Source organism: Somniosus microcephalus, unplaced genomic scaffold, assembly GCF_052327205.1.
Source record: "Somniosus microcephalus isolate GS21.2 unplaced genomic scaffold, FLI_Smic_1.0 unresolved_chr1, whole genome shotgun sequence".
NCBI lineage: Eukaryota > Metazoa > Chordata > Chondrichthyes > Squaliformes > Somniosidae > Somniosus > Somniosus microcephalus.
The window spans coordinates 50,232,996-50,305,084 of NW_028225179.1; positions in this window are offsets into that span (position 1 = coordinate 50,232,996).

Sequence of the window (72,089 nt, forward strand, 5' to 3'; positions counted from 1 at the left end):
CAGTTCTTTTCCAGCTTTGATTGGGACTGGATGTGGGAAGATGTGCTGCAGATTTTAAAGTTAATAAAGCCTAGCTTTGGAAGGCAAATCTATTCTTTATTTCACTCACGCTGAAAACGGACCCCACTCTGAACAGGGAAGCCACTCTGAACACAAAACCCACTCAGAACACGTACACCAATCTGATCACGGACCCCACTCTGAAAATGGACACCACTCTGAACGCTGTCCCCCCTCTGAATGCGGACCCCACTCTGAACGTGGACCCCACTCTGAACACGGACCCCACTCTGAACGCAGACCCCACTCTGAACGCGGACACAACTCTGAACGTGGACCCGACCCTGAACGCAGAATTCTCTCTGAACATGGACCACACTCTTAACACAGTCCCCCAAGGGAACACGGACCCCATTCTGAACAGGGATCCTACTCCGAACAGGGACCCCACTCCGAACAAGGACCCCACTCTGAACACGGACCCCACTCCGAACATGGACCCCACTCCGAACACGGACCCCACTCTGAACACGGACCCCACTCTGAACACGGACCCCACTTCGAACACGGACCCCACTCCGAACAGGTACCCCACTCCGAACAGGGACCCCACTCCGAACACGGACACCACTCTGAACACGGACACCACTCCGAACACGGACCCCACTCTGAACACGGACCCCACTCCGAACAGGTACCCCACTCTGAACACGGACCCCACTCCGAACACGGACCCCACTCTGAACACGGACCCCACTCTGAACACGGACCCCACTCTGAACACGGACCCCACTCTGAACACGGACCCCACTCTGAACACGGACCCCACTCTGAACACGGACCCCACTCTGAACACGGACCCCACTCTGAACACGGACCCCACTCTGAACACGGACCCCACTCTGAACACGGACCCCACTCTGAACACGGACCCCACTCTGAACACGGACCCCACTCTGAACACGGACCCCACTCTGAACACGGACCCCACTCTGAACACGGACCCCACTCTGAACACGAACACCACTCTGAACACGGACCCCAATCTGAACACAGAAACCGCTCTGAAAACGGACCCCACTCTGAACACGGCCACACTCTGGACATGGAAGCCACTGTGAACGGAGACGACACTCTGAACACAGTCCCCACACTGAACTCGGAACACACTCTGAACACGGACCCCACTCTGAAAACAGGCACCAGTCTGAACATGGACACCATCTGAACACGGAACCCGCTCTGAACACGGATCCCACTCTGAACACGGACACCACTCTGAACACGGACCCCACTCTGAACACGGACCCCACTCTGAACACGGACCCCACTCTGAACACGGACCCCACTCTGAACACGGACCCCACTCTGAACACGGACCCCACTCTGAACACGGACCCCACTCTGAACACGGACCCCACTCTGAACACGGACCCCACTCTGAACACGGACCCCACTCTGAACACGGACCCCACTCTGAACACGGACCCCACTCTGAACACGGACCCCACTCTGAACACGGACCCCACTCTGAACACGGACCCCACTCTGAACACGGACCCCACTCTGAACACGGACCCCACTCTGAACACGGACCCCACTCTGAACACGGACCCCACTCTGAACACGGACCCCACTCTGAACTCGGACCCCACTCTGAACTCGGACCCCACTCTGAACTCGGACCCCACTCTGAACACGGACCCCACTCTGAACACGGACCCCACTCTGAACACGGACCCCACTCTGAACACGGACCCCACTCTGAACACGGACTCCACTCTGAACACGGACCACACTCAGAAAACGGACCCCACTCTGAACACGGACTCCACTCTGAACACGGACCCCACTCTGAACACGGACTCCACTCTGAACACGGACCCCTCTCTGAACACGGACTCCACTCTGAACACGGACCCCACTCTGAACACGGAGCCCACTCTGAACACGGAGCCCACTCTGAACACGGACCCGACACTGAACACGGACCGCACTCTGAACACGGAACCCACTCTGAATACAGACCCCACTCTGAACACTGACACCACTCGGAACACGGACCCCACTCTGAAAACTGACACCACTCTGAACATCAACCCCACTCTGAACACGGACCCCAGTCTGAACATGGACGCAACTCTGAATAAAGACACCACACTGAAGAGCGACTTCACTCTGAACACAGACCCACTCTGAACAAAGACACCACTCTGAACATGGTCCTCACTCGAAATACTGACCCCACTCAGAACACGGTCCTCCCTCTGAACAACGAAACGACTCTGAACACGATCCCCAGTCTGAACACAGACGCAACTCTGAATAAAGACACCACTCTGAAGAGGGACCTCACACTGAGCACAGACCCCACACTGAACACTGACCCCAATCTGATCATGGACCAGACTCTCATCACGGACCCCACTCTGAATGCAGACCCCACTCTGAACACTGACCCCACTCGGAACACGGAACCCAGTCTAAAAACTGACCCCACTCTGAACATAGACCCCACTCTGTACACAGACACCACTCTGAACACGGTCCTCCCTCTGAAAAATGAACCCACTCTGAAGACAGACCCGAGTCTGAACACGGACGCAACTCTGAAGAAAGACACCACTCTGAAGAGGGACCTCACTCTGAATACAGACCCACTCTGAACAAAGACCCCACTCTGAACACGGACCCCACTCTGAACAAAGATCCCAATCTGAAAACGGACCCCACTCTGAAAACGGACTCCACTCTGAACACAGACCCCACTCTGAAAGCGGCCCCCACTCTGAACATGGACCCCTCTCTGAAGACAGGCCACACTCTGAAAACAGACCACAGTCTGAACATGGACTCCACTCTGAAGACAGACAACACTCTGAACATGGATTTGAATCTGAACATGGACCCCACTATGAAAACGGAACCCACTCTGAACACGGAGCCCACTCTGAACACGAAGCCCACTCTGAACACTGTCCCGACACTGCTCACAGAACTCACAGTGAAAACGGACCCCACCCTGAACAGGGACGCCACTCTGAACACTGACCCCACTCTGAATACTGTCCCGACACTGCTGACTGAACTCACTGTGGTGATTATTCCTTGTTTAGTAAAAGTATTGTGATTGGTTGTTTGTTAACTGCCTTGGGATATATGTTGCAATCTCATTGGTAGTTGATGATCACATGATGTGTTGTGGCCACCTTAAATTCAGTTCTTTTCCAGCTTTGATTGGGACTGGATGTGGGAAAATGTGCTGCAGATTTTCAAGTTAATAAAGCCTAGCTTTGGAAGGCAAATCTATTCTTTATTTCACTCACGCTGAAAACGGACCCCACTCTGAACAGGGAAGCCACTCTGAACACAGAACCCACTCAGAACACGTACACCAATCGGATCACGGACCCCACTCTGAAAACGGACACCACTCTGAACGCGGACCCTCCTCTGAACGCGGACCCCACTCTGAACGCGGACCCCACTCTGAACGCGGACCCCACTCTGAACGCGGACACAACTCTGAACGTGGACCCGATCCTGAAAGCAGAATTCTCTCTGAACATGGACCCCACTCTTAACACAGTCCCCAAAGGGAACACGGACCACATTCTGAACAGGGATCCTACTCCGAACAGGGACCCCACTCCCAACACGGACCCCACTCCCAACACGGACCCCACTCTGAACATGGACCCCTCTCCGAACACGGACCCCACTCCGAACAGGGACCCCACTCTGAACAGGGACCCCACTGTGAACGGAGATGACACTCTGAACACAGTCCCCACACTGAACTTGGAACACACTCTGAACACGGGCCCAACACTGAAAACAGGCACCAGTCTGAACATGGACACCATCTGAACACGGAACCCGCTCTGAACAAGGAGCCCGCTCTGAACACGGACCCCATTCTGAACAAGGACCCCAATCTGAACATGGACTCCACTCTGAACATGGATCCCACTCTGAACACGGACACCACTCTGAACACGGACTCCACTCTGAACACGGACACCACTCTGAACACGGACCCCACTCTGAACACGGGCCCCACTCTGAACACGGACCCCACTCTGAACACGGACCCCACTCTGAACACGGACCCCACTCCGAACACGGACCCCACTCCGAACACGGACCCCACTCCGAACACGGACCCCACTCTGAACACGGGTCCCACTCTGAACACGGACCCCACGCTGAACACGGACCCCACTCTGAACACGGACCCCACTCTGAACACGGACCCCACTCTTAACACGGACCCCACACTTAACACGGACCCCACTCTGAACACGGACCCCACTCTGAACACGGACCCCACTCTGAACACGGACCCCACTCTGAACACGGACCCCACTCTGAACACGGACCACACTCAGAAAACGGACCCCACTCTGAACACGGACTCCACTCTGAACACGGACCACACTCTGAAAACGGACCCCACTCTGAACATGGACTCCACTCTGAACACGGAACCCTCTCAGAACACGCACTCCACTCTGAACACGGAGCCCACTCTGAACACGGAGCCCACTCTGAACACGGAACCCACTCTGAACACGGACCCCACGCTGAACACTGACCCCACTCTGAACACGGACCCCACTCTGATCACGGATCCCACTCTGATCACGGACCCCACTCTGAACACGGACCCCACTCTGTACACTGACCCCACTCTGAACACGGACACCACTCTGAACACGGACCCCAATCTGAACACGGACCCCACTCTGAACACGGACGCCACAATGAACACGGACCCCACAATGAACACGGACCCAACAATGAACAGGGACCCCACTCTGAACAAGGACCCCACTCTGAACAGGGACCCCACTCTGAACAGGGACCCACTCTGAACAGGGAACCCACTCTGAAAAGGGACCCCACTCTGAACAGGGACCCACTCTGAACAGGGAACCCACTCTGAACATGGACCCCACTCTGAACACGGACCCCACTCTGAAAACGGACCCCACTCTGAACACGTACCCCACTCTGAACACGGTCCCCACTCTGAACACGGTCCCCACTCTGAACACGGACCCCACTCTGAACACGGACCCCACTCTGAACACGGACCCCACTCTGAACACGGACCCCACTCTGAACACGGACTCCACTCTGAACACGGACTCCACTCTGAACACGGACTCCACTCTGAACACGGAACCCACTCTGAACACGGACCCCACTCTGAACACGGACCCCACTCTGAACACGGACTCCACTCTGAACACGGACTCCACTCTGAACACGGACTCCACTCTGAACATGGACCCCACTCTGAACACGGACCCCACTCTGAAAACGGACCCCACTCTGAACACGTACCCCACTCTGAACACGGTCCCCACTCTGAACACGGTCCCCACTCTGAACACGGACCCCACTCTGAACACGGACCCCACTCTGAACACGGACCCCACTCTGAACACGGACCCCACTCTGAACACGGACTCCACTCTGAACACGGACTCCACTCTGAACACGGACTCCACTCTGAACACGGACTCCACTCTGAACATGCAACCCACTCTGAACACGGACCCCACTCTGAAAACGGACCCCACTCTGAACTCAGACCCCACTATGATCACGGACCCCACTCTGAACACGGAACCCACTCTGAACACAGACCCCCCTATGAACACGGAACCAACTCTGAACACAGACCCCACTCTGAACACGGACACCAATCTGTACATTGACACCACTCTGAACACAGACCCCACTCTGAACACGGACCCCACTATGAACATGGACACCTGTCTGAACCCGGACCCCACTCTGAACACAGACCCCACTATGAACACGGATACCACAGTGAACACGGACCCCACTCTGAACACGGACCCCACAATGAACAGGGACCACACTCACTCTGAACAGGGACTCCACTCTGAACGCGGACACAACTCTGAACGCGGACCCAACCCTGAACGCAGTATCCTCTCTGAACATGAACCCCAATCTTAACACAGTCCCCCAAGGGAACACGGACCCCATTCTGAACAGGGATCCTACTCCGAACAGAGACCCCACTCCGAACATGGGCCCCACTCCGAACAGGGACCCCACTCCAACAGGGACCCCACTCCGAACAGGGACCCCACACCGAACACGGACCCCACTCCGAACACGGACCCCACTCCGAACACGGACCCCACTCCGAACACGGACCCCACTCCGAACACGGACCCCACTCCGAACACGGACCCCACTCCGAACACGGACCCCACTCTGAACACGGACCCTACTCTGAACACGGACCCCACTCTGAACACGGACCCCAATCTGAAAACGGACCCCACTCTGAACACGGCCACACTCTGGACATGGAAGCCACTGTGAACGGAGACGACACTCTGAACAAAGTCCCCACACTGAACTTGGACCCCACTCTGAAAACAGGCACCAGTCTGAACATGGAAACCATCTGAACACAGAACCCGCTCTGAACAAGGAGCCCGCTCTGAATATGGACACCATTCTGAACACGGACCCCAATTTGAACACGGACCCCACTCTGAACACGCACCCCACTCTGAACACGCACCCCACTCTGAACACGCACCCCACTCTGAACACGCACCCCACTCTGAACACGCACCCCACTCTGAACACGCACCCCACTCTGAACACGCACCCCACTCTGAACACGCACCCCACTCTGAACACGCACCCCACTCTGAACACGCACCCCACTCTGATCGCGGACCCCCCTCTGAACACTGACACCACTCGGAGCACGGACCCCACTCTGAACACGGACCCCTCTCTGAACAAGGAACCCACTCTGAACACGGACCCCACTCTGAACACGGACCCCACTCTGAACACGGACCCCACTCTGAACACGGACCCCACTCTGAACACGGACCCCACTCTGAACACGGACCCCACTCTGAACATGGACCCCACTCTGAAAATGGATCCCACTCTGAACACGGCCACTCTCTGGACATGGAAGCCACTGTGAACGGAGACAACACTCTGAACAATGTCCCCACACTGAACTTGGAACACACTCTGAACACGGACCCCACTCTGAAAACAGGCACCAGTCTGAACATGGACACCATCTGAGCACGGAACCCGCTCTGAACAAGGAGCCCGCTCTGAACATGGACCCCATTCTGAACAAGGGCCTCACTCTGAACACGGACCCCACTCTGAACACGGACCCCACTCTGATCGCGGACCACACTCTGAACGCGGACCCCACTCTTAACATGGACCCCACTCTGAACACCGACCCCTCTCTGAACATGGACCCCACTCTGATCATGGACCAGACTCTCATCACGGACCCCACTCTGAATACAGACCCCACTCTGAACACTGACACCACTCAGAACACGGACCCCACTCGGAACATGGACCCCACTCTGAAAACTGACACCACTCTGAACATCAACCCCACTCTGAACACAGACTCCACTCTGAACACCGTCCTCCCTCTGGATAACGAACCCACTCTGAACACGGACCCCAGTCTGAATATGGACGCAACTCTGAATAAAGACAACACACTCAAGAGGGACTTCACTCTGAACACAGACCCACTCTGAACAAAGACACTACTCTGAACATGGACCTCACTCGGAATACTGAACCCACTCTGAACACGGTCCTCCCACTGAACAATGAACCGACTCTGAACACGATCCCCAGTCTGAAGACGGACGCAACTCTGAATAAAGACACCACTCTGAAGAGGGACCTCACACTGAGCACAGACCCCACACTGAACACTGACCCCAATCTGATCATGGACCAGACTCTCATCACGGACCCCACTCTGAATACAGACCCCACTCTGAACACTGACCCCACTCGGAACACAGAACCCACTCTGAAAACTGACCCCACTCTGAACATAGACACCACTCTGTACACAGACCCCACTCTGAACATGGTCCTCCCTCTGAAAAATGAACCCACTCTGAAGACAGACCCGAGTCTGAACACGACACAACTCTGAAGAAAGACACCACTCTGAAGAGGGACCTCACTCTGAACACAGACCCACTCTGAACAAAACCCCACTCTGAACACGGACCCCACTCTGAACACGGACCCCACTCTGAACACGGACCCCACTCTGAACACGGACCCCACTCTGAACACGGACCCCACTCTGAACACGGACCACACTCTGAACACGGACCCCACTCTGATCACGGACCCCACTCTGATCACGGACCCCACTCTGAACACGGACCCCACTCTGAACACGGACCCCACTCTGAACACGGACACCACTCTGAACACGGACACCACTCTGAACACGGACCCACTCTGAACACGGACCCCACTCTGAACACGGACCCCACTCTGAACACGGACCCCCCTCTGAACACGGACCCCCCTCTGAACACGGACCCCACAATGAACAGGGACCCCACTCTGAACAGGGACCCCACTCTGAACAGGGACCCCACTCTGAACAGGGACCCCACTCTGAACAGGGACCCCACTCTGAACAGGGACCCCACTCTGAACACGGACCCCACTCTGAACACGGACACCACTCTGAACACGGACCCCACTCTGAAAACGGACCCCACTCTGAACACGGACCCCACTCTGAACACGGACCCCACTCTGAACACGGACCCCACTCTGAACACGGACCCCACTCTGAACACGGACCCCACTCTGAACACGGACCCCACTCTGAACACGGACCCCACTCTGAACACGGACCCCAGTCTGAACACGGACCCCACTCTGAACCCGGACCCCACTCTGAACCCGGACCCCACTCTGAACACGGACCCCACTCTGAACACGGACCCCACTCTGAACACGGACCCCACTCTGAACACGGACCCCACTCTGAACACGGACCCCACTCTGAACACGGACCCCACTCTGAACACGGACCGCACTCTGAACACGGACCGCACTCTGAACACGGACCCCACTGTGAACACGGACCCCACTGTGAACACGGACCCCACTGTGAACACGGACCCCACTGTGAACACGGACCCCACTGTGAACACGGACCCCACTGTGAACACGGACCCCACTGTGATCACGGACCCCACTCTGAACACGGACCCCACTCTGAACACGGACCCCACTCTGAACACTGACCCCACTCTGAACATGGACCCCACTCTGATCACGGACCCCCCTCTGAACACGGACCCCACTCTGTACACGGACCCCACTCTGAACACGGACACCACTCTGAACATGGACCCACTCTGAATAAGGACCCCACTCTGAACACTGACCCCACTCTGAACACTGACCCCACTCGGAACACGGAACCCACTCTGAAAACTGACCCCACTCTGAACACGGTCCTCCCTCTGAAAAATGAACCCACTCTGAAGACAGAACTGAGTCTGAACACGGACGCAACTCTGAAGAAAGAGACCACTCTGAAGAGGGACCTCACTCTGAACACAGACCCACTCTGAACACGGACACCACTCTGAACACGGACCCCACTCTGAACACGGACACCACTCTGAACACGGACACCACTCTGAACACGGACACCACTCTGAACACGGACCCCACTCTGAACACGGACCCCACTCTGAACACGGACCCCACTCTGAACACGGACCCCACTCTGAACACGGACCCCACTCTGAACACGGACACCACTCTGAACACGGACCCCTCTCTGAACACGGACCCCACTCTGAACACGGACCCCACTCTGAACACGGACCCCAATCTGAACACGGACCCCACTCTGAACACGGACCCCACTCTGAACACGGACCCCACTCTGAACACGGACCCCACTCTGAACACGGACCCCACTCTGAACACGGACCCCACTCTGAACACGGACCCCACTCTGAACACGGACCCCACTCTGAACACGGACCCCACTCTGAACACGGACCCCACTCTGAACACGGACACCACTCTGAACACGGACCCCACTCTGAACACGGACCCCACTCTGAACACGGACCCCACTCTGAACACGGACCCCACTCTGAACACGGACCCCACTCTGAACACGGACCCCACTCTGAACACGGACCCCACTCTGAACACGGACCCCACTCTGAACACGGACCCCACTCTGAACACGGACCCCACTCTGAACACGGACCCCACTCTGAACACGGACCCCACTCTGAACACGGACCGCACTCTGAACACGGACCGCACTCTGAACACGGACCCCACTCTGAACACGGACCCCACTGTGAACACGGACCCCACTGTGAACACGGACCCCACTGTGAACACGGACCCCACAGTGAACAGGGACCCCACTCTGAACAGGGACCCCACTCTGAACAGGGACCCCACTCTGAACAGGGACCCCACTCTGAACACGGACACCACTCTGAACACGGACACCACTCTGAACACGGACCCCACTCTGAACACGGACCCCACTCTGAACACGAACACCACTCTGAACACGGACCCCAATCTGAACACAGAAACCGCTCTGAAAACGGACCCCACTCTGAACACGGCCACACTCTGGACATGGAAGCCACTGTGAACGGAGACGACACTCTGAACACAGTCCCCACACTGAACTCGGAACACACTCTGAACACGGACCCCACTCTGAAAACAGGCACCAGTCTGAACATGGACACCATCTGAACACGGAACCCGCTCTGAACACGGATCCCACTCTGAACACGGACACCACTCTGAACACGGACCCCACTCTGAACACGGACCCCACTCTGAACACGGACCCCACTCTGAACACGGACCCCACTCTGAACACGGACCCCACTCTGAACACGGACCCCACTCTGAACACGGACCCCACTCTGAACACGGACCCCACTCTGAACACGGACCCCACTCTGAACACGGACCCCACTCTGAACACGGACCCCACTCTGAACACGGACCCCACTCTGAACACGGACCCCACTCTGAACACGGACCCCACTCTGAACACGGACCCCACTCTGAACTCGGACCCCACTCTGAACTCGGACCCCACTCTGAACTCGGACCCCACTCTGAACACGGACCCCACTCTGAACACGGACCCCACTCTGAACACGGACCCCACTCTGAACACGGACCCCACTCTGAACACGGACTCCACTCTGAACACGGACCACACTCAGAAAACGGACCCCACTCTGAACACGGACTCCACTCTGAACACGGACCCCACTCTGAACACGGACTCCACTCTGAACACGGACCCCTCTCTGAACACGGACTCCACTCTGAACACGGACCCCACTCTGAACACGGAGCCCACTCTGAACAAGGAGCCCACTCTGAACACGGACCCGACACTGAACACGGACCGCACTCTGAACACGGAACCCACTCTGAATACAGACCCCACTCTGAACACTGACACCACTCGGAACACGGACCCCACTCTGAAAACTGACACCACTCTGAACATCAACCCCACTCTGAACACGGACCCCAGTCTGAACATGGACGCAACTCTGAATAAAGACACCACACTGAAGAGCGACTTCACTCTGAACACAGACCCACTCTGAACAAAGACACCACTCTGAACATGGTCCTCACTCGAAATACTGACCCCACTCAGAACACGGTCCTCCCTCTGAACAACGAAACGACTCTGAACACGATCCCCAGTCTGAACACAGACGCAACTCTGAATAAAGACACCACTCTGAAGAGGGACCTCACACTGAGCACAGACCCCACACTGAACACTGACCCCAATCTGATCATGGACCAGACTCTCATCACGGACCCCACTCTGAATGCAGACCCCACTCTGAACACTGACCCCACTCGGAACACGGAACCCAGTCTAAAAACTGACCCCACTCTGAACATAGACCCCACTCTGTACACAGACACCACTCTGAACACGGTCCTCCCTCTGAAAAATGAACCCACTCTGAAGACAGACCCGAGTCTGAACACGGACGCAACTCTGAAGAAAGACACCACTCTGAAGAGGGACCTCACTCTGAATACAGACCCACTCTGAACAAAGACCCCACTCTGAACACGGACCCCACTCTGAACAAAGATCCCAATCTGAAAACGGACCCCACTCTGAAAACGGACTCCACTCTGAACACAGACCCCACTCTGAAAGCGGCCCCCACTCTGAACATGGACCCCTCTCTGAAGACAGGCCACACTCTGAAAACAGACCACAGTCTGAACATGGACTCCACTCTGAAGACAGACAACACTCTGAACATGGATTTGAATCTGAACATGGACCCCACTATGAAAGCGGAACCCACTCTGAACACGGAGCCCACTCTGAACACGAAGCCCACTCTGAACACTGTCCCGACACTGCTCACAGAACTCACAGTGAAAACGGACCCCACCCTGAACAGGGACGCCACTCTGAACACTGACCCCACTCTGAATACTGTCCCGACACTGCTGACTGAACTCACTGTGGTGATTATTCCTTGTTTAGTAAAAGTATTGTGATTGGTTGTTTGTTAACTGCCTTGGGATATATGTTGCAATCTCATTGGTAGTTGATGATCACATGATGTGTTGTGGCCACCTTAAATTCAGTTCTTTTCCAGCTTTGATTGGGACTGGATGTGGGAAAATGTGCTGCAGATTTTCAAGTTAATAAAGCCTAGCTTTGGAAGGCAAATCTATTCTTTATTTCACTCACGCTGAAAACGGACCCCACTCTGAACAGGGAAGCCACTCTGAACACAGAACCCACTCAGAACACGTACACCAATCGGATCACGGACCCCACTCTGAAAACGGACACCACTCTGAACGCGGACCCTCCTCTGAACGCGGACCCCACTCTGAACGCGGACCCCACTCTGAACGCGGACCCCACTCTGAACGCGGACACAACTCTGAACGTGGACCCGATCCTGAAAGCAGAATTCTCTCTGAACATGGACCCCACTCTTAACACAGTCCCCAAAGGGAACACGGACCACATTCTGAACAGGGATCCTACTCCGAACAGGGACCCCACTCCCAACACGGACCCCACTCCCAACACGGACCCCACTCTGAACATGGACCCCTCTCCGAACACGGACCCCACTCCGAACAGGGACCCCACTCTGAACAGGGACCCCACTGTGAACGGAGATGACACTCTGAACACAGTCCCCACACTGAACTTGGAACACACTCTGAACACGGGCCCAACACTGAAAACAGGCACCAGTCTGAACATGGACACCATCTGAACACGGAACCCGCTCTGAACAAGGAGCCCGCTCTGAACACGGACCCCATTCTGAACAAGGACCCCAATCTGAACATGGACTCCACTCTGAACATGGATCCCACTCTGAACACGGACACCACTCTGAACACGGACTCCACTCTGAACACGGACACCACTCTGAACACGGACCCCACTCTGAACACGGGCCCCACTCTGAACACGGACCCCACTCTGAACACGGACCCCACTCTGAACACGGACCCCACTCTGAACACGGACCACACTCAGAAAACGGACCCCACTCTGAACACGGACTCCACTCTGAACACGGACCACACTCTGAAAACGGACCCCACTCTGAACATGGACTCCACTCTGAACACGGAACCCTCTCAGAACACGCACTCCACTCTGAACACGGAGCCCACTCTGAACACGGAGCCCACTCTGAACATGGAACCCACTCTGAACACGGACCCCACGCTGAACACTGACCCCACTCTGAACACGGACCCCACTCTGATCACGGATCCCACTCTGATCACGGACCCCACTCTGAACACGGACCCCACTCTGTACACTGACCCCACTCTGAACACGGACACCACTCTGAACACGGACCCCAATCTGAACACGGACCCCACTCTGAACACGGACGCCACAATGAACACGGACCCCACAATGAACACGGACCCAACAATGAACAGGGACCCCACTCTGAACAAGGACCCCACTCTGAACAGGGACCCCACTCTGAACAGGGACCCACTCTGAACAGGGAACCCACTCTGAAAAGGGACCCCACTCTGAACAGGGACCCACTCTGAACAGGGAACCCACTCTGAACATGGACCCCACTCTGAACACGGACCCCACTCTGAAAACGGACCCCACTCTGAACACGTACCCCACTCTGAACACGGTCCCCACTCTGAACACGGTCCCCACTCTGAACACGGACCCCACTCTGAACACGGACCCCACTCTGAACACGGACTCCACTCTGAACACGGACCACACTCAGAAAACGGACCCCACTCTGAACACGGACTCCACTCTGAACACGGACCACACTCTGAAAACGGACCCCACTCTGAACATGGACTCCACTCTGAACACGGAACCCTCTCAGAACACGCACTCCACTCTGAACACGGAGCCCACTCTGAACACGGAGCCCACTCTGAACACGGAACCCACTCTGAACACGGACCCCACGCTGAACACTGACCCCACTCTGAACACGGACCCCACTCTGATCACGGATCCCACTCTGATCACGGACCCCACTCTGAACACGGACCCCACTCTGTACACTGACCCCACTCTGAACACGGACACCACTCTGAACACGGACCCCAATCTGAACACGGACCCCACTCTGAACACGGACGCCACAATGAACACGGACCCCACAATGAACACGGACCCAACAATGAACAGGGACCCCACTCTGAACAAGGACCCCACTCTGAACAGGGACCCCACTCTGAACAGGGACCCACTCTGAACAGGGAACCCACTCTGAAAAGGGACCCCACTCTGAACAGGGACCCACTCTGAACAGGGAACCCACTCTGAACATGGACCCCACTCTGAACACGGACCCCACTCTGAAAACGGACCCCACTCTGAACACGTACCCCACTCTGAACACGGTCCCCACTCTGAACACGGTCCCCACTCTGAACACGGACCCCACTCTGAACACGGACCCCACTCTGAACACGGACCCCACTCTGAACACGGACCCCACTCTGAACACGGACTCCACAATGAACAGGGACCACACTCACTCTGAACAGGGACTCCACTCTGAACGCGGACACAACTCTGAACGCGGACCCGACCCTGAACGCAGTATCCTCTCTGAACATGAACCCCAATCTTAACACAGTCCCCCAAGGGAACACGGACCCCATTCTGAACAGGGATCCTACTCCGAACAGAGACCCCACTCCGAACATGGGCCCCACTCCGAACAGGGACCCCACTCCAACAGGGACCCCACTCCGAACAGGGACCCCACACCGAACACGGACCCCACTCCGAACACGGACCCCACTCCGAACACGGACCCCACTCCGAACACGGACCCCACTCCGAACACGGACCCCACTCCGAACACGGACCCCACTCTGAACACGGACCCCCCTCTGAACACGGACCCCACTCTGAACACGGACCCCACTCTGAACACGGACCCCACTCTGAACACGGACCACACTCTGAACACGGACCCCACTCTGATCACGGACCCCACTCTGATCACGGACCCCACTCTGAACACGGACCCCACTCTGAACACGGACACCACTCTGAACACGGACACCACTCTGAACACGGACCCACTCTGAACACGGACCCCACTCTGAACACGGACCCCACTCTGAACACGGACCCCCCTCTGAACACGGACCCCCCTCTGAACACGGACCCCACAATGAACAGGGACCCCACTCTGAACAGGGACCCCACTCTGAACAGGGACCCCACTCTGAACAGGGACCCCACTCTGAACACGGACCCCACTCTGAACACGGACACCACTCTGAACACGGACCCCACTCTGAAAACGGACCCCACTCTGAACACGGACCCCACTCTGAACACGGACCCCACTCTGAACACGGACCCCACTCTGAACACGGACCCCACTCTGAACAAGGACCCCACTCTGAACACGGACCCCACTCTGAACACGGACCCCACTCTGAACACGGACCCCAGTCTGAACACGGACCCCACTCTGAACCCGGACCCCACTCTGAACCCGGACCCCACTCTGAACACGGACCCCACTCTGAACACGGACCCCACTCTGAACACGGACCCCACTCTGAACACGGACCCCACTCTGAACACGGACCCCACTCTGAACACGGACCCCACTCTGAACACGGACCGCACTCTGAACACGGACCGCACTCTGAACACGGACCCCACTGTGAACACGGACCCCACTGTGAACACGGACCCCACTGTGAACACGGACCCCACTGTGAACACGGACCCCACTGTGAACACGGACCCCACTGTGAACACGGACCCCACTGTGATCACGGACCCCACTCTGAACACGGACCCCACTCTGAACACGGACCCCACTCTGAACACTGACCCCACTCTGAACATGGACCCCACTCTGATCACGGACCCCCCTCTGAACACGGACCCCACTCTGTACACGGACCCCACTCTGAACACGGACACCACTCTGAACATGGACCCACTCTGAATAAGGACCCCACTCTGAACACTGACCCCACTCTGAACACTGACCCCACTCGGAACACGGAACCCACTCTGAAAACTGACCCCACTCTGAACACGGTCCTCCCTCTGAAAAATGAACCCACTCTGAAGACAGAACTGAGTCTGAACACGGACGCAACTCTGAAGAAAGAGACCACTCTGAAGAGGGACCTCACTCTGAACACAGACCCACTCTGAACACGGACACCACTCTGAACACGGACCCCACTCTGAACACGGACACCACTCTGAACACGGACACCACTCTGAACACGGACACCACTCTGAACGCGTACCCCACTCTGAACGCGTACCCCACTCTGAACGCGGACCCCACTCTGAACGCGGACCCCACTCTGAACGCGGACCCCACTCTGAACGCGGACCCCACTCTGAACGCGGACCCCACTCTGAACGCGGACCCCACTCTGAACGCGGACCCCACTCTGAACGCGGACCCCACTCTGAACGCGGACCCCACTCTGAACGCGGGCCGCACTCTGAACGCGGGCCGCACTCTGAACGCGGGCCGCACTCTGAACGCGGGCCGCACTCTGAACGCGGGCCGCACTCTGAACGCGGGCCGCACACTGAACACGGGCCGCACTCTGAACACGGACCCCACTGTGAACACGGACCCCACTGTGAACACGGACCCCACTGTGAACACGGACCCCACTGTGAACACGGATCCCACTCTGAACACTGACCCCACTCTGAACACGGACCCCACTCTGATCACGGACCCCACTCTGATCACGGACCCCACTCTGATCACGGACCCCACTCTGATCACGGACCCCACTCTGATCACGGACCACACTCTGAACACGGACACCACTCTGAACACGGACCCACTCTGAACACGGACCCCACTCTGAACACTGACACCACTCTGAACACTGACACCACTCTGAACACTGACCCCACTCTGAACATAGACCCCACACTGTACACAGACCCCACTCTGAACACGGTCCTCCCTCTGAAAAATGAACCCACTCTGAAGACAGAACCGAGTCTGAACATGGACGCAACTCTGAAGAAAGGCACCACTCTGAAGAGGGACCTCACTCTGAACACAGACCAACTCTGAACACGGACCCCACTCTGAACACGGACCCCACTCTGAACAAGGACCCCACTCTGAACAAGGACCCCACTCTGAACAAGGACCCCACTCTGAACAAGGACCCCACTCTGAACACGGACCCCACTGTGAACACGGACCCCACTCTGAACACGGACCCCACTCTGAACACGGACCCCACTCTGAACACGGACCCCACTCTGAACACGGACACCACTCTGAACACGGACCCCTCTCTGAACACGGACCCCACTCTGAACACGGACCGCACTCTGAACACGGACCCCACTGTGAACACGGACACCACTGTGAACACGGACCCCACTGTGAACACGGACCCCACTGTGAACACGGACCCCACTCTGAACACGGACCCCACTCTGAACACGGACACCACTCTGAACACGGACACCACTCTGAACACTGACCCCACTCTGAACACGGACCCCACTCTGATCACGGACCACACTCTGATCACGGACCACACTCTGAACACGGACACCCCTCTGAACACGGACCCCCCTCTGAACACGGACCCCACAATGAACAGGGACCCCACTCTGAACAGGGACCCCACTCTGAACAGGGACCCCACTCTGAACACGGACCCCACTCTGAACACGGACACCACTCTGAACACGGACCCCACTCTGAAAACGGACCCCACTCTGAACACGGACCCCACTCTGAACACGGACCCCACTCTGAACACGGAACCCACTCTGAACACGGACCCCACTCTGAACACGGACCCCACTCTGAACACGGACCCCACTCTGAACACGGACCCCACTCTGAACACGGACCCCAGTCTGAACACGGACCCCACTCTGAACCCGGACCCCACTCTGAACACGGACCCCACTCTGAACACGGACCCCACTCTGAACACGGACCCCACTCTGAACACGGACCCCACTCTGAACACGGACCCCACTCTGAACACGGACCCCACTCTGAACACGGACCGCACTCTGAACACGGACCCCACTGTGAACACGGACCCCACTGTGAACACGGACCCCACTGTGAACACGGACCCCACTGTGAACACGGACCCCACTGTGATCACGGACCCCACTCTGAACACGGACCCCACTCTGAACACGGACCCCACTCTGAACACTGACCCCACTCTGAACACGGAGCCCACTCTGATCACGGACCCCCCTCTGAACACGGACCCCACTCTGTACACGGACCCCACTCTGAACACGGACACCACTCTGAACATGGACCCACTCTGAATAAGGACCCCACTCTGAACACTGACCCCACTCTGAACACTGACCCCACTCGGAACACGGAACCCACTCTGAAAACTGACCCCACTCTGAACACGGTCCTCCCTCTGAAAAATGAACCCACTCTGAAGACAGAACCGAGTCTGAACACGGACGCAACTCTGAAGAAAGAGACCACTCTGAAGAGGGACCTCACTCTGAACACAGACCCACTCTGAACACGGACACCACTCTGAACACGGACCCCACTCTGAACACGGACACCACTCTGAACACGGACACCACTCTGAACACGGACACCACTCTGAACACGGACCCCACTCTGAACATGGACCCCACTCTGAACACGGATCCTATTCTGAACACAGACCCCACTCTGAACACGGACACCACTCTGAACTCGGACCCCACTCTGAACACGGACCCCACTCTGAACACGGACCCCACTCTGAACACGGACCCCACTCTGAACACGGACCCCACTCTGAACACGGACCCCACTCTGAACACGGACCCCACTCTGAACACGGACCCCACTCTGAACACGGACCCCACTCTGAACACGGACCCCACTCTGAACACGGACCCCACTCTGAACACGGACACCACTCTGAACACGGACCGCACTCTGAACACGGACCCCACTCTGAACACGGACCCCACTCTGAACACGGACCCCACTCTGAACACGGACCCCACTCTGAACACGGACCCCACTCTGAACACGGACCCCACTCTGAACACGGACCCCACTCTGAACACGGACCCCACTCTGAACACGGACCCCACTCTGAACACGGACCCCACTCTGAACACGGACCCCACTCTGAACACGGACCCCACTCTGAACACGGACCCCACTCTGAACACGGACCGCACTCTGAACACGGACCGCACTCTGAACACGGACCCCACTCTGAACACGGACCCCACTGTGAACACGGACCCCACTGTGAACACGGACCCCACCGTGAACACGGACCCCACAGTGAACAGGGACCCCACTCTGAACAGGGACCCCACTCTGAACAGGGACCCCACTCTGAACAGGGACCCCACTCTGAACACGGACACCACTCTGAACGCGGACACCACTCTGAACGCGGAACCCACTCTGAACGCGGACACCACTCTGAACGCGGACACCACTCTGAACGCGGACACCACTCTGAACGCGGACACCACTCTGAACGCGGACACCACTCTGAACGCGGACACCACTCTGAACGCGGACACCACTCTGAACGCGGACCCCACTCTGAACGCGGACCCCACTCTGAACGCGGACCCCACTCTGAAAGCGGACCCCACTCTGAACGCGGACACCACTCTGAACGCGGACCCCACTCTGAAAGCGGAACCCACTCTGAACGCGGACCCCACTCTGAACGCGGACCCCACTCTGAACGCGGACCCCACTCTGAACGCGTACCCCACTCTGAACGCGGACCCCACTCTGAAAGCGGACCCCACTCTGAACGCGGACCCCACTCTGAACGCGGACCCCACTCTGAACGCGGACCCCACTCTGAACGCGGACCCCACTCTGAACGCGGACCACACTCTGAACGCGGACCCCACTCTGAACGCGGACCCCACACTGAACGCGGACCCCACTCTGAACGCGGACCACACTCTGAACGCGGACCCCACTCTGAACGCGGACCCCACTCTGAACGCGGACCCCACTCTGAACGCGGACCCCACTCTGAACGCGGACCCCACTCTGAACGCGGACCCCACTCTGAACGCGGACCCCACTCTGAACGCGGACCCCACTCTGAACGCGGACCCCACTCTGAACGCGGACCCCACTCTGAACGCGGACCCCACTCTGAACGCGGACCCCACTCTGAACGCGGACCCCACTCTGAACGCGGACCCCACTCTGAACGCGGACCCCACTCTGAACGCGGACCCCACTCTGAACGCGGACCCCACTCTGAACGCGGACCCCACTCTGAACGCGGGCCGCACTCTGAACGCGGGCCGCACTCTGAACGCGGGCCGCACTCTGAACGCGGGCCGCACTCTGAACGCGGGCCGCACTCTGAACACGGGCCGCACTCTGAACACGGGCCGCACTCTGAACACGGGCCGCACTCTGAACACGGACCCCACTGTGAACACGGACCCCACTGTGAACACGGACCCCACTGTGAACACGGACCCCAATGTGAACACGGACCCCACTCTGAACACTGACCCCACTCTGAACACGGACCCCACTCTGATCACGGACCCCACTCTGATCACGGACCCCACTCTGATCACGGACCCCACTCTGATCACGGACCCCACTCTGATCACGGACCACACTCTGAACACGGACACCACTCTGAACACGGACCCACTCTGAACACGGACCCCACTCTGAACACTGACACCACTCTGAACACTGACACTACTCTGAACACTGACCCCACTCTGAACATAGACCCCACACTGTACACAGACCCCACTCTGAACACGGTCCTCCCTCTGAAAAATGAACCCACTCTGAAGACAGAACCGAGTCTGAACATGGACGCAACTCTGAAGAAAGGCACCACTCTGAAGAGGGACCTCACTCTGAACACAGACCCACTCTGAACACGGACCCCACTCTGAACGCGGACCCCACTCTGAACAAGGACCCCACTCTGAACAAGGACCCCACTCTGAACAAGGACCCCACTCTGAACACGGACCCCACTGTGAACACGGACCCCACTCTGAACACGGACCCCACTCTGAACACGGACCCCACTCTGAACACGGACCCCACTCTGAACACGGACCCCACTCTGAACACGGACCCCACTCTGAACACGGACCCCACTCTGAACACGGACCCCACTCTGAACACGGACCGCACTCTGAACACGGACCCCACTGTGAACACGGACCCCACTGTGAACACGGACCCCACTGTGAACACGGACCCCACTGTGAACACGGACCCCACTCTGAACACGGACCCCACTCTGAACACGGACCCCACTCTGAACACGGACACCACTCTGAACACGGACACCACTCTGAACACTGACCCCACTCTGAACACTGACCCCACTCTGAACACGGATCCCACTCTGATCACGGACCACACTCTGATCACGGACCACACTCTGAAGACGGACACCACTCTGAACACGGACCCACTCTGAACACGGACCCCACTCTGAACACTGACACCACTCTGAACACTGACCCCACTCAGAACACGGTCCTCCCTCTGAAAAATGAACCCACTCTGAAGACAGAACCGAGTCTGAACACGGACGCAACTCTGAAGAAAGGCACCACCCTCAAGAGGGACCTCACTCTGAACACAGACCCACTCTGAACACGGACCCCACTCTGAACACGGACCCCACTCTGAACGCGGACCCCACTCTGAACACGGACCCCACTCTGAACACGGACCCCACTGTGAACACGGACCCCACTGTGAACACGGACCCCACTCTGATCACGGACCCCACTCTGATCACGGACCACACTCTGATCACGGACCCCACTCTGAACACGGACCCCACTCTGAGCACGGACACCACTCTGAACACGGACCCACTCTGAACACGGACCCCACTCTGAACACGGACCCCACTCTGAACACGGACCCCACTCGAACATGGACCACACTCTGAACACGGACCCCACTCTGAACACGGACCCCACTCTGAACACGGACCCCACAATGAACAGGGACCCCACAATGAATAGGGACCCCACTCTGAACGCGGACACCACTCTGAACGCGGACACCACTCTGAACGCGGACACCACTCTGAACGCGGACACCACTCTGAACGCGGACACCACTCTGAACGCGGACCCCACTCTGAACGCGGACACCACTCTGAACGCGGACCCCACTCTGAACGCGGACACCACTCTGAACGCGGACCCCACTCTGAAAGCGGAACCCACTCTGAACGCGGACCCCACTCTGAACGCGGACCCCACTCTGAACGCGGACCCCACTCTGAACGCGGACCCCACTCTGAACGCGGACCCCACTCTGAACACTGACACCAGTCTGAACACTGACCCCACTCAGAACACGGAACCCACTCTGAAAACGGACCCCACTCTGAACATAGACCCCACTCTGTACACAGACCCCACTCTGAACACGGTCCTCCCTCTGAAAAATGAACCCACTCTGAAGACAGAACCGAGTCTGAACATGGACGCAACTCTGAAGAAAGGCACCACTCTGAAGAGGGACCTCACTCTGAACACAGACCCACTCTGAACACGGACCCCACTCTGAACACGGACCCCACTCTGAACACGGACCCCACTCTGAACACGGACACCACTCTGAACACGGACACCACTCTGAAAACGGACCCCACTCTGAACACGGACCCCACTCTGAACATGGACCCCACTCTGAACACGGAACCCACTCTGATCACGGACCCCACTCTGAAAACGGACCCCACTCTGAACACGGACCCCACTCTGAACACGGGCCCCACTCTGAACACGGACCCAACTCTGAACACGAACCCCACTCTGAACACGGACCCCACTCTGAACACGGACCCCACTCTGAATACGGACCCCACTCTGAACACGGACTCCACTCTGAACACGGACCCCACTCTGAACACGGACCGCACTCTGAACACGGACCCCACTGTGAACACGGACCCCACTGTGAACACGGATCCCACTGTGAACACGGACCCCACTGTGAACACGGACCCCACTCTGAACACGGACCCCACTCTGAACACGGACCCCACTCTGAACACGGACACCACTCTGAACACTGACCCCACTCTGAACACGGACCCCACTCTGATCACGGACCACACTCTGAACACGGACACCACTCTGAACACGGACCCACTCTGAACACGGACCCCACTCTGAACACTGACACCACTCTGAACACTGACCCCACTCAGAACACGGAACCCACTCTGAAAACTGACCCCACTCTGAACATAGACCCCACTCTGTACACAGACCCCACTCTGAACACGGTCCTCCCTCTGAAAAATGAACCCACTCTGAAGACAGAACCGAGTCTGAACACGGACGCAACTCTGAAGAAAGGCACCACCCTCAAGAGGGACCTCACTCTGAACACAGACCCACTCTGAACACGGACCCCACTCTGAACACGGACCCCACTCTGAACACGGACCCCACTCTGAACACGGACCCCACTCTGAACACGGACCCCACTCTGAACACGGACCCCACTCTGAACACGGACCCCACTCCGAACACGGACCCCACTCCGAACACGGACTCCACTCCGAACACGGACCCCACTCCGAACACGGACCCCACTCCGAACACGGACCCCACTCCGAACACGGACCCCACTCCGAACACGGACCCCACTCCGAACACGGACCCCACTCCGAACACGGACCCCACTCCGAACACGGACCCCACTCCGAACACGGACCCCACTGTGAACACGGACCCCACTCTGATCACGGACCACACTCTGAACACGGACCCCACTCTGTACACGGACCCCACTCTGAACACGGACACCACTCTGAACACGGACCCACTCTGAACACGGACCCCACTCTGAACACGGACCCCACTCTGAACACGGACCCCACTCTGAACACGGACCCCACTCTGAACAGGGACCCCACAATGAATAGGGACCCCACAATGAACACGGACCCCACTCTGAACAGGGACCCCACTCTGAACATGGACCCCACTCTGAACACGGACACCACTCTGAACACGGAACCCACTCTGAAAACGGACACCACTCTGAACACGGACACCACTCTGAACACGGACACCACTCTGAACACGGACCCCACTCTGAACACGGACCCCACTCTGAACACGGACACCACTCTGAACACGGACACCACTCTGAAAACGGATCCCACTCTGAACGCGGACCCCACTCTGAACGCGGACCCCACTCTGAACGCGGACCCCACTCTGAACGCGGACCCCACTCTGAACGCGGACCCTACTCTGAACGCGGACCCCACTCTGAATGCAGACCCCACTCTGAACGCGGACCCCACTCTGAACGCGGACACCACTCTGAACGCGGACACCACTCTGAACGCGGACACCACTCTGAACGCGGACCCCACTCTGAACGCGGACCCCACTCTGAACGCGGACCCCACTCTGAACGCGGACCCCACTCTGAACGCGGACCCCACTCTGAACGCGGACCCCACTCTGAACGCGGACCCCACTCTGAACGCGGACCCCACTCTGAACGCGGACCCCACTCTGAACGCGGACCCCACTCTGAACGCGGACCCCACTCTGAACGCGGACCCCACTCTGAACGCGGACCCCACTCTGAACGCGGACCCCACTCTGAACGCGGACCCCACTCTGAACGCGGACCCCACTCTGAACGCGGACCCCACTCTGAACGCGGACCCCACTCTGAACGCGGACCCCACTCTGAACGCGGACCCCACTCTGAACGCGGGCCGCACTCTGAACGCGGGCCGCACTCTGAACGCGGGCCGCACTCTGAACGCGGACCCCACTGTGAACGCGGACCCCACTGTGAACGCGGACCCCACTGTGAACGCGGACCCCACTCTGAACGCGGACCCCACTCTGAACACGGACCCCACTCTGATCACGGACCCCACTCTGATCACGGACACCACTCTGAACACGGACACCACTCTGAACACGGACCCAATCTGAACACGGACCCCACTCTGAACACTGACACCACTCTGAACACGGAACCCACTCTGAAAACAGACCCCACTCTGAACATAGACCCCACTCTGAACACGGACACCACTCTGAACACGGACACCACTCTGAACACGGACCCACTCTGAACACGGACCCCACTCTGAACACTGACACCACTCTGAACACGGAACCCACTCTGAAAACAGACCCCACTCTGAACATAGACCCCACTCTGAACACGGACACCACTCTGAACACGGACACCACTCTGAACACGGACCCACTCTGAACACGGACCCCACTCTGAACACTGACACCACTCTGAACACGGAACCCACTCTGAAAACAGACCCCACTCTGAACATAGACCCCACTCTGTACACAGACCCCACTCTGAACACGGTCCTCCCTCTGAAAAATGAACCCACTCTGAAGACAGAACCGAGTCTGAACATGGACGCAACTCTGAAGAAAGGCACCACTCTGAAGAGGGACCTCACTCTGAACACAGACCCACTCTGAACACGGACCCCACTCTGAACACGGACCCCACTCTGAACACGGACCCCACTCTGAACACGGACCCCACTCTGAACACGGACCCCACTCTGAACACGGACCCCACTCTGAACACGGACCCCACTCTGAACAAGGACCCCACTCTGAACACGGACCCCACTCTGAACACGGACCCCACTCTGAACACGGACCCCACTCTGAACACGGCCACCACTCTGAACACGGACACCACTCTGAACACGGACACCACTCTGAACACGGACACCACTCTGAACACGGACACCACTCTGAACACGGACCCCACTCTGAACACGGACCCCACTCTGCACACGGACCCCACTCGGAACACGGACCCCACTCCGAACACGGACCCCACTCCGAACACGGACACCACTCCGAACACGGACCCCACTCCGAACACGGACCCCACTGTGAACACGGACCCCACTGTGAACACGGACCCCACTCTGATCACGGACCACACTCTGATCACGGACCACACACTGAACACGGACCCCACTCTGTACACGGACCCCACTCTGAACACGGACACCACTCTGAACACGGACCCCACTCTGAACACGGACCCCACTCTGAACACGGACCCCACAATGAACAGGGACCCCACTCTGAACACGGACCCCACTCTGAACGCGGACACCACTCTGAACGCGGAACCCACTCTGAAAGCGGACCCCACTCTGAACGCGGACCCCACTCTGAACGCGGACACCACTCTGAACGCGGACCCCACTCTGAACGCGGACCCCACTCTGAACGCGGACCCCACTCTGAACGCGGACCCCACTCTGAACGCGGACACCACTCTGAACGCGGACACCACTCTGAACGCGGACACCACTCTGAACGCGGACCCCACTCTGAACGCGGACCCCACTCTGAACGCGGACCCCACTCTGAACGCGGACCCCACTCTGAACGCGGACCCCACTCTGAACGCGGACCCCACTCTGAACGCGGACCCCACTCTGAACGCGGACCCCACTCTGAACGCGGACCCCACTCTGAACGCGGACCCCACTCTGAACGCGGACCCCACTCTGAACGCGGACCCAACTCTGAACGCGGACTCCACTCTGAACGCGGACCCCACTCTGAACGCGGACCCCACTCTGAACGCGGACCCCACTCTGAACGCGGGCCGCACTCTGAACACGGACCCCACTGTGAACACGGACCCCACTGTGAACACGGACCCCACTGTGAACACGGACCCCACTCTGAACACTGACCCCACTCTGAACACTGACCCCACTCTGAACACGGACCCCACTCTGATCACGGACCCCACTCTGATCACGGACCACACTCTGATCACGGACCACACTCTGAACACGGACACCACTCTGAACACGGACACCACTCTGAACACGGACACCACTCTGAACACGGACCCCACTCTGAACACTGACACCACTCTGAACACTGACCCCACTCAGAACACGGAACCCACTCTGAAAACAGACCCCACTCTGAACATAGACCCCACTCTGTACACAGACCCCACTCTGAACACGGTCCTCCCTCTGAAAAATGAACCCACTCTGAAGACAGAACCGAGTCTGAACATGGACGCAACTCTGAAGGAAGGCACCACTCTGAAGAGGGACCTCACTCTGAACACAGACCCAATCTGAACACGGACCCCACTCTGAACACGGACCCCACTCTGAACACGGATCCCACTCTGAACACGGACCCCACTCTGAACACGGACCCCACTCTGAACACGGACCCCACTCTGAACACGGACCCCACTCTGAACACGGACCCCACTCTGAACACGGACCCCACTCTGAACAAGGACCCCACTCGGAACAAGGACCCCACTCTGAACAAGGACCCCACTCTGAACACGGACCCCACTCTGAACACGGACCCCACTCTGAACACGGACCCCACTCTGAACACGGACCCCACTCTGAACACGGACCCCACTCTGAACACGGACCCCACTCTGAACACGGACCCCACTCTGAACACGGACCCCACTGTGAACACGGATCCCACTGTGAACACGGACCCCACTGTGAACACGGACCCCACTGTGAACACGGACCCCACTGTGAACACGGACCCCACTGTGAATACGGACCCCACTGTGAATACGGACCCCACTCTGAACACTGACCCCATTCTGAACCTGGACCCCACTCTGATCACGGACCCCACTCTGAACACGGACTCCACTCTGAACACCGTCCTCCCTCTGAATAATGAACCCACTCTGAACACGGACCCCAGTCTGAACATGGACGCAACTCTGAATAAAGACACCACACTGAAGAGGGACTTCACTTTGAACACAGACCCACTCTGAACAAAGACACTACTCTGAACATGGAGTTCAGTCGGAATACTGACCCCACTCTGAACACGGTCCTCCCTCTGAACAATGAAACGACTCTGCACACGATCCCCAGTCTGAACACGGACGCAACTCTGAATAAAGACACCACTCTGAAGAGGGACCTCACACTGAGCACAGACACCAAACTGAACACTGACCCCAATCTGATCATGGACCAGACTCTCATCACGGATCCCACTCTGAATACAGACCCCACTCTGAACACTGACACCACTCTGAACACTGACCCCAGTCGGAACACGGAACACACTCTGAAAACTGACCCCACTCTGAACATAGACCACACTCTGTACACAGACCCCACTCTGAACATGGACCTCCCACTGAAAAATGAACCCACTCTGAAGACAGAACCGAGTCTTAACACGGACGCAACTCTGAAGAAAGACACCACTCTGAAGAGGGACCTCACTCTGAACACAGACCCACTCTGAACAAAGTCCCCACTCTGAACACGGACCCCACTCTGAACGAAGACCCCACTCTGAAAACGGACCCCACTCTGAACACGGACCCCACTCTGAACACGGACCCCACTCTGAACACGGACCCCACTCTGAACACGGACCCCACTCTGAACACGGACACCACTCTGAACACGGACCCCACTCTGAACAATGACCCCACTCTGAACACGGGCCGCACTCTGAACACGGACCCCACTGTGAACACGGACCCCACTGTGAACACGGAACCCACTGTGAACACGGACCCCACTGTGAACACGGACCCCACTGTGAACACGGACCCCACTGTGAACACGGACCCCACTCTGAACACGGACCCCACTCTGAACACGGACCCCACTCTGATCACGGACCCCACTCTGATCACGGACCACACTCTGAACACGGACACCACTCTGAACACGGACCCACTCTGAACACGGACCCCACTCTGAACACTGACACCACTCTGAACACTGACCCCACTCAGAACACGGAACCCACTCTGAAAACAGACCCCACTCTGAACATAGACCCCACTCTGTACACAGACCCCACTCTGAACACGGTCCTCCCTCTGAAAAATGAACCCACTCTGAAGACAGAAACGAGTCTGAACATGGACGCAACTCTGAAGAAAGGCACCACTCTGAAGAGGGACCTCACTCTGAACACAGACCCACTCTGAACACGGACCCCACTCTGAACACGGACCCACTCTGAACACGGACCCCACTCTGAACACGGACCCCACTCTGAACACGGACCCCACTCTGAACACGGACCCCACTCTGAACACGGACCCCACTCTGAACACGGACCCCACTCTGAACACGGACCCCACTCTGAACACGGACCCCACTCTGAACACGGACCCCACTCTGAACACGGACCCCACTCTGAACACGGACCCCTCTCTGAACACGGACCCCACTCTGAACACGGACCCCACTCTGAACACGGACCCCACAATGAACAGGGACCCCACAATGAACAGGGACCCCACTCTGAACACGGACCCCACTCTGAACACGGACCCCACTCTGAACAGGGACCCACTCTGAACACGGACCCCACTCTGAACACGGACGCCACTCTGAACACGGACCCCACTCTGAACACGGACCCCACTCTGAACACGGACCCCACTCTGAACACGGACCCCACTCTGAACACGGACCCCACTCTGAACACGGACCCCACTCTGAACACGGACCCCACTCTGAACACGGACCCCACTCTGAACACGGAACCCACTCTGAACACGGAACCCACTCTGAACACGGAACCCACTCTGAACACGGACCCCACTCTGAACTCTGTCCCGACACTGCTGACTGAACTCACTGTGGTGATTATTCCTTGTTTAGTAAAAGTATTGTGATTGGTTGTTTGTTAACTGCCTTGGGATATATGTTGTAATCTCATTGATAGTTGATGATCACATGATGTGTTGTGGCCACCTTAAATTCAGTTCTTTTCCAGCTTTGATTGGGACTGGATGTGGGAAGATGTGCTGCAGATTTTAAAGTTAATAAAGCCTAGCTTTGGAAGGCAAATCTATTCTTTATTTCACTCACGCTCAAAACGGACCCCACTCTGAACAGGGAAGCCACTCTGAACACAGAACCCACTCAGAACACGTACACCAATCTGATCATGGACCCCTCTCTGAACACGGACCCCACTCTGAACACGGACCCCACTCTGAACACGGACCCCAATCTGAACACGGACCCCACTCTGAACACGGACCCCACTCTGAACACGGACCCCACTCTGAACACTGCCACTCTCTGGACATGGAAGCCACTGTGAATGGAGACGACACTCTGAACAAAGTCCCCACACTGAACTTGGAACACACTCTGAACACGGACCCCACTCTGAAAACAGGCACCAGTCTGAACATGGACACCATCTGAACACGGAACCCGCTCTGAACAAGGAGCCCGTTCTGAACACGGACCCCATTCTGAACAAGGACCCCACTCTGAACACGGACCCCACTCTGAACACGGACTCCACTCTGAACACGGACCCCACTCTGAACACGGACCCCACTCTGAACACGGACCCCACTCTGAACACGGACCCCACTCTGAACACGGACCCCACTCTGAACACGGACCCCACTCTGAACACGGACCCCACTCTGAACACGGACCCCACTCTGAACACGGACCCCACTCTGAACACGGACCCCACTCTGAACACGGACCCCACTCTGAACACGGACCCCACTCTGAACACGGACCCCACTCTGAACACGGACCCCACTCTGAACACGGACCCCACTCTGATCGCGGGCCCCACTCTGATCGCGGGCCCCACTCTGAACGCGGGCCCCACTCTGAACGTGGACCCCACTCTGAACGCGGACCCCACTCTGAACGCGGACCCCACTCTGAACGCGGACCCCACTCTGAACATGGACCCCACTCTGATCATGGACCAGACTCTCATCACGGACCCCACTCTGAATACAGGCCCCACTCTGAACACTGACACCACTCGGAACACGGATCCAATCGGAACACGGACCCCACTCTGAAAACTGAAACCACTCTGAACATCAACACCACTCTGAACACAGACTCCACTCTGAACACCGTCCTCCCTCTGAATAATGAACCCACTCTGAACACGGACCCCAGTCTGAACATGGACGCAACTCTGAATAAAGACACCACACTGAAGAGGGACTTCACTCTGAACACAGACCCACTCTGAACAAAGACACTACTCTGAACATGGACCTCACTCGGAATACTGACCCCACTCTGAACACGGTCCTCCCTCTGAACAATGAAACGACTCTGCACACGATCCCCAGTCTGAACACGGACGCAACTCTGAATAAAGACACCACTCTGAAGAGGGACCTCACACTGAGCACAGACCCCACACTGAACACTGACCCCAATCTGATCATGGACCAGACTCTCATCACGGATCCCACTCTGAATACAGACCCCACTCTGAACACTGACCCCACTCTGAACACTGACCCCAGTCGGAACACGGAACACACTCTGAAAACTGACCCCACTCTGAACATAGACCACACTCTGTACACAGACCCCACTCTGAACATGGACCTCCCTCTGAAAAATGAACCCACTCTGAAGACAGAACCGAGTCTTAACACGGACGCAACTCTGAAGAAAGACACCACTCTGAAGAGGGACCTCACTCTGAACACAGACCCACTCTGAACAAAGTCCCCACTCTGAACACGGACCCCACTCTGAACAAAGACCCCACTCTGAAAACGGACCGCACTCTGAACACGGACCCCACTCTGAACACAGACCACACTCTGAAAACAGACCACAGTCTGAACACTGACCCCATTCTGAACACTGTCCCAACTCTGAACACGGACCCCACCCTGAACACTGGTCCCCCACTCTGAAGACGGAGCCCACTCTGAAAAGGGAGCCCGCCCTGAACACGGACCCCGCTCTGATCACGGACTCCACTCTGAACACGAACCCCACTCTGAACACGGCACCCACTCTGATCACGGACCCCACTCTGAACACGGACCCCACTCTGAACACGGTCCCCACTCTGAACACGGTCCCCACTCTGAACGGGGAACCCACTCTTAACAGGTACCCCACTCTGAACAGGGACCCCACTCTGAACAGGGACCCCACACTGAACACGGACCCCACACTGAACACGGACTCCACTCTGAACACGGACTCCACTCTGAACACGGACCCCACTCTGAACAGGGACACCACACTGAACACGGACACCACTCTGAACACGGACACCACTCTGAACACGGACCCCACTCTGAACACGGACCCCACTCTGAACACGGACCCCACTCTGAACACGGACCCCACTCTGAACACGGACCCCACTCTGAACACGGACCCCACTCTGAACACGGACCCCACTCTGAACACGGACCCCACTCTGAACACGGACCCCACTCTGAACACGGACCCCACTCTGAACACGGACCCCACTCTGAACACGGACCCCACTCTGAACACGGACCCCACTCTGAACACGGACCCCACTCTGAACACGGACCCCACTCTGAACACGGACCCCACTCTGAACACGGACCCCACTCTGAACACGGACCCCACTCTGAACACGGACCCCACTCTGAACACGGACCCCACTCTGAACACGGACCCCATTCTGAACACGGACCCCACTCTGAACACGGACCCCACTCTGAACACGGACCCCACTCTGAACACGGACCCCACTCTGAACACGGACCCACTCTGAACACGGACCCCACTCTGAACATGGACCCCACTCTGAACACGGACCCCACTCTGAACACGGACCCCACACTGAACACGGACCCCACACTGAACACGGACCCCACTCTGAACACGGACCCCACTCTGAACACGGACCCCACTCTGAACACGGACCCCACTCTGAACACGGACCCCACTCTGAACACGGACCGCACTCTGAACACGGACCGCACTCTGAACACGGACCCCACTGTGAACACGGACCCCACTGTGAACACGGACCCCACTGTGAACACGGACCCCACTGTGAACACGGACCCCACTGTGAACACGGACCCCACTGTGAACACGGACCCCACTGTGAACACGGACCACACTCTGAACACTGACCCCACTCTGAACACTGACCCCACTCTGAACACTGACCCCCCTCCGAACATGGACCCCACTCCGATCATGGACTCCACTCTGAACACGGACCCCACTCTGAACACGGACCCCACTCTGAACACGGACCCCACTCTGAACACGGACCCCACTCTGAACACTGTCCCGACACTGTTGACTGAACTCACTGTGGTGATTATTCCTTGTTTCGTAAATGTATTGTGATTGGTTGTTTGTTAACTGCCTTGGGATATATGTTGTAATCTCATTGGTAGTTGATGATCACATGATGTGTTGTGGCCACCTTAAATTCAGTTCTTTTCCAGCTTTGATTGGGACTGGATGTGGGAAGATGTGCTGCAGATTTTAAAGTTAATAAAGCCTAGCTTTGGAAGGCAAATCTATTCTTTATTTCACCCACGCTGAAAACGGACCCCACTCTGAACAGGGAAGCCACTCTGAACACAGAACCCACTCAGAACACGTACACCAATCTGATCACGGACCCCACTCTGAAAATGGACACCACTCTGAACGCGGACCCTCCTCTGAACGCGGACCCCACTCTGAACGTGGGCCCCACACTGAACACGGACCCCACTCTAAACGCAGACCCCACTCTGAACGCGGACACAACTCTGAACGCGGACCCGACCCTGAACGCAGAATCCTCTCTGAACATGGACCCCACTCTTAACACAGTCCCCCAAGGGAACACGGACCCCATTCTGAACAGGAATCCTACTCCGAACAGGGACCCCACTCCGAACAAGGAGCGCACTCTGAACACGGACCCCACTCCGAACACGGACCCCACTCTGAACACGGACCTCACTCCGAACAGGGACCCCACTCCGAACACGGACACCACTCCGAACACGGACACCACTCCGAACACGGACACCACTCCGAACACGGACACCACTCCGAACACGGACACCACTCCGAACACGGACCCCACTCCGAACACGGACCCCACTCCGAACACGGACCCCACTCCGAACACGGACCCCACTCCGAACACGGACCCCAATCTGAACACGGACACCACTCTGAAAACGGATCCCACTCTGAACACTGCCACTCTCTGGACATGGAAGCCACTGTGAACGGAGACGACACTCTGAACAAAGTCCCCACACTGAACTTGGAACACACTCTGAACACGGACCCCACTCTGAAAACAGGCACCAGTCTGAACATGGACACCATCTGAACACGGAACCCGCTCTGAACAAGGAGCCCGTTCTGAACACGGACCCCATTCTGAACAAGGACCCCACTCTGAACATGGACCCCACTCTGAACACGGACCCCACTCTGAACACGGACCCCACTCTGAACACTGACCCCAGTCTGATCGCGGGCCCCACTCTGAACGCGGACCCCACTCTTAACACGGACCCCACTCTGAACACGGACCCCTCTCTGAACATGGACCCCACTCTGATCATGGACCAGACTCTCATCACGGACCCCACTCTGAATACAGGCCCCACTCTGAACACTGACACCACTCGGAACACGGATGCCACTCGGAACACGGACCCCACTCTGAAAACTGACACCACTCTGAACATCAACACCACTCTGAACACAGACTCCACTCTGAACACCGTCCTCCCTCTGAATAATGAACCCACTCTGAACACGGACCCCAGTCTGAACATGGACGCAACTCTGAATAAGGACACCACACTGAAGAGGGACTTCACTCTGAACACAGACCCACTCTGAACAAAGACACTACTCTGAACATTGACCTCACTCGGAATACTGACCCCACTCTGAACACGGTCCTCCCTCTGAACAATTAAACGACTCTGCACACGATCCCCAGTCTGAACACGGACGCAACTCTGAATAAAGTCACCACTCTGAAGAGGGACCTCACACTGAGCACAGACCCCACACTGAACACTGACTCCAATCTGATCATGGACCAGACTCTCATCACGGACCCCACTCTGAATACAGACCCCACTCTGAACACTGACCCCACTCTGAACACTGACCCCAGTCGGAACACGGAACACACTCTGAAAACTGACCCCACTCTGAACATAGACCACACTCTGTACACAGACCCCACTCTGAACATGGACCTCCCTCTGAAAAATGAACCCACTCTGAAGACAGAACCGAGTCTTAACACGGACGCAACTCTGAAGAAAGACACCACTCTGAAGAGGGACCTCACTCTGAACACAGACCCACTCTGAACAAAGTCCCCACTCTGAACACGGACCCCACTCTGAACAAAGACCCCACTCTGAAAACGGACCCCACTCTGAACACGGACCCCACTCTGAACACAGACCACACTCTGAAAACAGACCACAGTCTGAACACTGACCCCATTCTGAACACTGTCCCAACTCTGAACACGGACCCCACCCTGAACACTGGTCCCCCACTCTGAAGACGGAGCCCACTCTGAAAAGGGAGCCCGCCCTGAACATGGACTCCGCTCTGAACACGAACCCCACTCTGAACACGGCACCCACTCTGATCACGAACCCCACTCTGAACACGGACCCCACTCTGAACACGGTCCCCACTCTGAACACGGTCCCCACTCTGAACAGGGAACCCACTCTGAACAGGGAACCCACTCTTAACAGGTACCCCACTCTGAACAGGGACCCCACTCTGAACAGGGACCCCACTCTGAACACGGACCCCACTCGGAACACGGACTCCACTCGGAACACGGAACCCACTCTGAACACGGACACCACTCTGAACACGGACACCACTCTGAACACGGACACCACTCTGAACACGGACACCACTCTGAACACGGACACCACTCTGAACAGGGACACCACTCTGAACACGGACACCACTCTGAACACGGACACCACTCTGAACACGGACCCCACTCTGAACACGGACCCCACTCTGAACACGGACCCCACTCTGAACACGGACCCCACTCTGAACACGGACCCCACTCTGAACACGGACCCCACTCTGAACACGGACCCCACTCTGAACACGGACCCCACTCTGAACACGGACCCCACTCTGAACACGGACCCCACTCTGAACACGGACACCACTCTGAACACGGACACCACTCTGAACACTGACCCCACTCTGAACACGGACCCCACTCTGATCACGGACCACACTCTGAACACGGACACCACTCTGAACACGGACCCACTCTGAACACGGACCCCACTCTGAACACTGACACCACTCTGAACACTGACCCCACTCTGAACATAGACCCCACTCTGTACACAGACCCCACTCTGAACACGGTCCTCCCTCTGAAAAATGAACCCACTCTGAAGACAGAACCGAGTCTGAACACGGACGCAACTCTGAAGAAAGGCACCACCCTCAAGAGGGACCTCACTCTGAACACAGACCCACTCTGAACACGGACCCAATCTGAACACGGACCCCACTCTGAACACGGACCCCACTCTGAACACGGACACCACTCTGAACAGGGACCCCACAATGAACACGGACCCCACTCTGAACAGGGACCCCACTCTGAACACGGACACCACTCTGAACACGGACACCACTCTGAACACGGAACCCACTCTGAAAACGGACCCCACTCTGAAAACGGACCCCACTCTGAACACGGACCCCACTCTGAACACGGACCCCACTCTGAACACGGACCCCACTCTGAACACGGACCCCACTCTGAACACGGACCCCACTCTGAACACGGACCCCACTCTGAACACGGACCCCACTCTGAACACGGACCCCACTCTGAACACGGACCCCACTCTGAACACGGACCCCACTCTGAACACGGACCCCACTCTGAACACGGACCCCACTCTGAACACGGACCCCACTCTGAACACGGACCCCACTCTGAACACGGACCCCACTCTGAACACGGGCCCCACTCTGAACACGGGCCCCACTCTGAACACGGGCCCCACTCTGAACACGGACCCCACTCTGAACACGGACCCCACACTGAACACGGACCCCACACTGAACACGGACCCCACTCTGAACACGGACCGCACTCTGAACACGGACCCCACTGTGAACACGGACCCCACTGTGAACACGGACCCCACTGTGAACACGGACCCCACTGTGAACACGGACCCCACTGTGAACACTGTCCCCACACTGTTGACTGAACTCACTGTGGTGATTATTCCTTGTTTCGTAAAAGTATTGTGATTGGTTGTTTGTTAACTGCCTTGGGATATATGTTGTAATCTCATTGGTAGTTGATGATCACATGATGTGTTGTGGCCACCTTAAATTCAGTTCTTTTCCAGCTTTGATTGGGACTGGATGTGGGAAGATGTGCTGCAGATTTTAAAGTTAATAAAGCCTAGCTTTGGAAGGCAAATCTATTCTTTATTTCACCCACGCTGAAAACGGACCCCACTCTGAACAGGGAAGCCACTCTGAACACAGAACCCACTCAGAACACGTACACCAATCTGATCATGGACCCCACTCTGATAATGGACACCACTCTGAACGCGGACCCTCCTCTGAACGCGGACCCCACTCTGAACGTGGACCCCACACTGAACACGGACCCCACTCTAAACGCAGACCCCACTCTGAACGCGGACACACCACTGAACGCGGACCCGACCCTGAACGCAGAATTCTCTCTGAACATGGACCCCACTCTTAACACAGTCCCCCAAGGGAACACGGACCCCATTCTGAACAGGGATCCTACTCCGAACAGGGACCCCACTCCGAACAGGGACACCACTCCGAACACGGACCCCACTCCGAACACGGACACCACTCCGAACACGGACCCCACTCCGAACACGGACCCCACTCCGAACACGGACCCCACTCCGAACACGGACCCCACTCCGAACACGGACCCCACTCTGAACACGGACCCCAATCTGAACACGGACACCACTCTGAAAACGGATCCCACTCTGAACACTGCCACTCTCTGGACATGGAAGCCACTGTGAACGGAGACGACACTCTGAACAAAGTCCCCACACTGAACTTGGAACACACTCTGAACACGGACCCCACTCTGAAACAAGGCACCAGTCTGAACATGGACACCATCTGAACACGGAACCCGCTCTGAACAAGGAGCCCGTTCTGAACACGGACCCCATTCTGAACAAGGACCCCACTCTGAACATGGACCCCACTCTGAACACGGACCCCACTCTGAACACGGACCCCACTCTGAACACTGACCCCACTCTGATCGCGGGCCCCACTCTGATCGCGGGCCCCACTCTGATCGCGGGCCCCACTCTGAACGCGGACCCCACTCTGAACGCGGACCCCACTCTTAACACGGACACCACTCTGAACACGGACCCCTCTCTGAACATGGACCCCACTCTGATCATGGACCAGACTCTCATCACGGACCCCACTCTGAATACAGGCCCCACTCTGAACATCAACACCACTCTGAACACCGTCCTCCCTCTGAATAATGAACCCACTCTGAACACGGACCCCAGTCTGAACATGGACGCAACTCTGAATAAAGACACCACACTGAAGAGGGACTTCACTCTGAACACAGACCCACTCTGAACAAAGACACTACTCTGAACATGGACCTCACTCGGAATACTGACCCCACTCTGAACACGGTCCTCCCTCTGAACAATGAAACGACTCTGCACACGATCCCCAGTCTGAACACGGACGCAACTCTGAATAAAGACACCACTCTGAAGAGGGACCTCACACTGAGCACAGACCCCACACTGAACACTGACCCCAATCTGATCATGGACCAGACTCTCATCACGGACCCCACTCTGAATACAGACCCCACTCTGAACACTGACCCCAGTCGGAACACGGAACACACTCTGAAAACTGACCCCACTCTGAACATAGACCACACTCTGTACACAGACCCCACTCTGAACATGGACCTCCCTCTGAAAAATGAACCCACTCTGAAGACAGAACCGAGTCTTAACACGGACGCAACTCTGAAGAAAGACACCACTCTGAAGAGGGACCTCACTCTGAACACAGACCCACTCTGAACAAAGTCCCCACTCTGAACACGGACCCCACTCTGAACAAAGACCCCACTCTGAAAACGGACCCCACTCTGAACACGGACCACACTCTGAAAACAGACCACAGTCTGAACAGTGACCCCATTCTGAACACTGTCCCAACTCTGAACACGGACCCCACCCTGAACACTGGTCCCCCACTCTGAAGACGGAGCCCGCTCTGAAAAGGGAGCCCGCCCTGAACACGGACTCCGCTCTGAACACGGACCCCACTCTGAACAGGGACCCCACACTGAACACGGACCCCACACTGAACACGGACTCCACTCTGAACACGGACCCCACTCTGAACACGGAACCCACTCTGAACAGGGACACCACTCTGAACACGGACCCCACTCTGAACGTGGACACCACTCTGAACACGGACCCCACTCTGAACACGGACCCCACTCTGAACACGGACCCCACTCTGAACACGGACCCCACTCTGAACACGGACCCCACTCTGAACACGGACCCCACTCATAACACGGACCCCACTCTGAACACGGACCCCACTCTGAATACGGACCCCACTCTGAACACGGACCCCACTCTGAACACGGACCCCACTCTGAACACGGACCCCACTCTGAACACGGACCCCACTCTGAACACGGACCCCACTCTGAACACGGACCCCACTCTGAACACGGACCCCACTCTGAACATGGACCCCACTCTGAACACGGACCCCACTCTGAACACGGACCCCACTCTGAACACGGACCCCACTCTGAACACGGACCCCACTCTGAACACGGACCCCACTCTGAACACGGACCCCACTCTGAACACGGACCCCACTCTGAACACGGACCCCACTCTGAACACGGACCCCACTCTGAACACGGACCCCACTCTGAACACGGACCCCACTCTGAACACGGACCCCACTCTGAACACGGACCCCACTCTGAACACGGACCCCACTCTGAACACGGACCCCACTCTGAACACGGACCCCACTCTGAACACGGACGCCACTCTGAACACGGACCCCACTCTGAACACGGACCCCACTCTGAACACGGACCCCACTCTGAACACGGACCCCACTCTGAACACGGACCCCACTCTGAACACGGACCCCACTCTGAACACGGACCCCACTCTGAACACGGACCCCACTCTGAACACGGACCCCACTCTGAACACGGACCCCACTCTGAACACGGACCCCACTCTGAACACGGACCCCACTCTGAAAACGGACCCCACTCTAAACGCAGACACCACTCTGAACGCGGACACAACTCTGAACGCGGACCCGACCCTGAACGCAGAATCCTCTCTGAACATGGACCCCACTCTTAACACAGTCCCCCAAGGGAACACGGACCCCATTCTGAACAGGGATCCTACTCCGAACAGGGACCCCACTCCGAACAAGGAGCGCACTCTGAACACGGACCCCACTCCGAACACGGACCCCACTCCGAACAGGGACCCCACTCCGAACACGGACACCACTCCGAACACGGACACCACTCCGAACACGGACACCACTCCGAACACGGACACCACTCCGAACACGGACACCACTCCGAACACGGACCCCACTCCGAACACGGACCCCACTCCGAACACGGACCCCACTCCGAACACGGACCCCACTCCGAACACGGACCCCACTCCGAACACGGACCCCACTCCGAACACGGACAACACTCCGAACACGGACCCCACTCCGAACACGGACCCCACTCCGAACACGAACCCCACTCCGAACACGGACCCCAATCTGAACACGGACACCACTCTGAAAACGGACCCCAATCTGAACACGGCCACACTCTGGACATGGAAGCCACTGTGAACGGAGACGACACTCTGAACACAGTCCCCACACTGAACTTGGAAGACACTCTGAACACGGACCCCACTCTGAAAACAGGCACCAGTCTGAACATGGACACCATCTGAACACGGAACCCGCTCTGAACAAGGAGCCCGCTCTGAAAAGGGACCCCATTCTGAACAAGGACCCCAATCTGAACATGGACTCCACTCTGAACACGGATCCCACTCTGAACACGGACACCACTCTGAACACGGACACCACTCTGAACACGGACACCACTCTGAACACGGACCCCACTCTGAACACGGACCCCACTATGAACACGGAACCCACTCTGAACACAGACCCCACTCTGAACATGGACTGCACTCTGAACATGGACCACACTCTGAACACGGACTCCACTCTGAACAAGGACCACACTCAGAAAACGGACCCCACTCTGAACATGGACTGCACTCTGAACACGGACCACACTCTGAAAACGGACCCCACTCTGAACATGGACTCCACTCTGAACATGGACCCCTCTCTGAACACGGACCCCTCTCTGAACACGGACTCCACTCTGAACACGGACCCCACTCTGAACACGGACCCCACTCTGAACACGGACCCCACTCTGAACACGGACCCCACTCTGAACACGGACCCCACTCTGAATAAGGAACCCACTCTGAACACGGAACCCATTCTGAACACGGAACCCAATCTGAACACGGACCCCACTGTGAACGCGGACCCCACTGTGAACGCGGACCCCACTGTGAACGCGGACCCCACTGTGAACGCGGACCCCACTGTGAACGCGGACCCCACTGTGAACGCGGACCCCACTCTGAACACTGACCCCACTCTGAACACGGACCCCACTCTGATCACGGACCCCACTCTGTACACGGACCCCACTCTGTACACGGACCCCACTCTGTACACGGACACCACTCTGACACGGACCCCAATCTGAAAACAGACCACACTCTGAACACGGACTCCACTTTGAACACGGACCCCACTCTGAACACGGACCCCACTCTGAACACGGACCCCACTCTGAACACGGACCCCACTCTGAACACGGACCCCACTCTGAACACGGACCCCACTCTGAGCACGGACCCCACTCTGAGCACGGACCCCACTCTGAGCATGGACCCCACTCTCAACACGGACCCCACAATGAACAGGGACCCCACAATGAACAGGGACCCCACAATGAACACGGACCCCACTCTGAACACGGAACCCACTCTGAACACGGAACCCACTCTGAACAGGGAACCCACTCTGAACAGGGACCCCACTCTGAACAGGGATCCCACTCTGAACAGGGACCCCACTCTGAACAGGGACCCCACTCTGAACAGGGACCCCACTCTGAACAGGGACCCCACTCTGAACAGGGACCCCACTCTGAACACGGACCCCACTCTGAACACGGACCCCACTCTGAACACGGACCCCACTCTGAACACGGACCCCACTCTGAACACTGACCCCAATCTGAACACGGACACCACACTGAACACAGACCCCACTCTGTACTAATAAGCCACTGTGAACAAAGACACCACTCTGTAGACAGACCCCAATCTGAACACGCAACCCACTCTGAACACGGACCCCACTCTGAACACGGACCCCACTCTGAACACGGACCCCACTCTGAACACGGACCCCACTCTGAAAACGGACCCCACTCTGAATAGGGACCCCACTCTGAACAGGGACCCCAATCTGAACACTGACCCCACTCTGAATACAGACCCCACTCTGAAAACGGACACCACTCTGAAAACGGACCCCACTATGAACATGGACACCACTCTGCACACAGAACCCACTCTTAAAACAGACCCCACACTGAACACTGTCCCCACTCAGAAAATGGAACCGACTCTGAACTAAGACGCCACGCTGAACACAGTCAGCACTCTGAAAACAGAACCCACACTGAAAAAAGACACCATTCTGAATACAGACCCCGCTTTCAGCACGGATGCGACTCGGAACACAGACCCCACTCTGAACATGGACCCCACTCTGAAAACAGACCCCAATCTGAAACCAGACCCCACTCGTAACACGGACCCCACTCTTAACTCAGACACCACTCTGAACACGTACCCCACTCAGAACACAGACCCCACTCAGAAAACGGACCCCACTCAGAACAGGGACCCCACTCTGAACACAGACCCCACTCTGAACACAGACCCCTCTCTGAACACGGACCCCACACTGAACAGTGACCCACACTGAACACGAACCCCACAATGAACATGGAACCCACTCTGAACACTGACCCCACTCTGAACACGGACCCCACTCTGAACACGGACCCCACTCTGAACACGGACCCCACTCTGAACATGGACCCCACTCTGAACATCGGCACTACTCTGAACATTGCCTCCGCTCTGAACATGGACACCACTCTGAACACGGACACCACTATGAACACGGAACCCACTCTGTACACAGACTCCACTCTGTACACGGACTCCAATCTGAACATGGTCCCCACTTTGAACATGGACCCCAGTCTGAACACGAACCCCACTCTTTACATGGATCCCACTCTGAACACGGACCCCACTCTGATCACGGACCCCACTCTGAATAAGGAACCCACTCTGAACACGGACCCCATTCTGAACACGGACCCCAATCTGAACACGGACCCCACTGTGAACACGGACCCCAATCTGAACACGGACCCCACTGTGAACACGGACCCCACTGTGAACGCGGACCCCACTGTGAACGCGGACCCCACTGTGAACACGGACCCCACTCTGAACACTGACTCCACTCTGAAGATGGACCCCACTCTGTACACGGACCCCACTCTGTACATGGACCCCACTCTGTACACGGACACCACTCTGACAAGGACCCCAATCTGAACACGAACCCCACTCTTTACATGGATCCCGCTCTGAACACGGACCCTGCTCTGAACACAGACCCCGCTCTGAACACGGAACCCACTCTGAACAAGGACGACACTCTGACCACGGACCACACGCTGAACATGGACACCATTCTGTATATGGATCCCACTTTGAATTCAGACCCCACTTTGAAAACGGACCCACTCTGAACACAAACTCCTCTCTGAAGACGGACACCAGTCTGAACATGGACCCCGCTCTGAACACGGACCTCGCTCTGAACACGGACCCCACTCTGAACACGGACCCCACTCTGAACACGGACCCCACTCTGAACACGGACCCCACTCTGAACACGGACCCCACTCTGAACACGGACCCCACTCTGAACACGGACCCCACTCTGTACACGGACACCACTCTGACAAGGACCCCAATCTGAACACGAACCCCACTCTTTACATGGATCCCGCTCTGAACACGGACCCTGCTCTGAACACAGACCCCGCTCTGAACACGGAACCCACTCTGAACAAGGACGACACTCTGACCACGGACCACACGCTGAACATGGACACCATTCTGTATATGGATCCCACTTTGAATTCAGACCCCACTTTGAAAACGGACCCACTCTGAACACAAACTCCTCTCTGAAGACGGACACCAGTCTGAACATGGACCCCGCTCTGAACACGGACCTCGCTCTGAACACGGACCCCACTCTGAACACGGACCCCACTCTGAACACGGACCCCACTCTGAACACGGACCCCACTCTGAACACGGACCCCACTCTGAACACGGACCCCACTCTGAACACGGACCCCACTCTGAACACGGACCCCACTCTGAACAAGGACCCCACTCTGAACACGGACCCCACTCTGAACACGGACCCCACTCTGAACACGGACCCCACTCTGAACACGGACCCCACTCTGAACACGGACCCCACTCTGAACACGGACCCCACTCTGAACACGGACCCCACTCTGAACACGGACCCCACTCTGAACACGGACCCCACTCTGAACACGGACCCCACTCTGAACACGGACCCCACTCTGAACACGGACCCCACTCTGAACACGGACCCCACTCTGAACACGGACCCCACTCTGAACACGGACCCCACTCTGAACACGGACCCCACTCTGAACACGGACCCCACTCTGAACACGGACCCCACTCTGAACACGGACCCCACTCTGAACACGGACCCCACTCTGAACACGGACCCCACTCTTAATATGGACCCCACTCTGAAAACAGAGAACGCTCTGAACGTGGACCCCATGTTGAACATGGACCCCATTCTGAACACAGACAACACACAGAACAGAGAACCCACTCTGAACACGGACCCCACGATGAACACTCACCACATACTGAACATGGACCCCACTCTGAACACGGACCCCACTCTGAACATGAACCCCACTCTGTACACGGACCCCAGTCTGAACACCGAACCCACTATCTACACGGAACCCAATCTGAACATGGACCCCGCTCTGAACACGGACACCACTCTGAACATGGAACCCACTCTGAAAATGGATCTTACTCAGAACACAGGCCCCACTCTGAACACGGATCCACCATGAACACAAGCTCCACTCTGAAGACGGACCCCAGTCAGAACACGGACCCCACACTAAACGTGGACCCAACACTGAACACAGACCCCAATCTGAACACAGACTCCACTCTGAAAACGGACTCCATTCTGAAAACAGACACCACTCTGAAAACAGACCCCATTCTGAATACAGACTCCACTTCAAACACGGACCCCACTCTGAACTCAGAACCCACTCTGAATACGGACACCACGCTGAACTTTGGCCCCACTCTGAACAACGACACCACTCTGAAAATGGACCGCTGTATGAACATAGAACCAACCCTGAACATGGACTCCACTCTGAACGCCGTCCACACAATGAACACGGACCGCACTCTGAAAACAGATGCCATTCTGAACAATGATCCGACTCTGAACACAGACCCCACTTTAAATATGGACGCAACTCTGAACACAGACAGCACTCTGAACACAGACCCGACTCTGAAAACAGCCCCCACTCTGAAACCAGACACAACTTGTAACACAGACCCCATTCTGAACTTAGAAACTACTCTGAACACAGAACCCACTCAGAACACAGACCCCACTCAGTAAACGGACTCCACTCTGAACAGGGACCTCACTCTGAACACAGACACCTTCTGAACACTGATCCCACTCTGAACATGTACCCAACTCTGAACACGGACTCAACTCTGAACATGGGCCCAACTCTGAACATGGGCCCCGCTCTGAACACGGACCCACTCTGAAAATGGACACCACTGTGAACATGGAACACACTGTACACGGACCCCACTCTCTACATGGACCCCAATCTGAACACAGACCCCACTCTGAACACGGACCCCACTCTGAACACGGAAACCAGTTGGAACACGGACCCCGCTCTGAACACGGACCCTGCCCTGAACACGGACCTCACTCTGAACAGGGAACCCACTCTGATCACGAACCACAGTCTGAACACAGACCACACTCTGAACACGGTTTCCATTCTGTGTACGGACCCCACACTGAACACAGACCCCACTCTGAACACAAACTTCACTCTGAAGACGGACCCCAGTCTGAAAACGGACCCCACTCTGAATACGGACCTCACTCTGAACATCGACCCCACTCTGAACATGGACCCCACTCTGAACACGGTCCCCACTCTGAACACAGACCCCATTCCGAAAATGGACCCCACTCTGAAAACGGAACCGTCACTGAACATGGAACCCACTCGGAACACAGAGCCCACATTGAACACAGACCCGACTCTGAACACCGTCATGACTCTGAACACAGTCACCACTCTGAAAATAGACCCTACACTGAAAACAGACCCCACTCTGAACACAGACCCCACTTCAAACATGGACACGACTCTGAACACAGAACCCACTCTGAAAACAGACCCCACTCTGAGCACAGATCCCACTTTAAACATGGACGCATCTCTGAACACAGACAGCACTCTGAACACAAACCCGACTCTGAAAACAGCCCCCACTCTGAAACCAGACACAACTTGTAACACAGACCCCATTCTGAACTTAGAAACTACTCTGAACACAGACCCCACTCAGAACACAGACCCCACTCAGTAAACGGACTCCACTCTGAACAGGGACCTCACTCTGAACACTGATCCCACTCTGAACACGGACCCCACACTGAAAACAGAGTACGCTCTGAACGTGAAAACCATGCTGAACATGGACACCATTCTGAACACCGACAACATATAGAACAGAGAACCCACTCTGAACACGGACCCCACGATGAACACGGGCCACAATCTGAACACGGACCCCACACTGAACACAGACCCCACTCTGAACACGGACCCACCCTGAACACAAGCTCCACTGTGAAGACGGACTCCAGTCAGATCACAGACCCCACTCTAAATGCGGACTTAACACTGAACACGGACCCCAATCTGAACACAGACTCCACTCTGAACTCAGACCCCACTCTGAACACAGAACCCATTCTGAAAACGGGCCCCGCTCTCAACACGGACCTCGCTCCGAACACGGACCCCACTCTGAACAGAGACTGCACTCAGAACACGGACACCATTCTGAACAGAGACTCCACTCGGAACACGGACCCCACTCTTAACACAGACCCCACTCTGAACACAGAGGACACTATGAACACGGACCCAATTCTAAAAACAGAGAACGCTCTGAACGTGGACCCCATGCTGAACATGGACCCCATTCTGAACACAGACAACACACAGAACAGAGAACCCACTCTGAACACGGACCCCACGATGAACATGGACCACAATCTGAACATGGACCCCACTCTGAACACGAACCCCATTCTGAACATGAAACCCACTCTGTACATGGACCCCAGTCTGAACAGCGAACCCACTCTGAACACGAACACCACGCTGAACATGGGCCCCACTCTGAACAACGACACCACTCTGAAGATGGACCGCTCTATGAACACAGAACCAACCCTGAACGTGGACTCCACTCTGAACGCCGTCCACACAATGAACATGGACCGCACTCTGAAAACAGATGCCATTCTGAACAATGATCCTACTCTGAACACGGATCCCACTCTGAACACAGACACCACTCTGAACACGGACGCCACTCTGAACACGGACCCCTCTCTGAACATGGGCGCCACTCTGAACACGGACCCCTCTCTGAACATGGACCCCACTCTTAACATGGACCACACTCTGAACACGGACCACACTCTGAACACAGACCCCACACAAAACACAGACCCACTCAAAAAACAGACGCCACTCTGAACACAGAGACCACTCAAAACACAGAACCCACTCTGAACACTGAACCCACTCTGAACACCGATCCCACTCTGAACACAGACCCCACTCTGAACACAGACCCCACTCTGAACACAGACACCACTCTGAACATGGACCCCACTCAAAACACAGACCCACTCAAAACACAGACCCCACTCTGAAAGCAGCCCCCACTCTGAAAGTAGACACAACTTGTAACACAGAGCCCATTCTGAACTTAGAAACTACTCTGAACACAGACCCCACTCAGAACACAGACCCCACTCAGTAAACGGACTCCACTCTGAACAGGGACCTCACTCTGAACACAGACACCACTCTGAACACTGATCCCACTCTGAACATGGACCCAACTCTGAACACGGACTCAACTCTGAACATGGGCCCAACTCTGAACATGGGCCCCGCTCTGAACACGGACCCACTCTGAAAATGGACACCACTGTGAATATGGAACACACTCTGTACACGGACCCCACTCTCTACATGGACCCCAATCTGAACACAGACCCCACTCTGAACACGGACCCCACTCTGAACACGGAAACCAGTTGGAACATGGACCCCGCTCTGAACACGGACCCTGCCCTGAACACGGACCTCACTCTGAACAGGGAACCCAATCTGAACATGGACCACAGTCTGAACACAGACCACACTCTGAACACGGTCTCCATTCTGTGTACGGACCCCACACTGAACACAGACCCCACTCTGAACACGGACCCACTCTGAACACAAACTCCACTCTGAAGACGGACCCCAGTCTGAACACGGACCCCAGTCTGAATACGGACCTCCCTCTGAACATGGACCCCACACTGAAAACGGACCCCACTCTGAACACAGACCCCATTCCGAAAATGGACCCCACTCTGAAAACGGAACCATCACTGAACATGGAACCCACTCGGAACACAGAGCCCACATTGAACACAGACCCGACTCTGAACACCGTCATGACTCTGAACACAGTCACCACTCTGAAAATAGACCCTACACTGAAAACAGACCCCACTCTGAACACAGACCCCACTTCAAACATGGACACGACTCTGAACACAGAACCCACTCTGAAAACAGACCCCACTCTGAGCACAGACCCCACTCTGAACACAGACCCCACTTTAAACATGGACGCAACTCTGAACACAGACAGCACTCTGAACACAGACCCGACTCTGAAAACAGCCCCCACTCTGAAACCAGACACAACTTGTAACACAGACCCCATTCTGAACTTAGAAACTACTCTGAACACAGACCCCACTCAGAACACAGACCCCACTCAGTAAACGGACTCCACTCTGAACAGGGACCTCACTCTGAACACAGACACCACTCTGAACACTGATCCCACTCTGAATACGGACCCCACACTGAAAACAGAGTACGCTCTGAACGTGAACCCCATGCTGAACATGGACACCATTCTGAACACAGACAACATATAGAACAGAGAACCCACTCTGAACACGGACCCCACGATGAACACGGACCACAATCTGAACACGGACCCCACACTGAACACAGACCCCACTCTGAACACGGACCCACCCTGAACACAAGCTTCACTCTGAAGACGGACCCCAGTCAGATCACGGACCCCACTCTAAATGCGGACTTAACACTGAACATGGACCCCAATCTGAACAAAGACTCCACTCTGAACACGGACCCCACACTGAACTCAGACCCCACTCTGAACACAGACCCCACTCTGAACACAGACCCCACTCTGAACATGGACCCCACTCAAAACACAGACCAACTCAAAACACAGACCCCACTCTGAACTCAGACCCCACTCTGAACACAGACGGCACATTGAACACGGACACCACACTGAACTCAGACCCCACTCTGAACACGGTCCCCACTCTGAACACAGACCCCATTCCGAAAATGGACCCCACTCTGAACACAGACGCCACATTGAACACGGACACCACACTGAACTCAGACCCCACCCTGAACATGGTCCCCACTCTGAACACAGACCCCATTCCGAAAATGGACCCCACTCTGAAAACGGAACCATCACTGAACATGGAACCCACTCGGAACACAGAGCCCACATTGAACACAGACGCGACTCCGAACACCGTCATGACTCTGAACACAGTCACCACTCTGAAAATAGACCTCACACTGAAAACAGACCCCACTCTGAACACAGACCCCACTTTAAACATGGACACGACTCTGAACACAGAACCCACTCTGAAAACAGACCCCACTCTGAGCACAGACCCCACTCTGAAAACAGACCCCACTCTGAACACAGACCCGACTCTGAAAACAGCCCCCACTCTGAAACCAGACACAACTTGTAACACAGAGCCCATTCTGAACTTAGAAACTACTCTGAACACAGACCCCACTCAGAACACAGACCCCACTCAGTAAACGGACTCCACTCTGAACAGGGACCTCACTCTGAACACAGACACCACTCTGAACACTGATCCCACTCTGAACATGGACCAAACTCTGAACACGGACTCAACTCTGAACATGGGCCCAACTCTGAACATGGGCCCCGCTCTGAACACGGACCCACTCTGAAAATGGACACCACTGTGAACATGGAACACACTCTGTACATGGACCCCACTCTCTACATGGACCCCAATCTGAACACAGACCCCACTCTGAACACGGAAACCAGTTGGAACATGGACCCCGCTCTGAACACGGACCCTGCCCTGAACACGGACCTCACTCTGAACAGGGAACCCAATCTGAACATGGACCACAGTCTGAACACCGACCACACTCTGAACACGGTCTCCTTTCTGTGTACGGACCCCACACTGAACACAGACCCCACTCTGAACACGGACCCACTCTGAACACAAACTCCACTCTGAAGACGGACCCCAGTCTGAACACGGACCCCACTCTGAATACGGACCTCCCTCTGAACATGGACCCCACTCTGAAAACGGACCCCACTCTGAACACGGTCCCCACTCTGAACACAGACCCCATTCCGAAAATGGACCCCACTCTGAAAACGGGACCATCACTGAACATGGAACCCACTAGGAACACAGAGCCCACATTGAACACAGACCCGACTCTGAACACCGTCATGACTCTGAACACAGTCACCACTCTGAAAATAGACCCTACACTGAAAACAGACCCCACTCTGAACACAGACCCCACTTCAAACATGGACACGACTCTGAACACAGAACCCACTCTGAAAACAGACCCCACTCTGAGCACAGACCCCACTCTGAAAACAGACCCCACTCTGAACACGGACCCCACTTTAAACATGGACGCAACTCTGAACACAGACAGCACTCTGAACACAGACCCGACTCTGAAAACAGCCCCCACTCTGAAACCAGACACAACTTGTAACACAGACCCCATTCTGAACTTAGAAACTAATCTGAACACAGACCCCACTCAGAACACAGACCCCACTCAGTAAACGGACTCCACTCTGAACAGGGACCTCACTCTGAACACAGACACCACTCTGAACACTGATCCCACTCTGAACACGGACCCCACACTGAAAACAGAGTACTCTCTGAACGTGAACCCCATGCTGAACATGGACACCATTCTGAACACAGACAACATATAGAATAGAGAACCCACTCTGAACACGGACCCCACGATGAACACGGACCACAATCTGAACACGGACCCCACACTGAACACAGACCCCACTCTGAACACGAACCCACCCTGAACACAAGCTCCACTCTGAAGACGGACCCCAGTCAGATCACAGACCCCACTCTAAATGCGGACTTAACACTGAACACGCACCCCAATCTGAACACAGACTCCACTCTGAACACGGACCCCACACTGAACTCAGACCCCACTCTGAACACAGAACCCATTTTGAAAATGGGCCCCGCTCTGAACACGGACCTCGCTCTGAACACGGACCCCAATCTGAACAGAGACTGCACTCAGAACACGGACACCACTCTGAACAGAGACTCCACTCTTAACACAGACCCCACTCTGAACACAGAGGCCACTATGAACCCAATTCTGAAAACAGAGAACGCTCTGAACGTGGACCCCATGCTGAACATGGACCCCATTCTGAACACAGACAACACACAGAACAGAGAACCCACTCGGAACACGGACCCCACGATGAACATGGACCACAATCTGAACATGGACCCCACTCTGAACACGAACCCCATTCTGAACATGAAACCCACTCTGTACATGGACCCCAGTCTGAACAGCGAACCCACTCTGAACACGAAAACCACGCTGAACATGGGCCCCACTCTGAACAACGACACCACTCTGAAGATGGACCGCTCTATGAACACAGAACCAACCCTGAACGTGGACTCCACTCTGAACGCCATTCACACAGTGAACATGGACCGCACTCTGAAAACAGATGCCATTCTGAACAATGATCCCACTCTGAACACGGATCCCACTCTGAACACGGACCCCACTCTGAACACAGACCACACTCTGAACACGGACCCCACTCTGGACACGGACCCCACACTTAACACGGACCCCACTCTGAACAGGGACCCCACTCTGAACATGGACCCCACTCCTAACACGGACCACACTCTGAACACGGACCACACTCTCAACACAGACCCCACTCAAAACACAGATCCCACTCAAAACATAGGCGACACTCTGAACAAAGAGACCACTCAAAACACGGAACCCACTCTGAACACTGACTCCACTCTGAACACGGACCCCAATCTGAACACTGACCCCACTCTGAACACAGACCCCACTGTTAACACAGACCCCACTCTGAACACAGACCCCACTCTGAACACGGACCCCACTCTGAACATGGACCCCACTCTGAACACAGACCCCACTCAAGAAACAGACCCCACTCTGAACTCAGACCCCACTCTGAACACAGACCCCACATTGAACACAGACCCCACTCTGAACACTGACCCCACTCTGAACACTGACCACACTCTGAACACAGACCCCACTCTGAACACTGACCCCACTCTGAACACTGACCCCACTCTGAACAAAGACCCCACTCAAAACATGGACCCCACACTGAACTCAGACCCCACCCTGAATACAGACACGACTCTGAACACAGACCCCAATCTGAACACTGACCCCACTCTGAATACAGACCCCACTCTGAAAACGGACCCTACTATGAACATGGACACCACTCTGCACACAGAACCCACTCTTAAAACAGACCCCACACTGAACACGGTCCCCACTCAGAAAACGGAACCGACTCTGAACTAAGACGCCACGCTGAACACAGTCAGCACTCTGAAAACAGAACCCACACTGAAAAAAGACACCATTCTGAATACAGACCCCGCTTTCAGCACGGATGCGACTCGGAACACAGACCCCACTCTGAACACGGACCCCACTCTGAAAACAGACCCCAATCTGAAACCAGACCCCACTCGTAACACGTACACCACTCTTAACTCAGACACCACTCTGAACACGGACCCCACTCAGAACACAGACCCCACTCAGAAAACGGACCCACTCTGAACAGGGACCCCACTCTGAACACAGACCCCACTCTGAACACTGATCCCACTCTGAACACGGACCCCACACTGAAAACAGAGTACTCTCTGAACGTGAACCCCATGCTGAACATGGACACCATTCTGAACACAGACAACATATAGAATAGAGAACCCACTCTGAACACGGACCCCACAATGAACACGGACCACAATCTGAACACGGACCCCACACTGAACACAGACCCCACTCTGAACACGGACCCACCCTGAACACAAGCTCCACTCTGAAGACGGACCCCAGTCAGATCACAGACCCCACTCTAAATGCGGACTTAACACTGAACACGGACCCCAATCTGAACACAGACTCCACTCTGAACACGGACCCCACACTGAACTCAGACCCCACTCTGAACACAGAACCCATTTTGAAAATGGGCCCCGCTCTGAACACGGACCTCGCTCTGAACACGGACCCCAATCTGAACAGAGACTGCACTCAGAACACGGACACCACTCTGAACAGAGACTCCACTCTTAACACAGACCCCACTCTGAACACAGAGGCCACTATGAACCCAATTCTGAAAACAGAGAACGCTCTGAACGTGGACCCCATGCTGAACATGGACCCCATTCTGAACACAGACAACACACAGAACAGAGAACCCACTCTGAACACGGACCCCACGATGAACATGGACCACAATCTGAACATGGACCCCACTCTGAACACGAACCCCATTCTGAACATGAAACCCACTCTGTACATGGACCCCAGTCTGAACAGCGAACCCACTCTGAACACGAAAACCACGCTGAACATGGGCCCCACTCTGAACAACGACACCACTCTGAAGATGGACCGCTCTATGAACACAGAACCAACCCTGAACGTGGACTCCACTCTGAACGCCATTCACACAGTGAACATGGACCGCACTCTGAAAACAGATGCCATTCTGAACAATGATCCCACTCTGAACACGGATCCCACTCTGAACACGGACCCCACTCTGAACACAGACCACACTCTGAACACGGACCCCACTCTGGACACGGACCCCACACTTAACACGGACCCCACTCTGAACAGGGACCCCACTCTGAACATGGACCCCACTCCTAACACGGACCACACTCTGAACACGGACCACACTCTCAACACAGACCCCACTCAAAACACAGATCCCACTCAAAACATAGGCGACACTCTGAACAAAGAGACCACTCAAAACACGGAACCCACTCTGAACACTGACTCCACTCTGAACACGGACCCCAATCTGAACACTGACCCCACTCTGAACACAGACCCCACTGTTAACACAGACCCCACTCTGAACACAGACCCCACTCTGAACACGGACCCCACTCTGAACATGGACCCCACTCTGAACACAGACCCCACTCAAGAAACAGACCCCACTCTGAACTCAGACCCCACTCTGAACACAGACCCCACATTGAACACAGACCCCACTCTGAACACTGACCCCACTCTGAACACTGACCACACTCTGAACACAGACCCCACTCTGAACACTGACCCCACTCTGAACACTGACCCCACTCTGAACAAAGACCCCACTCAAAACATGGACCCCACACTGAACTCAGACCCCACCCTGAATACAGACACGACTCTGAACACAGACCCCAATCTGAACACTGACCCCACTCTGAATACAGACCCCACTCTGAAAACGGACCCTACTATGAACATGGACACCACTCTGCACACAGAACCCACTCTTAAAACAGACCCCACACTGAACACGGTCCCCACTCAGAAAACGGAACCGACTCTGAACTAAGACGCCACGCTGAACACAGTCAGCACTCTGAAAACAGAACCCACACTGAAAAAAGACACCATTCTGAATACAGACCCCGCTTTCAGCACGGATGCGACTCGGAACACAGACCCCACTCTGAACATGGACCCCACTCTGAAAACAGACCCCAATCTGAAACCAGACCCCACTCGTAACACGTACACCACTCTTAACTCAGACACCACTCTGAACACGGACCCCACTCAGAACACAGACCCCACTCAGAAAACGGACCCACTCTGAACAGGGACCCCACTCTGAACACAGACCCCACTCTGAAAACAGACCCCACTCTGAACACAGACCCCACACTGAACAGTGACCCACACTGAACACGGACCCCACTCTGAACATGGACCCCACTCTGAACATGGACCCCACTCTGAACATGGACCCCACTCTGAACATCGGCACTACTCTGAACATTGCCTCCGCTCTGAACATGGACACCACTCTGAACACGGACACCACTATGAACACGGAACCCACTCTGTACACAGACCCCACTCTGTACACGGACTCCAATCTGAACACGGACCCCACTCTGAACATGGACCCCACTCTGAATATGGTCCCCACTTTGAACATGGACCCCAGTCTGAACACGGACCCCACTCTTTACATGGATCCCTCTCTGAACACGGACCCTGCTCTGAAAACAGACCCCGCTCTGAACACGGAACCCACTCTGAACAAGGACGACACTCTGACCACGGACCACACGCTGAACATGGACACCATTCTGTATATGGACCCCACTCTGAACTCAGACCCACTTTCAAAACGGACACACTCTGAACACAAACTCCTCTCTGAAGACGGACACCAGTCTGAAGATGGACCCCACTCTGAACACGGACCTCGCTCTGAACACGGACCCCACTCTGAACACGGACCCCACTCTGAACACGGACCCCACTCTGAACACGGACCCCACTCTGAAAACGGACCCCACTCTGAGAACGGACCCCACTCTGAACATGGACCCCACTCTGAACACGGACCCCACTCTGAACACGGACCCCACTCTGAACACGGACCCCACTCTGAACACGGACCCCACTCTGAACACGGACCCCACTCTGAACACAGAACCCATTCTGAAAATGGGCCCCGCTCTGAACACGGACCTCGCTCTGAACACGGACCCCACTCTGAAAACAGACTCCACTCGGAACATGGACCCCACTCTTAACACAGTCCCCACTCTGAACACGGAGGCCACTCTTAATATGGACCCCACTCTGAAAACAGAGAACGCTCTGAACGTGGACCCCATGTTGAACATGGACCCCATTCTGAACACAGACAACACACAGAACAGAGAACCCACTCTGAACACGGACCCCACGATGAACACGGACCACATACTGAACAAGGACCCCACTCTGAACACGGACCCCACTCTGAACATGAACACCACTCTGTACACGGACCCCAGTCTGAACACCGAACCCACTATCTACACGGTACCCAATCTGAACACGGACCCCGCTCTGAACATGGACACCACTCTGAACACGGAACCCACTCTGAAAATGGATCTTACTCAGAACACAGACCCCACTCTGAACACGGACCCACCATGAACACAAGCTCCACTCTGAAGACGGACCCCAGTCAGAACATGGACCCCACACTAAACGCGGACCCAACACTGAACACAGACCCCAATCTGAACACAGACTCCACTCTGAACACGGACTCCATTCTGAAAACAGACACCACTCTGAACACAGGCCCCATTCTGAAAACAGACTCCACTTCAAACACGGACCCCACTCTGAACTCAGAACCCACTCTGAATACGGACACCATGCTGAACATTGGCCCCACTCTGAACAACGACACCACTCTGAACATGGACCGCTGTATGAACATAGAACCAACCCTGAACGTGGAATCCACTCTGACCGCCGTCCACACAATGAACACGGACCGCACTCTGAAAACAGATGCCATTCTGAACAATGATCCTACTCTGAACACGGATCCCACTCTGAACACGGACCCCACTCTGAACACGGACGCCACTCTGAACACGGACCCCTCTCTGAACACGGACCCCTCTCTGAACACGGTCCCCTCTCTGAACACGGACCCCTCTCTGAACACGGACCACACTCTGAACACGGACCCCACTCTGAACACGGACGCCACTCTGAACACGGACCCCTCTCTGAACACGGACCCCACTCTGAACACGGACCACACTCTGAACACGGACCACACTCTGAACACGGACCACACTCTGAACACAGACCCCACACAAAACACAGACCCACTCAAAAAACAGACGCCACTCTGAACACAGAGACCACTCAAAACACAGAACCCACTCTGAAAACTGACTCCACTCTGAACACTGAACCCACTCTGAACACTGATCCCACTCTGAACACGGACCCTAATCTGAACACGGACCCCACGCTGAACACAGACCCCACTCTTAACACAGACCCCACTCTGAACACAGACCCCACTCTGAACACAGACCCCACTCTGAACACTGAACCCACTCTGAACACTGATCCCACTCTGAACACGGACCCTAATCTGAACACTGACCCCACGCTGAACACAGACCCCACTCTTAACACAGACCCCACTCTGAACACAGACCCCACTCTGAACATGGACCCCACTCAAAACACAGACCCCACTCAAAACACAGACCCCACACTGAACTCAGACCCCACTCTGAACACAGACGCCACATTGAACACAGACCCCACTCTGAACACAGTCACCACTCTGAACACGGAACCCACTCTGAACACAGTCACCACTCTGAACAGAGTCACCACTCCGAACACAGAACCCACACTGAAAATGGAACCCACTCTGAAAACGGACAGCATTCTGAACACGGACCCCACACTGAAAACGGACTACACTCTGAACACGACTCCGTTCTGAACACAGAACCCACTCTGAACACGGATCACACTCTGAACACGGACCCCACTCTGAACACGGATACCACTCTGAACAAGGACCCCACTCTGAACACTGACCACTCTCTGAACACTGACCCCATTCTGAAAACAGACCCCACTTCGAACACGGACCCCACTCAAAACACGGACACCACACTGAACTCAGACCCCACTCTGAACACGGTCCCCACTCTGAACACAGACCCCATTCCGAAAATGGACCCCACTCTGAAAACGGAACCATCACTGAACATGGAACCCACTCGGAACACAGAGCCCACATTGAACACAGACCCGACTCTGAACACCGTCATGACTCTGAACACATTCACCACTCTGAAAATAGACCCCACACTGAAAACAGACCCCACTCTGAACACAGACCCCACTTTAAACATGGACACGACTCTGAACACAGAATCCACTCTGAAAACAGACCCCACTCTGAGCACAGACCCCACTCTGAAAACAGACCCCACTCTGAACACAGACCCCACTTTAAACATGGACGCAACTCTCAACACAGACAGCACTCTGAACACAGACCCGACTCTGAAAACAGCCCCCACTCTGAAACCAGACACAACTTGTAACACAGACCCCATTCTGAAATTAGAAACTACTCTGAACACAGACCCCACTCAGAACACAGACCCCACTCAGTAAACGGACTCCACTCTGAACAGGGACCTCACTCTGAACACAGACACCACTCTGAACACTGATCCCACTCTGAACATGGACCCAACTCTGAACACGGACTCAACTCTGAACATGGGCCCAACTCTGAACATGGGCCCCGCTCTGAACACGGACCCACTCTGAAAATGGACACCACTGTGAACATGGAACACACTGTACACGGACCCCACTCTCTACATGGACCCCAATCTGAACACAGACCCCACTCTGAACACGGACCCCACTCTGAACACGGAAACCAGTTGGAACACGGACCCCGCTCTGAACACGGACCCTGCCCTGAACACGGACCTCACTCTGAACAGGGAACCCACTCTGAACACGAACCACAGTCTGAACACAGACCACACTCTGAACACGGTTTCCATTCTGTGTACGGACCCCACACTGAACACAGACCCCACTCTGAACACAAACTTCACTCTGAAGACGGACCCCAGTCTGAAAACGGACCCCACTCTGAATACGGACCTCACTCTGAACATCGACCCCACTCTGAACATGGACCCCACTCTGAACACGGTCCCCACTCTGAACACAGACCCCATTCCGAAAATGGACCCCACTCTGAAAACGGAACCGTCACTGAACATGGAACCCACTCGGAACACAGAGCCCACATTGAACACAGACCCGACTCTGAACACCGTCATGACTCTGAACACAGTCACCACTCTGAAAATAGACCCTACACTGAAAACAGACCCCACTCTGAACACAGACCCCACTTCAAACATGGACACGACTCTGAACACAGAACCCACTCTGAAAACAGACCCCACTCTGAGCACAGATCCCACTTTAAACATGGACGCATCTCTGAACACAGACAGCACTCTGAACACAAACCCGACTCTGAAAACAGCCCCCACTCTGAAACCAGACACAACTTGTAACACAGACCCCATTCTGAACTTAGAAACTACTCTGAACACAGACCCCACTCAGAACACAGACCCCACTCAGTAAACGGACTCCACTCTGAACAGGGACCTCACTCTGAACACTGATCCCACTCTGAACACGGACCCCACACTGAAAACAGAGTACGCTCTGAACGTGAAAACCATGCTGAACATGGACACCATTCTGAACACCGACAACATATAGAACAGAGAACCCACTCTGAACACGGACCCCACGATGAACACGGGCCACAATCTGAACACGGACCCCACACTGAACACAGACCCCACTCTGAACACGGACCCACCCTGAACACAAGCTCCACTGTGAAGACGGACTCCAGTCAGATCACAGACCCCACTCTAAATGCGGACTTAACACTGAACACGGACCCCAATCTGAACACAGACTCCACTCTGAACACGGACCCCACACTGAACTCAGACCCCACTCTGAACACAGAACCCATTCTGAAAACGGGCCCCGCTCTCAACACGGACCTCGCTCCGAACACGGACCCCACTCTGAACAGAGACTGCACTCAGAACACGGACACCATTCTGAACAGAGACTCCACTCGGAACACGGACCCCACTCTTAACACAGACCCCACTCTGAACACAGAGGACACTATGAACACGGACCCAATTCTAAAAACAGAGAACGCTCTGAACGTGGACCCCATGCTGAACATGGACCCCATTCTGAACACAGACAACACACAGAACAGAGAACCCACTCTGAACACGGACCCCACGATGAACATGGACCACAATCTGAACATGGACCACACTCTGAACACGAACCCCATTCTGAACATGAAACCCACTCTGTACATGGACCCCAGTCTGAACAGCGAACCCACTCTGAACACGAACACCACGCTGAACATGGGCCCCACTCTGAACAACGACACCACTCTGAAGATGGACCGCTCTATGAACACAGAACCAACCCTGAACGTGGACTCCACTCTGAACGCCATCCACACAATGAACATGGACCGCACTCTGAAAACAGATGCCATTCTGAACAATGATCCTACTCTGAACACGGATCCCACTCTGAACACAGACCCCACTCTGAACACGGACGCCACTCTGAACACAGACCCCTCTCTGAACATGGACTGCACTCTGAACATGGACCACACTCTGAACACGGACCCCACTCTGAACATGGGCGCCACTCTGAACACGGACCCCTCTCTGAACATGGACCCCACTCTTAACATGGACCACACTCTGAACACGGACCACACTCTGAACACAGAGACCACTCAAAACACAGAACCCACTCTGAACACTGAACCCACTCTGAACACCGATCCCACTCTGAACACGGACCCCAATCTGAACACTGACCCCACTCTGAACACAGACCCCACTCTGAACACAGACCCCACTCTGAACACAGACACCACTCTGAACATGGACCCCACTCAAAACACAGACCCACTCAAAACACAGACCCCACTCTGAAAGCAGCCCCCACTCTGAAAGTAGACACAACTTGTAACACAGAGCCCATTCTGAACTTAGAAACTACTCTGAACACAGACCCCACTCAGAACACAGACCCCACTCAGTAAACGGACTCCACTCTGAACAGGGACCTCACTCTGAACACAGACACCACTCTGAACACTGATCCCACTCTGAACATGGACCCAACTCTGAACACGGACTCAACTCTGAACATGGGCCCAACTCTGAACATGGGCCCCGCTCTGAACACGGACCCACTCTGAAAATGGACACCACTGTGAATATGGAACACACTCTGTACACGGACCCCACTCTCTACATGGACCCCAATCTGAACACAGACCCCACTCTGAACACGGACCCCACTCTGAACACGGAAACCAGTTGGAACATGGACCCCACTCTGAACACGGACCCTGCCCTGAACACGGACCTCACTCTGAACAGGGAACCCAATCTGAACATGGACCACAGTCTGAACACAGACCACACTCTGAACACGGTCTCCATTCTGTGTACGGACCCCACACTGAACACAGACCCCACTCTGAACACGGACCCACTCTGAACACAAACTCCACTCTGAAGACGGACCCCAGTCTGAACACGGACCCCAGTCTGAATACGGACCTCCCTCTGAACATGGACCCCACTCTGAAAACGGACCCCACTCTGAACACGGTCCCCACTCTGAACACAGACCCCATTCCGAAAATGGACCCCACTCTGAAAACGGAACCATCACTGAACATGGAACCCACTCGGAACACAGAGCCCACATTGAACACAGACCCGACTCTGAACACCGTCATGACTCTGAACACAGTCACCACTCTGAAAATAGACCCTACACTGAAAACAGACCCCACTCTGAACACAGACCCCACTTCAAACATGGACACGACTCTGAACACAGAACCCACTCTGAAAACAGACCCCACTCTGAGCACAGACCCCACTCTGAACACAGACCCCACTTTAAACATGGACGCAACTCTGAACACAGACAGCACTCTGAACACAGACCCGACTCTGAAAACAGCCCCCACTCTGAAACCAGACACAACTTGTAACACAGACCCCATTCTGAACTTAGAAACTACTCTGAACACAGACCCCACTCAGAACACAGACCCCACTCAGTAAACGGACTCCACTCTGAACAGGGACCTCACTCTGAACACAGACACCACTCTGAACACTGATCCCACTCTGAACACGGACCCCACACTGAAAACAGAGTACGCTCTGAACGTGAACCCCATGCTGAACATGGACACCATTCTGAACACAGACAACATATAGAACAGAGAACCCACTCTGAACACGGACCCCACGATGAACACGGACCACAATCTGAACACGGACCCCACACTGAACACAGACCCCACTCTGAACACGGACCCACCCTGAACACAAGCTTCACTCTGAAGACGGACCCCAGTCAGATCACGGACCCCACTCTAAATGCGGACTTAACACTGAACACGGACCCCAATCTGAACACAGACTCCACTCTGAACACGGACCCCACACTGAACTCAGACCCCACTCTGAACACAGACCCCACTCTGAACACAGACCCCACTCTGAACATGGACCCCACTCAAAACACAGACCAACTCAAAACACAGACCCCACTCTGAACTCAGACCCCACTCTGAACACAGACGGCACATTGAACACGGACACCACACTGAACTCAGACCCCACTCTGAACACGGTCCCCACTCTGAACACAGACCCCATTCCGAAAATGGACCCCACTCTGAACACAGACGCCACATTGAACACGGACACCACACTGAACTCAGACCCCACCCTGAACATGGTCCCCACTCTGAACACAGACCACATTCCGAAAATGGACCCCACTCTGAAAACGGAACCATCACTGAACATGGAACCCACTCGGAACACAGAGCCCACATTGAACACAGACGCGACTCCGAACACCGTCATGACTCTGAACACAGTCACCACTCTGAAAATAGACCTCACACTGAAAACAGACCCCACTCTGAACACAGACCCCACTTTAAACATGGACACGACTCTGAACACAGAACCCACTCTGAAAACAGACCCCACTCTGAGCACAGACCCCACTCTGAAAACAGACCCCACTCTGAACACAGACCCGACTCTGAAAACAGCCCCCACTCTGAAACCAGACACAACTTGTAACACAGAGCCCATTCTGAACTTAGAAACTACTCTGAACACAGACCCCACTCAGAACACAGACCCCACTCAGTAAACGGACTCCACTCTGAACAGGGACCTCACTCTGAACACAGACACCACTCTGAACACTGATCCCACTCTGAACATGGACCAAACTCTGAACACGGACTCAACTCTGAACATGGGCCCAACTCTGAACATGGGCCCCGCTCTGAACACGGACCCACTCTGAAAATGGACACCACTGTGAACATGGAACACACTCTGTACATGGACCCCACTCTCTACATGGACCCCAATCTGAACACAGACCCCACTCTGAACACGGAAACCAGTTGGAACATGGACCCCGCTCTGAACACGGACCCTGCCCTGAACACGGACCTCACTCTGAACAGGGAACCCAATCTGAACATGGACCACAGTCTGAACACCGACTACACTCTGAACACGGTCTCCTTTCTGTGTACGGACCCCACACTGAACACAGACCCCACTCTGAACACGGACCCACTCAAAACACAAACTCCACTCTGAAGACGGACCCCAGTCTGAACACGGACCCCACTCTGAATACGGACCTCCCTCTGAACATGGACCCCACTCTGAAAACGGACCCCACTCTGAACACGGTCCCCACTCTGAACACAGACCCCATTCCGAAAATGGACCCCACTCTGAAAACGGAACCATCACTGAACATGGAACCCACTAGGAACACAGAGCCCACATTGAACACAGACCCGACTCTGAACACCGTCATGACTCTGAACACAGTCACCACTCTGAAAATAGACCCTACACTGAAAACAGACCCCACTCTGAACACAGACCCCACTTCAAACATGGACACGACTCTGAACACAGAACCCACTCTGAAAACAGACCCCACTCTGAGCACAGACCCCACTCTGAAAACAGACCCCACTCTGAACACGGACCCCACTTTAAACATGGACGCAACTCTGAACACAGACAGCACTCTGAACACAGACCCGACTCTGAAAACAGCCCCCACTCTGAAACCAGACACAACTTGTAACACAGACCCCATTCTGAACTTAGAAACTAATCTGAACACAGACCCCACTCAGAACACAGACCCCACTCAGTAAACGGACTCCACTCTGAACAGGGACCTCACTCTGAACACAGACACCACTCTGAACACTGATCCCACTCTGAACACGGACCCCACACTGAAAACAGAGTACTCTCTGAACGTGAACCCCATGCTGAACATGGACACCATTCTGAACACAGACAACATATAGAATAGAGAACCCACTCTGAACACGGACCCCACGATGAACACGGACCACAATCTGAACACGGACCCCACACTGAACACAGACCCCACTCTGAACACGGACCCACCCTGAACACAAGCTCCACTCTGAAGACGGACCCCAGTCAGATCACAGACCCCACTCTAAATGCGGACTTAACACTGAACACGGACCCCAATCTGAACACAGACTCCACTCTGAACACGGACCCCACACTGAACTCAGACCCCACTCTGAACACAGAACCCATTTTGAAAATGGGCCCCGCTCTGAACACGGACCTCGCTCTGAACACGGACCCCAATCTGAACAGAGACTGCACTCAGAACACGGACACCACTCTGAACAGAGACTCCACTCTTAACACAGACCCCACTCTGAACACAGAGGCCACTATGAACCCAATTCTGAAAACAGAGAACGCTCTGAACGTGGACCCCATGCTGAACATGGACCCCATTCTGAACACAGACAACACACAGAACAGAGAACCCACTCTGAACACGGACCCCACGATGAACATGGACCACAATCTGAACATGGACCCCACTCTGAACACGAACCCCATTCTGAACATGAAACCCACTCTGTACATGGACCCCAGTCTGAACAGCGAACCCACTCTGAACACGAACACCACGCTGAACATGGGCCCCACTCTGAACAACGACACCACTCTGAAGATGGACCGCTCTATGAACACAGAACCAACCCTGAACGTGGACTCCACTCTGAACGCCATTCACACAGTGAACATGGACCGCACTCTGAAAACAGATGCCATTCTGAACAATGATCCCACTCTGAACACGGATCCCACTCTGAACACGGACCCCACTCTGAACACAGACCACACTCTGAACACGGACCCCACTCTGGACACGGACCCCACACTTAACACGGACCCCACTCTGAACAGGGACCCCACTCTGAACATGGACCCCACTCCTAACACGGACCACACTCTGAACACGGACCACACTCTCAACACAGACCCCACTCAAAACACAGATCCCACTCAAAACATAGGCGACACTCTGAACAAAGAGACCACTCAAAACACGGAACCCACTCTGAACACTGACTCCACTCTGAACACGGACCCCAATCTGAACACTGACCCCACTCTGAACACAGACCCCACTGTTAACACAGACCCCACTCTGAACACAGACCCCACTCTGAACACGGACCCCACTCTGAACATGGACCCCACTCTGAACACAGACCCCACTCAAGAAACAGACCCCACTCTGAACTCAGACCCCACTCTGAACACAGACCCCACATTGAACACAGACCCCACTCTGAACACTGACCCCACTCTGAACACTGACCACACTCTGAACACAGACCCCACTCTGAACACTGACCCCACTCTGAACACTGACCCCACTCTGAACAAAGACCCCACTCAAAACATGGACCCCACACTGAACTCAGACCCCACCCTGAATACAGACACGACTCTGAACACAGACCCCAATCTGAACACTGACCCCACTCTGAATACAGACCCCACTCTGAAAACGGACCCTACTATGAACATGGACACCACTCTGCACACAGAACCCACTCTTAAAACAGACCCCACACTGAACACGGTCCCCACTCAGAAAACGGAACCGACTCTGAACTAAGACGCCACGCTGAACACAGTCAGCACTCTGAAAACAGAACCCACACTGAAAAAAGACACCATTCTGAATACAGACCCCGCTTTCAGCACGGATGCGACTCGGAACACAGACCCCACTCTGAACACGGACCCCACTCTGAAAACAGACCCCAATCTGAAACCAGACCCCACTCGTAACACGTACACCACTCTTAACTCAGACACCACTCTGAACACGGACCCCACTCAGAACACAGACGCCACTCAGAAAACGGACCCACTCTGAACAGGGACCCCACTCTGAACACAGACCCCACTCTGAAAACAGACCCCACTCTGAACACAGACCCCACACTGAACAGTGACCCACACTGAACACGGACCCCACTCTGAACATGGGCCCCACTCTGAACATGGACCAAACTCTGAACATGGACCCCACTCTGAACATCGGCACTACTCTGAACATTGCCTCCGCTCTGAACATGGACACCACTCTGAACACGGACACCACTATGAACACGGAACCCACTCTGTACACAGACCCCACTCTGTACACGGACTCCAATCTGAACACGGACCCCACTCTGAACATGGACCCCACTCTGAATATGGTCCCCACTCTGAACATGGACCCCAGTCTGAACACGGACCCCACTCTTTACATGGATCCCTCTCTGAACACGGACCCTGCTCTGAAAACAGACCCCGCTCTGAACACGGAACCCACTCTGAACAAGGACGACACTCTGACCACGGACCACACGCTGAACATGGACACCATTCTGTATATGGACCCCACTCTGAACTCAGACCCACTTTCAAAACGGACACACTCTGAACACAAACTCCTCTCTGAAGACGGACACCAGTCTGAAGATGGACCCCACTCTGAACACGGACCTCGCTCTGAACACGGACCCCACTCTGAACACGGACCCCACTCTGAAAACAGACCACACTCTGAAAACGGACCCCACTCTGAGAACGGACCCCACTCTGAACACGGACCCCACTCTGAACACGGACCCCACTCTGAACACGGACCCCACTCTGAACACGGACCCCACTCTGAACACGGACCCCACTCTGAACACGGACCCCACTCTGAACACGGACCCCACTCTGAACACAGAACCCATTCTGAAAATGGGCCCCGCTCTGAACACGGACCTCGCTCTGAACACGGACCCCACTCTGAAAACAGACTCCACTCGGAACATGGACCCCACTCTTAACACAGTCCCCACTCTGAACACGGAGGCCACTCTTAATATGGACCCCACTCTGAAAACAGAGAACGCTCTGAACGTGGACCCCATGTTGAACATGGAGCCCATTCTGAACACAGACAACACACAGAACAGAGAACCCACTCTGAACACGGACCCCACGATGAACACGGACCACATACTGAACAAGGACCCCACTCTGAACACGGACCCCACTCTGAACATGAACACCACTCTGTACACGGACCCCAGTCTGAACACCGAACCCACTATCTACACGGAACCCAATCTGAACACGGACCCCGCTCTGAATATGGACACCACTCTGAACACGGAACCCACTCTGAAAATAGATCTTACTCAGAACACAGACCCCACTCTGAACACGGACCCACCATGAACACAAGCTCCACTCTGAAGACGGACCCCAGTCAGAACATGGACCCCACACTAAACGCGGACCCAACACTGAACACAGACCCCAATCTGAACACAGACTCCACTCTGAACACGGACTCCATTCTGAAAACAGACACCACTCTGAACAGAGGCCCCATTCTGAAAACAGACTCCACTTCAAACACGGACCCCACTCTGAACTCAGAACCCACTCTGAATACGGACACCATGCTGAACATTGGCCCCACTCTGAACAACGACACCACTCTGAACATGGACCGCTGTATGAACATAGAACCAACCCTGAACGTGGAATCCACTCTGAACGCCGTCCACACAATGAACACGGACCGCACTCTGAAAACAGATGCCATTCTGAACAATGATCCTACTCTGAACACGGATCCCACTCTGAACACGGACCCCACTCTGAACACGGACGCCACTCTGAACACGGACCCCTCTCTGAACACGGACCCCTCTCTGAACACGGACCCCTCTCTGAACACGGACCCCTCTCTGAACACGGACCACACTCTGAACACGGACCCCACTCTGAACACGGACCCCACTATGAACACGGACCCCTCTCTGAACACGGCCCCCACTCTGAACACGGACCACACTCTGAACACGGACCACACTCTGAACACGGACCACACTCTGAACACGGACCACACTCTGAACACAGACCCCACACAAAACACAGACCCACTCAAAAAACAGACGCCACTCTGAACACAGAGACCACTCAAAACACAGAACCCACTCTGAAAACTGACTCCACTCTGAACACTGAACCCACTCTGAACACTGATCCCACTCTGAACACGGACCCTAATCTGAACACGGACCCCACGCTGAACACAGACGCCACTCTTAACACAGACCCCACTCTGAACACAGACCCCACTCTGAACACAGACCCCACTCTGAACACTGAACCCACTCTGAACACTGATCCCACTCTGAACACGGACCCTAATCTGAACACTGACCCCACGCTGAACACAGACCCCACTCTTAACACAGACCCCACTCTGAACACAGACCCCACTCTGAACATGGACCCCACTCAAAACACAGACCCCACTCAAAACACAGACCCCACACTGAACTCAGACCCCACTCTGAACACAGACGCCACATTGAACACAGACCCCACTCTGAACACAGTCACCACTCTGAACACGGAACCCACTCTGAACACAGTCACCACTCTGAACAGAGTCACCACTCCGAACGCAGAACCCACACTGAAAATGGAACCCACTCTGAAAACGGACAGCCTTCTGAACACGGACCCCACACTGAAAACGGACTACACTCTGAACACGACTCCGTTCTGAACACAGAACCCACTCTGAACACGGATCACACTCTGAACACGGACCCCACTCTGAACACGGATACCACTCTGAACAAGGACCCCACTCTGAACACTGACCACTCTCTGAACACTGACCCCATTCTGAAAACAGACCCCACTTCGAACACGGACCCCACTCAAAACACGGACACCACACTGAACTCAGACCCCACTCTGAACACGGTCCCCACTCTGAACACAGACCCCATTCCGAAAATGGACCCCACTCTGAAAACGGAACCATCACTGAACATGGAACCCACTCGGAACACAGAGCCCACATTGAACACAGACCCGACTCTGAACACCGTCATGACTCTGAACACAGTCACCACTCTGAAAATAGACCCCACACTGAAAACAGACCCCACTCTGAACACAGACCCCACTTTAAACATGGACACGACTCTGAACACAGAATCCACTCTGAAAACAGACCCCACTCTGAGCACAGACCCCACTCTGAAAACAGACCCCACTCTGAACACAGACCCCACTTTAAACATGGACGCAACTCTCAACACAGACAGCACTCTGAACACAGACCCGACTCTGAAAACAGCCCCCACTCTGAAACCAGACACAACTTGTAACACAGACCCCATTCTGAAATTAGAAACTACTCTGAACACAGACCCCACTCAGAACACAGACCCCACTCAGTAAACGGACTCCACTCTGAACAGGGACCTCACTCTGAACACAGACACCACTCTGAACACTGATCCCACTCTGAACATGGACCCAACTCTGAACACGGACTCAACTCTGAACATGGACCCCACTCTGAACACGGACCCCGCTCTGAGCATGGACCCACTCTGAAAATGGACACCACTGTGAACATGGAACACACTCTGTACACGGACCCCACTCTCTACATGGAACCCAATCTGAACACAGACCCCACTCTGAACACGGACCCAACTCTGAACATGGAAACCAGTTGGAACACAGACCCCGCTCTGAACACGGACCCTGCTCTGAACACGGACCTCACTCTGAACAGGAAACCCACTCTGAACATGGACCACATTCTGAACCCAGACCACACTCTGAACACGGTCTCCATTCTTTGTACGGACCCCACACAGAACACAGACCCCAATCTGAACACGGACCCACTCTGAACACAAACTCCACTCTGAAGAGGGACCCCAGTCTGAACACGGACCCCACTCTGAATACGGACCTCACTCTGAACATGGACCCCACTCTGAACACGGACCCCACTCTGAACACGGTACCCACTCTGAACCCAGACCCCATTCCGAAAATGGACCCCACTCTGAAAACGGAACCATCACTGAACATGGAACCCACTCGGAACACAGAGCCCACATTGAACACAGACACGACTCTGAACACTGATCCCACTCTGAGCATGGACCCAACTCTGAACACGGACTCAACTCTGAACATGGGACCAACTCTGAACATGGGCCCCGCTCTGAACACGCACCCACTCTGAAAATGGACACCACTGTGAACATGGAATACACACTGTACATGGACCCCACTCTCTACATGGACCCCAATCTGAACACAGACCCCACTCTGAATACGGACCCCACTCTGAACACGGAAACCAGTTGGAACATGGACCCCGCTCTGAACACGGACCCTGCTCTGAACACGGACCTCACTCTGAACAGGGAACCCACTCTGAACACGGACCACAGTCTGAACACAGGCCACACTCTGAACACGGTCTCCATTCTGTGTACGGACCCCACACTGAACACAGACCCCACTCCGAACACGGACCCACTCTGAACACAAACTCCACTCTGAAGACGGACCCCAGTCTGAACACGGACCCTACTCTGAATACGGACCTCACTCTGAACATGGACCCCACTCTGAACACGGACCCCACTCTGAACACGGACCACACTCTGAACATGGACCACACTCTGAACACGGACCACACTCTGAACATGGACCCCTCTCTGAACACGGACCACACTCTGAACATGTACTACACTCTGAAAACATACCCCACTCTGAACATGGACCCAACTCTGAACATGGGCCCCGCTCTGAACACGGACCCACTCTGGAAATGGACACCACTGTGAACATGG